The sequence below is a fragment of the Aphelocoma coerulescens genome, unplaced genomic scaffold (assembly GCF_041296385.1).
Source record: "Aphelocoma coerulescens isolate FSJ_1873_10779 unplaced genomic scaffold, UR_Acoe_1.0 HiC_scaffold_70, whole genome shotgun sequence".
In the NCBI taxonomy this organism is placed as follows: domain Eukaryota; kingdom Metazoa; phylum Chordata; class Aves; order Passeriformes; family Corvidae; genus Aphelocoma; species Aphelocoma coerulescens.
Genome location: NW_027184055.1, coordinates 1,875,701 through 1,944,613, shown reverse-complemented (window position 1 = coordinate 1,944,613; position 68,913 = coordinate 1,875,701). Strand labels below are relative to the sequence as shown.

General features: G+C 57.2%; 3 protein-coding genes and 1 pseudogene across 3 annotated transcripts; 2 read left to right on the top strand and 2 right to left on the bottom strand.

Moving 5' to 3' along the window:
• Nucleotides 1–1,556: 1,556 nt before the first annotated feature.
• LOC138102345 (zinc finger protein 551-like) lies at nt 1,557–2,448 on the top strand (annotated as a pseudogene).
• A 15,048-nt stretch (nt 2,449–17,496) lies between these two features.
• Nucleotides 17,497–26,854, bottom strand: LOC138102332 (zinc finger protein 418-like). Its single transcript, XM_069000022.1, is given in 5 exon segments — nt 17,497–17,704; nt 17,789–18,548; nt 18,734–18,791; nt 18,793–18,895; nt 26,574–26,854. Coding segments are annotated over 5 exon segments (1,281 nt in total). The 3' UTR covers nt 17,497–17,625.
• Nucleotides 26,855–38,805: 11,951 nt separating this feature from the next.
• LOC138102329 (maestro heat-like repeat-containing protein family member 7) lies at nt 38,806–45,105 on the bottom strand. Its single transcript, XM_069000019.1, has 16 exons — nt 44,994–45,105; nt 44,614–44,681; nt 44,317–44,499; nt 43,720–43,872; nt 43,388–43,536; nt 42,984–43,131; nt 42,588–42,775; nt 42,368–42,505; nt 41,980–42,094; nt 41,670–41,807; nt 41,253–41,429; nt 40,533–40,688; nt 40,272–40,373; nt 39,793–39,895; nt 39,463–39,519; nt 38,806–39,149 (listed from the first exon to the last, which is right to left on the bottom strand). Exons 1-16 carry the CDS (start codon nt 45,103–45,105, stop codon nt 39,028–39,030), a joined length of 2,109 nt encoding a protein of 702 aa, XP_068856120.1. The 3' UTR covers nt 38,806–39,027.
• Nucleotides 45,106–52,910: 7,805 nt separating this feature from the next.
• On the top strand, nt 52,911–55,233 carry LOC138102342 (serine/threonine-protein kinase pim-1-like). The gene is given in 6 exon segments (XM_069000032.1): nt 52,911–52,937; nt 52,940–53,107; nt 53,460–53,510; nt 53,714–54,080; nt 54,695–54,871; nt 55,127–55,233. Coding segments are annotated over 6 exon segments (897 nt in total).
• The last annotated feature ends 13,680 nt before the right edge of the window (nt 55,234–68,913 follow it).

Sequence of the window (68,913 nt, the reverse complement as noted above, 5' to 3'; positions counted from 1 at the left end):
CACCTGAGCCCTGGAGCGATTCCCTGGGGCTCTGGGGAAGGGAGGGATCCGCACTGGGGGGGTCCCCAACCCCCCTGTCCATCCCTGGGGCTGATCGGGGGCTCCCCCCACACAGCAGCCGGTGCTGCGGCAGCCATGGGACAGAGGGGGTGGGAAAGGGGGGTCAGAGTGGGAGTGGAGGAGGAGCGGGAGGAAGAGGAGGGAGAGAGGAGGAGGAGGAGCTGGAGAACCACGAGGTTCCACCGCCCGCCCACTGTGTCCGCAGCACCCCCAGCCCCGGTAGCATCTTCCCCCCATCCTGCAGGTGAGCGGGGAGGGGGAGCTCACCCCAAATCTATCGGGGGGTCAGCAGGAGGGGTTTTTTTGGAGGGGTGTTTGGAGCTTGCAGATTCTGGAATCGAGCCCTAGATGTCCTTGCATGTCCCTGGGAGGGATTTTTTGGGCCAGATGGGACATGTGGATCTTGCAGGACTCCAAAGCTGAGCCATAATTGCCCCTTGGGGGTCTTGGGAGGTCCATGTGAGGATCGCCCAGTACTGGCAGGGTGGGACACTGGGTTTGGGGATCCCCAGGAGAGCTGGGGGCTGGAACACGGGACGCCTGGAGTGGGGAGAGCAGAGAGGGACGATACCAGAGCTGGGGGACTCCCAAGAGCCTGGAGGGGTGGGGGGGCCTGGAGATGAGGTGGGGTTGGGATCTCTCAGCCCTAAAAGGGGCTGTGAGGAGAGGGGGGAGCCCCAAGTGCCTGGAGTGGAGGGAGGCTGAAGAGGGAGACCCTGGGACCTCTGGGAGCCAAAGCAGAATCAGGAAAAAAGGGACCTGTGGGACCCCCAAAACCCCCCAGCATCCCTAAGCAGGACCCCGGAGAGGGGGGATCCCCAGGACCCACGGGACCCCCAGCAGCCCTGACAAGGGGGACCCCCAGAACCCCAAAGTGAGGAGACTGGAAAGGGGGAGCTCCTGGAGCCGTTTTTAGGACTCACTGCCAATTTTTTGTTAGTTTTTGTGGACACCGGTGAGTTCCAGAGATGGACTTGGGCAGGAGGAAGCCCCAACCCAACACACTCATCTCTTGTTTCTCCCAGAATGAGGATTTCCCATTCCCAACCCTTGGCCAGGTGGAGGAGGAGGCTGTGAGGAAGAGGAAGATGCCTCGGGACCCCCAGGCAGGTGAGGAGGAAGTCAGTGCCCCTTTCCCCCTCTCTCCTGCTCCATCTCCCAGCCCAGCATCGCCCCCGGCTGCAGGACAACCCCGCTGCCGACGCCGTCCTGCCGGGGACGGACTGGGGGGATCTCCTTCCCCTTCCCTGTGGCACGGAGGCAAATCCCATCCTCTCCTTGTCCTTCCTCCCGCAGACAAGGAGCTGAGCACGGAGCCCAGGGAGGACAAATCCCCGCGGCAGAACCTGGTGGAAGAGGCCATTTTGAGCAGCTCCATGGCACAGGAATCCAACGGGGAGGAAAAGCCCTGGAGATCCCGCAGGAGGAGGGGCTTCAAACGCAGCCGAGGGTGCCCTGAGGAGGAAAGACCCACCCTGTGCTGGGAAGGCAGCCGGAGATCCAGCCAGAGGTCAGAGCTGGTGGTTCATGAGCAGCTTCACAATGGGGAGAAGCCCCACAAGTGTGGGGAATGTGGGAGGAGCTTCAGGTGGAGCTCCAACCTGATCAATCACCAGAGGATCCACACTGGGGAGAGGCCCTATGAGTGTGGGGAATGTGGGAAGAGCTTCAGGTGGAGCTCCAACCTTTTCAATCACCAGAGGATCCACACCGGGGAGAGGCCCTATGAGTGTGGGGCATGTGGGAAGAGCTTCAGGTGGAGCTCCCACCTGATCAACCACCAGAGGATCCACACCGGGGAGAGGCCCTATGAGTGTGGGGAATGTGGGAAGAGCTTCAGCCAGAGCTCCAGCCTGATCCGCCACCAGCGCATCCACACTGGGGAGAGGCCCTATGAGTGTCCTGAGTGTGAGAAGAGTTTTCAGACCAGCTCCAATCTCCTCCTGCACCAGCGGATTCACACGGATGAGAGGCCCTTCCGCTGCCCCGACTGCAGGAAGGGCTTCAAACAAAACTCCACCCTCATCACCCACCGGCGCATCCACACCAGGGAGAGGCCCTACGAGTGTCCCCAGTGTGGGAAGAGCTTCTCAAAGAGCTCCTCCTTCATCATCCACCAGTGCATCCACACTGGGGAGAGGCCCTATGAGTGTCCCGAGTGTGGGAAGAGGTTTCAGACCAGCTCCAGTCTCCTCCGGCACGAGCGGATTCACAGGGATGAGAGGCCCTTCCGCTGCCCCGACTGCAGGAAGGGATTCAAGCAAAACTCCACCCTCGTCACCCACTGGCGCATCCACACCGGGGAGAGGCCCTACGAGTGTCCCCAGTGTGGGAAGAGCTTCTCAGACAGCTCTATACTTGACCAGACACCAACGGAGGCACCGCTAAGGGAAGCCCTGCGAGTGCCCCGACTGTGGGAAGAGCTTTGTCCTCTGCTCCAGCTCCATCTCCCATCAGGGGAGCCACGTTTGGCAGAGCCCTGGTGACCCACATTCCCTGTGATCCAGGTTGGGAAGACCCCTGGCTGGTGCTCTCCACGTTCTCCTGGATCCCTGTAGGCACCTGGGTGAACGCAGGGGCATGAACATCCATCGGGACTCAGATCGTCATTGGAAATTCATTGTGAAGAGCTGATTTTTTAACTTTACACCCCAAAATTTTCATCTGCTCTGTCCAATTGTTTTTTCTGGTGGTATCAAGCAACCCTGGATGACCTTGGAGATCTTCTGCAGCCTAAGTAATTTCTGTGTTAATCCCACTGAAACAACCAAAATTGGGGTAGAAATAAAGAAATTAAACAAAGAGATCTAAAGCGGCACCATTTTACTGGAATTTGGGGTTGAATTTGGGGTTCAGGGGAATATTCGGGAGGATCTGAGTGTTGTGGGGCTGTGAAGCCAGGCAGACTGGGGCCACAATCTTGTGTTGTCAGAACGTGTCCACCTGAGCCCACCTATTCTACAGGAATTCTGGTTGTCTGTCCCAGTCCCTGCTCTGGGTCTCCCCCTTTGGGGTGTGACGTCCAAAGTGCCCAAATCGCTGCTGAAGTGCCTGAGCTGCTCAGGGCTGTGGATGTTCCTGTCCCCCAGCCTGTCCTGGTCGGTGCCATGGGGGCTGGGAGGGGGCCTGGGGGGCTCCTTAAGGGACTGGGAGGGGCTTTTGTGGCTCTTGAGGGCATTTGTGGTTCTTGGAGGGGCCTTTTAGGGTGGTCTCTGAGAGAGTTTTGGTGATCTTGGCTGGGCCGTGTGTCTTGGAGAGAATTTTGTGGTTCTTGGGGTCATTTATGATGCAGGGAGTGGTTGGGGGGTTCCTGGCCAGGAGCTGTGGGGTGGTTTGAGGGGTCTGGGAGTGGCTGTGGGGCTGGGAGGGGGTTTTAGGGCCTCTCCCCCAGACTCCAAAGCTGCCACCAGACCCCACCCCCAAGATGCTGCTGGGGATCGGGGATTCCATGTTGGGGTTCATCCTCCTGGCACTGCAGGAGAAGGTGAGGGGGGGTCCCCAGGGGCCGTGTGTGTCCCCCCAGAGCGTGTGTGACCCCCCCCATCCCGGTGTCACCCCCTTTTCCCTGCCCACAGGGCTCCTGAGCCAGCCCCTGCTGCCCCGGGAGGGAATTTGGGGAGGGGGCAGAGGGGGTGCGCAGCCCCCGCCGGGGGATGACCCCGGCCCAGCGCCCTTCGTTCAGCACCGAGCTGGGCTTGGGGCCGCAGGAGGAAGAGGCCGATGGGAAGCAGATCCTGCAGGGGGGACAGGGCTTGGGCTCAGGGCAAGGTCCTGCCCTGCACACCTGGCTCAGGTGGGAGCCTGCCCCGGGAAGGGAGCGGGACATTCCCATCCCCACGGATCAGGGCTGGCAGCAGCGCTGGGAGCACGGACATGGAAATCCTGGGAGCCACTGGGACCGCACTGGGGGGTGAATGATCCCCCCCAGCACCTTTCCAGGCCGCCCTGCGACCTGAGAAATGCTCGCTGGGCCTCGGCCTTGGCCAAGAGCCCCCGGGCTCAGCTGCTCTGAGCTCAGGCGCTGCCGGCTCCCGCAGCCCGCCCAGGGCCGCCCTGCCCGTGCCGGGGCTGTGCTGGAATTCTCTGCTGCTGCTGGGCCACTCGGGGGGTCTGGCCCCGCAGGAAAGGTGACCCTGAGCCAGGAGCTTTCCTTGGCCGCAGCAAAGCCTCGGCACGGAAAGACCTTCCCAGCGCTGTGCCCTGGGCCGGGAGGGATTGTGCCACCAGAGCTGTCCCTCCATTTCTTCTGCCAGGCAGCTTTAGCACAGGAAAAGTGGAGAAGCCAGAGCTGCCTCTCAGTTTTCCGCAGCCCTCCAGAGGAATCCTGTGTGGGAAGCAGCCTGGGAACAGGGTTTCTGTGCCAGGGCAGGGGAATTCAGAGCCCTTTCCTCCCCCGTGGGCCCAGGCTCTGGCCCTTGCCCTTTGCAATGGCCCTGCAGCTGCCAGAGGGGCCTTTTTGGCTCAGCTGAGAGCAGTCCTGCTGCAAGGCTGTCCTCGAGCTGCTTGGGCTGCACATGTGCCCAGGGAATGCTCATTGCTTGCAGTCTCAGGCGCTGTGGGTGTGCAGGTGTAACTACTGCAGGAGGGAACAGCTCTGCTGGGGGCAGTTCTCTTTTTCTTGGTGGTTTTTCTGTTGAATGAACGTTCCCTGCCAGCTCCGGGCAGAGCTCTGTAGCTGTATGTGGCACTTGTCTGTGGCACTGTGGCTCAGGAGGTGGCCAAGGGGAGCTTGGCCGAGGTGTGGGCAGAGGAATGGCCATCAGGCCGGGCTGGGGGGTCAGCGGCCGGTCAGTTGCGTTGCGTGGCCGCGGCTCTGGACGCTTGTGTGGGAGCGTGTGCAGGGCTGGAAGGCTGGGGCTGCCGCCGCTGTGTCGCAGAGCCGGGAAGGCCGGGGCTGGCCCGGCCCTGGCCCGGCCCCGCCAGCTCTGCCAGCTGCCGGCGGGGACACAAAGGGCAGCTCCGAGCTGCGGCCGCTGCGCTGCGGCCGCACAAACGCAGCGCCCGCAGAGCTCCAGGGCAAGGTGCTGGCCCTGGCTCGGGGCTGGGCCGGGGCCAGCGGCAGAAAATCAACTTGCAGCTCGGGCCCCGCAGCAGGGAGGAGCAGCAATTGCTGGGGGACAGAGACTCTTGCCAAGGGCCTGCGGGGCCGGGCCCCAGGGAACGGCTTCCCGCTGCCCGAGGGCAGGCTGAGATGGGATGTGGGGCAGCAATGGTTCCCTGGCAGGGCGCTCAGGGCCTGGCACAGGCTGGCCCCAGAAGCTGCGGCTGCCCCTGCATCCCTGCAAGTGTCCCAGGCCGGCTCGGCCATTGGGGCTTCCTGCCCAGGAGGGCTGGGCTGGGCTGGGGCTGCTGAGGGCGGGATGGGCTCTGGCTGAGCCAGCTGAAGGCTGCGCATGATGAGGCCGGGGGGACCCCGTTCCTCAGTGGGTTCTGGGGTATCCCCCATTCCTGAAGGGATTTCAGGGTATGTCCCGTTCCTGAGGCAGTTTTGGGGTCCCCCCAGTGCTTCGGAGGGGTTCTGAGAGGGGGGCTCTGGTACTTGGAAGGGGGACCTATTGTCAGGGATGTGGGGAGCCCATTTTGGGAAGGATGCTGCTGTTTCTGGCAATGTTGAGAGGTTCTGAATGGGCTGTGGGGCCCTGGCTCTCATTTTGGGACTTGAGGTGAGCCCATGGGCACAGCAAGGGCTGAGGAGAGGTTCCAAGCTCCCATTTGGGATGGAGGGATTGAGCGGGGGCCTCCAATAAACTCAATGCCAGCCCCAATGTGTCGATGGCAGCCCCAAATGGCTCGATCCGTCAGCCCCAAGGCCCGGCTGTGGGGAGTCAGGAGCCACAGAAGGGGAATTGGTGTCCAGGAGGGGTGGGATGGGATGGGATGGGATGGGATGGGATGGGATGGGATGGGATGGGATGGGATGGGATGGGATGGGATGGGATGAGGTGGGATGGGATGGGATGGGATGGGATGGGATGGGATGGGATGGGATGGGATGGGATGGGATGGGATGGGATGGGGATGGGATGCGGATGGGATGGGGATGGCATCGTTGGGGTGGGATGAAGTTTGGAAGGGATGGGGTGGTTTTGCCGCTTGGAGTGGGGCACTCCAGGGAGGAAAACCAGGAGCTGCTTTTGGGGAGGCTCCTGGTGCTTTTTGACAATTTTGGGGCCTCTAAGTGGCTTCTGGGAGGTTGCACTGAATTTGGGGCAGGTGCCATAAAACCTCTGCAATTTGTGGGACTGAGGCGAGGTCCCCACATTTTGAGAGGGTGAGAGGACCCCAACTGGGAGGGGATCCTGCTGCTTTGCACCCCTTCCATGGGGTGAGAAGTGGCTTTTTAGGGAAGGAAGGAATTCGGAAGGAAGGAAGGAATTCGGAAGGAAGGAATTCAGAAGGAAGGAAGGAATTCAGAAGGAAGGAAGGAATTCAGAAGGAAGGAAGGAAGGAAGGAAGGAAGGAAGGAAGGAAGGAAGGAAGGAAGGAAGGAAGGAAGGAAGGAAGGAATTCAGAAGGAAGGAAGGAAGGAAGGAAGGAAGGAAGGAAGGAAGGAAGGAAGGAAGGAAGGAGTGAAAACAATGTAAGTTCTGAATGAAACAAAAAAAATAACACAGTTGTAAATAACACAGTTGTCTTTTAAAAAATACCAATTCCCTCTGAATCCAAAGTTGCAGAAGACTTTTCACTCCACATTGGGGTTTTATCTCTCATACTTTTTCTGGTTCTTTTCTTTTTTCTCTTGTTTTTAATAGATAACACCTGCTAGGAAAGAAAGACTCCCAGGCAAAAGCCAAAGCCAAAGTCCTTTGAAAACCCTGCATTCCCTGGGAGCATTCAGGAGCCCCCCAGGGCCATTCCTGACCAAGGCTCCCCATGGGACTCCTTGCAGCAGATCCCTGAGGCCACTGGGATGTGGGGGGATGCTGAGGGCAGGACAAGGGGCTGACAGTGCCCAGCCTTGCTGGGGCTGTGCCAGGAGGCCCCAGGGCCTCAGGACAAGGTGTCTCCTCCCAGCCCTTGGTGGCACAGACGCTGCTGTGCCCCAGGGCACCAAGACTTGGCTTCTCCTGGGCACTGCCAGCCCTGCCAGGGCCCTTGGCCATGTCCAGCACAGCTTGTCCTGCGCTGTCCCACCGCTGCTGCTGTGTCCCTGCAGGCTGCACACTCCCATCTCGCTGCCCCGCCAGCTCTGCCCTGCCACTGCCAGCCCTGGCCTGAGCTGTGCCCAGCCTCACCCTCTGTGCCTTGGGCACACACACATGCCCTGAGCTCCTCCTCCCTCTGGGTGCTTCTCCTGCCCCAGCGCTGCCCTGGGAGGGACATTTCCTCCTCCTCATGCCCAGTGTCCCCCTGCCCAGCTGCTCTGTGGGGCAGTGCGTGTCTCTCCTGCTGTTCCCTCCCTCCCTCCCAGGAAAGCTGCACCATGTGGGGCACGGCCCTTCCAGCAGCCTCCCAGCCCCTCAGCCTTGTTGGGCCCTTTCCCCTGAGCAGACAGCAGCAGCATCTCCGTGCTCTGCCCAGCATGCTCCTTTCGTCACCAAACTGCAGGAAAATAGAAACTGTCCAACACCATCTCTGAAGTGTCAGAGACTCAGGCCCTGTGGAACTAAGGAGCTCTTGGGACACAGGAGGATCTCGTGTAACCCAGGGTCAGTTCTGCCACTGCAGATCCAAAGAGATCCTTGTGACACTCTGGGGCCTTGTGGAACCCTTCTGCCCTGGTCTCTGCACCAAGGAGACCCTTGTGCCACTCCGGGACCTTGTGCAGCCAAGGAGAGCATTGTGAGAGTGCGGGGCCATGGAACCAAGGGACCATTGTGACCTTGTGGGGCCTCATGGACTCAAGGGACCATTGCCACACTGTGGGGCCTCATGGAATGAAGGGTCCATTGTGACACTGCAGAACCAAGGACACCATGGTTACACTGCGGGGCCCATGGAACCAAGGCACCATTGGGACACCCCGTGGCCTCATCCTCTTGAATTTCAACAGATCTGAGGGATGGCAGCACCTGCAGGCAGCACTGAAGGATTCTGGGGAGAGCCTTTGATCCCTGGTCCAAAGGAAATCAGAGAAAGACCCCTGCTCAGATAAAGGCACCTTTTCCTTTTCCTTTTCCTTTTCCTTTTCCTTTTCCTTTTCCTTTTCCTTTTCCTTTTCCTTTTCCTTTTCCTTTTCCTCTTCCTCTTCCTCTTCCTCTTCCTCTTCCTCTTCCTCTTCCTCTTCCTCTTCCTTTCCCCTTTCCCTTTCCCTTTCCCTTTCCCTTTTCCTTTTCCTTTCCCTTTCCCTTTCCTGGTGTAAACTGTTGACCTGCCTGTAAGGTGCAGCAAAAGCTTTGCAGGGTTTGGTTCAAGGTACCCAAGGTTGGAACAGGGAAGTGTTCGAGTCCCTTCTAAGAGAAGGGTTGCAGTCTTTGTGCCATGACTGCCTGGGATCCATGGAACAAGTGTGTTCTGGCAGACTCTGGGACCTCCACAGCAATCCCATGCAGGAGCCAGCACTGGACCTGCACCCTGGTGGGAGCAGCGTGGTACGGATGGGAAACGGGCAGCTGGGTGTGCAGTGGCAACCTCGACCCAGGTCATAGAAGCCCAGGCTTTAGCTTTGAACACAGCAGCACAAAAAGCAGAATGAATGACCTTTCCTAGAAATCACTGAAGGACAAAGGGTGAACATATGGACTGATTGAACTCTGGGTTTGGAATAATGCACGCCCAGGGAGCCACGTGGAAGGAAAGGGCACAGAGGTCTCCAGTGAGTACAACAAGAAATCAGTCACCTACTGCAGAGTGTGCCAAAGCCAAAAGAAGTGGCCCTGATGCCCTTGTAAAGCCCACGGGTTTGGAGACTCCCCAGTTAATCCAGGGAATCCATTGGCTGACCAAACAGCTCAAGAGGGTGCTGAAAAAGCTCTCCTTGCACTAATACCTGGCAAAAACTGGAATCTTCTGCAACAAAAACCAGATTCCAGTGATCAGGACAGGCAGTCAGCCCCAGCAGCAGCAGCTGCGGAAAATCCCAGCAGGTGATTGGTAACCCCGTGTGGGCAGGTAATTGTAGCTCCACAATTAATGTATAATGGAACTGAAACATCAGGAAACACATGAGGAAATGGAGAATATGATGGCCAGTTTACAAAGGCATCTAGTAAGCACAAAAATGGCAAAAAATAATAGATCAGTTGTTGAGAAAGATGTGATTGGTTTTGAAGGAAGAAGGCTGCCTCCAGGGCTCGTTACATGGGAATCACCAGGTGATTTTGGCCAACTGATTTTGCAGAACTGCCCCGGCAGAAGGGGGACTGGCACATTTTGGCATTGGTGGATCCTTTTTCTGGATGGCCAGAAGCTTTCCCATGTGGCACCAACAAGACAAGGGAAGGCTCAGAAGTTTTGCTGAAATGAATATTTAATAGCACTGGGACTAACTCTTGTAAGCCTTAAAAGGTGCATGGTTCTCAACAGATCATTGGGGCTGGACTCGCCTGTACATCCTTTCCAACCAGGAGATGCGGTGTGCATCAGAACCTGGAATTTTGGAACAATCCAGCCAAAGTGGAAGGGACCATCTCAAGTCCTCCTGGTAACCTACCCTGCACTCAAGGTAGAAGGAATCAAACTCGGGGTTCATCACATGCGGGTAAAACCAGCGAGCACACATTAAACACAGCAGAAACAAGACTGACTGACACCGTGGAGTTTGGGGTTTTACATCAATCCTATTGTTTTAGGTATTGAATAGGATTTTCTAAGGGGATACTATTTATTGGATCTGGATGAAGGTGATCAATAATTGTGTATTTATAATAATAATAGAAACAATGTTCCTGACTTCTGGGAAGGGAAATGCGGTTTTCAAAGTCAGTGCAAGGTGTTGGCAGATGACAGAATGTAACCCCTGTAACAGCTTGTTTGCCAACACCAACCTCTGCAGAAAATCCAGTTCCGTGGGGAGCTTCAGTCAGCAATTTGACAAAAATCTGGGAACGTGTGTGGGAAGGAAATAGCACCCAGGGCACCTGGACAGGGATGGAAGGAGAATATTCCTTACCATGGACACATCAGAACAATCCTGCTGAGAATTGTAACATTTCCAAAGCAGATCTGGAAATTACCTCAGGAAATATTGATCAGCTGACAGATTGCACTGATACCCCCTGGAGCTGTCAAATTCCAGAAGTATGGAATCACCCTCAGACAGGACAATGGGAATGTTTCGAGCCAGTTCAGAGAGGGTTAGACAGTAACTGGTTGGATAAAATTAAAGGATTTGGATTTTCCCTGACTGATGGTTGGCCTGACTTTTGCAAAGTCTAACTGGGATCCCAGCAATACTTGTGCTTCTGACACTTGCTTTGAGCTGTGTAAAGAACATGGTTGTGAAAGCAGCTGAGGAACTCGTGGGATGTGAGTAAAGGAGCAGAGTGAGGCTTATGAAGGCTTGAAGGGAAGAGAAGCTTCCCAACCCTCCAAGGGGGGGAAATTTGCCAGATGAAAAACCGTTTGCACCTGGTGGGTTCATACAATGCTTCTTCTCCAAAAGCCACTGGCCATGGAACCGCACAAGGCTGATTCTGTGGGCAGCAACCAGCCCAGGTGTGCCAACTTTCACCAGTTCACCGGGCAGTCAGGGCTGGCTTTGGGGTCACTGACCACCAGGGACCCCCAAAGAGACCCCAGGGCAGAAGAAAGGATGTGTAAAGGGGTGGGGGAAATATGCAATGATTTTGGGGCAATGATTCTCGTGTGTGTGTTTCTTGTGGGACAATCTGGGAATGAGTCTGTGAAACCCAGTCTGCAAACAGGAACATTCCTGAACTCGGCACACACGACTTTGGGAGGGGCTCTCCCCTCGTGCATCCGGCCCAATAAAGAATGCTGCTGCTTCGTGCTGCGCTGGTGCTGAGGAGGTTTTGTTTCACTGAAGTTTTGGTAACACCTCTGTGCCTGTGTCCCAGACCCACAGAGCAGCTGTGATGTCAGAAAGGGGCTGTGTGACATCACAGAGCGGGCTGTGACATCACAGAGTATTGGTGTGACATCACAGAGAGGGCTGTGACATCCCAGAACAGGCTGTGACATCACAGAGTGGGCTGTGACATCACAGGGTGGCTGTATGACATCATAGAGTCAGCTGTGACATTATGGAGCAGTTCTGTGACATCAGAGAGTGGTGCTGTGACATCACAGCTTTGGCTCTGACCTTACAGGGCAGAGGTCAGACATTATCCAGCAGACTATGACATCACAGAGCAATGGTGACATCACAGAGCAGGCTGTGACATCACAGGGTGCTGGTGTGACATCACAGTGCAGAGTTGGAACATCACAGACAGAGCTGTGAAATCACAGGGCACTTGTGTGACATCACAGAGTGGTCGAGTGATATCCCAGAACAGGCTGTGACATCACAGAGTGGGTTGTGACACCACAGGGTGGCTGTGTGACATCATAGAGTCAGCTGTGACGTCACAGAGCAGCTGTGTGATATCACAGAGATGACTGTGACATCACAGGTGGTGTGACATCACAGAGTGTCTATGACATCACAGGGTAGCTATGTGACATCTCAGAGTGAGCTGTGACATCACAGATATGGTTTTGATACCACAGGACAGAGGTCTGACATCCTATAGCAGACTATGACATCACTGAGTGGCTGTGACATCCCAGGGTGGCTGTGTGACATCCCAGGGTGGCTGTGTGACATCCCAGGGGTTGGATGCCATGGCAACCCTCATCAGTTCCAGTTCCCTTGGAAACCCCCCCAGGAGCCATTGCTGCACTCAGGGTCCGTGGCCACTTGCCCGCAGACCTGTGGCTGCCCTCGGCTGCCATGGCAGCCCTCAGGACAGAGCGGTGCCGGGGCTGGTGCCAGCTACAATTGCACTGACACTCGCTGATGCCCTCAGGTGCCACGGCAGCGGCCACAGGGACCCGTTCCTCACTTTGGTGCCACGGACACCAACGCTCGGCCCCGCTGCCATGGGGACTGGCACGCTCACCTGCACTCAGGGCCCGTGGCCGGCCACTGCTGCCATGGACACGGGCACGGAGCCCTGGGCCACAGTCGGCTGCCGTGGCCACCAGCCCAAGGTCCCGTGGCCAGGGCCAGGGCCATGGAAAGGAACCCGTGGAGCCGTGGTGATGGTGGGTGGCCATGGGGTGCTGCTGTGGGCTGGGGCAGAGGGAATTTCCTTGCCAGGCCTTTCTCTGGGGCTGTGTTTGGCTCTGTGCTGAGCACAGCGTTGCTCACACGGAGATGGTTTTGTTCTTGCTGAGCTTGCACAGAGCCACCCATCAGCTGGGGGAAGCTGTCCCAGCCAAGGACTGCAGAGCCACTCCCGGACACTGGGAATTCCTGCAGCTGCCTCCAGCCACAGCTGAGGCTCCAACCCCGCTGCGAGAGGGCCCAGCTTTGACAGTGCTGGAGAAACAAACTGACAGCACTTCCAGTGCGGGAACAGCTGCTTTCATCCTGCTCTTGGCTTCCTCCTAAGCCTGGCCAGGGCTCAAGGAGGAGCCAAGGGAGCTGACTTTGACCATACAGCCCCAAACAAGGCCAGATGTTGGATTTCATGGCCTTGTCCCAGCCGCCCGCAGTTCCCAGGCCGTGCTGGCCGTGCTCAGAGCTGGGCCCAAAGCTGCCCAGCACTGCTGCCTTTGGGAGCAGAGCAGGAGGGCAGGACATGTGCCCAGCCTGCAGCCAGCCATGGCACAGCCACCTCCTCAGCAGCTGCCCAGAGCCCAAAAGCAGCTTGGCAGCCACTGAAGAATTCCCTGCAGCCGCCCCAGCAAAGGGGGAACCTTTGGTGCCCGGCCAGGCCGTGCCATGCCCAGCTCTGGCAGCATCCCCCTGGCTCTGGACTCACCTGCACACTGGCCGTGGAGCGTGTCTTTGGAGAAGGTGCCAGAATCAAAGGCCATCATCTTCAGCTGCCGCTGGCCAGCTCCAGGAAGAGGTTGTCGGCCTTGAGCTCGTCCTTGGTGGCTCCAGCAGCAGCAGCCCCACCTGCTACAGCTTCTCCAGGGGCTCCTTCTCCTTCCCTGGGGCCACACCAGGTTCTCAGGGTTCTGCCCAGGGCCCAGCCATCAGTGAACCAGACAAGCAAAACCAGGGGGGATGGTGGCCACCAGTGCTTGCCAGAGCAGGCCTCCAGCTCAGCTGCAGCCCAAGAGCTGCGTGTTCCCTTCTGATGCTCCCTGCCCAGGGCTACAGGCAGGACAAAATCGTCTGCTTTGCTTTGCCACTGATTGCCAAGAGATGTGTGGGGCTGTTACCTGCCAGGCCCCTGGATCACACTGTGCCCGTGGCTCTCTGCCATCCTCTAGGGCACATGAACACCCTGCAGCCAAGGGGCACTGAAGAGCTCTTCCAAGGACGGCCTGTCCAAGGGCTGCATGGACAAGCACCTCTTAAGAACATCCTGGCACTCTGGGCACAGAAAGCAGAAACCACCAGTCAGCTGCAGAAGGATCCCGCCCGCTTTGCCCCCCGTTCCCGTGCCCAGGCCATGCTGGCTGTGCCCAGAGCTGGGCCTAAACTTGCCCATGCATTCTGTGCTTTGGAGGGCAGCAGGAGAGCAGGACATGTGCCACCTGCTCAGAGCTGCCAGAGCGGGATGCTCCTGAGCCCGCTGCTGGCTCCCAGCACTGCTATTCCCCCCGTGCCACAGAGATGAGGGATCCACACAAAAGGAACCAGACCAGGAGCCCACACTTTCAGTGCCTGCCAGAAATGGGTCTCATTTTGCTCTGCATTCCTTTCCTAGGAGAGGTTATCTATTAAAAACAAGAGAAAAAAGAAAAGAACCAGAAAAGTATGAGAGATAAAAACAAACCCCAAATGTGGAGTGAAAAGTCTTCTGCAACTTTGGATTCAGAGGGAATTGATATTTTTTAAAAGACAACTCAGTTATTTACCTTTTTTTTTGTTTCATTCAGTACTCACATTGTTTTCCTTCCTTCCTTCCTTCCTTCCTTCCTTCCTTCCTTCCTTCCTTCCTTCCTTCCTTCCTTCCTTCCTTCCTTCCTTCCTTCCTTCCTTCCTTCCTTCCTTCCTTCCTTCCTTCCTTCCTTCCTTCCTTCCTTCCTTCCCTCACAAGGCACTTCTCACCCCATTGAAGGGGTGCAAAGCAGCAGGATCCCCTCCCAATTGGGGTCCCCTCACCCTCCCAAAATGTGGGGACTTCGCCTCAGTCCCACAAATTGCGGGGGGTTTACGGCACCTTCCCCAAATTCACTGCAACCTCCCAGAAGCCACTTAGAGGCCCCAAATATGTCAAAAAACAGAAGGATCCTCCCCAGAAGCAGATCCTGGTTTTCTTCCCTGGAGTGCCCCACTCCAAGTGCCCAAACCACCCCATCCCATCCCATCCCATCCCATCCCATCCCATCCCATCCCATCCCATCCCATCCCATCCCATCCCACCCCACCCCATCCCATCCCATCCCATCCCATCCCACCCCACCCCATCCCATCCCACCCCACCCCTCCTGGACACCAATTCCCCTTCTGTGGCTCCTGACTCCCCACAGCCGGGCCTTGGGGCTGACGGATCGAGCCATTTGGGGCTGCCATCGACACATTGGGGCTGGCATTGAGTTTATTGGAGGCACCCGCTCAATCCCTCCATCCCAAATGGGAGCTTGGAACCTCTCCTCAGCCCTTGCTGTGCCCATGGGCTCACCTCAAGTCCCAAAATGACAGCCAGGGCCCCACAGCCCATTCAGAACCTCTCAACATTGCCAGAAACAGCAGCATCCTTCCCAAAATGGGCTCCCCGCATCCCTGACAATAGGTCCCCCTTCCAAGTACCAGAGCCCCCCTCTCAGAACCCCTCTGAAGCATTGGGGGGACCCCAAAACTGCCTCAGGAATGGGACATACCCTGAAATCCCTTCAGGAATGTGGGATACCCCAGAACCCACTGAGGAACGGGGTCCCCCCGGCCTCATCATGCGCAGCCTTCAGCTGGCTCAGCCAGAGCCCATCCCGCCCTCAGCAGCCCCAGCCCAGCCCAGCCCTCCTGGGCAGGAAGCCCCAATGGCCGAGCCGGCCTGGGACACTTGCAGGGATGCGGGGGCAGCCGCAGCTTCTGGGGCCAGCCTGTGCCAGGCCCTGAGCGCCCTGCCAGGGAACCATTGCTGCCCCACATCCCATCTCAGCCTGCCCTCGGGCAGCGGGAAGCCGTTCCCTGGGGCCCGGCCCCGCAGGCCCTTGGCAAGAGTCTCTGTCCCCCAGCAATTGCTGCTCCTCCCTGCTGCGGGGCCCGAGCTGCAAGTTGATTTTCTGCCGCTGGCCCCGGCCCAGCCCCGAGCCAGGGCCAGCACCTTGCAAGAACTGCCCCCAGCAGAGCTGTTCCCTCCTGCAGTAGTTACACCTGCACACCCACAGCGCCTGAGACTGCAAGCAATGAGCATTCCCTGGGCACATGTGCAGCCCAAGCAGCTCGAGGACAGCCTTGCAGCAGGACTGCTCTCAGCTGAGCCAAAAAGGCCCCTCTGGCAGCTGCAGGGCCATTGCAAAGGGCAAGGGCCAGAGCCTGGGCCCACGGGGGAGGAAAGGGCTCTGAATTCCCCTGCCCTGGCACCTCAACCCTGTTCCCAGGCTGCTTCCCACACAGGATTCCTCTGCAGGACTGCGGAAAGCTGAGAGGCAGCTCTGGCTTCTCCACTTTTCCTGTGCTAAAGCTGCCTGGCAGAAGAAATGGAGGGACAGCTCTGGTGGCACAATCCCTCCCGGCCCAGGGCACAGCGCTGGGAAGGTCTTTCCGTGCCGAGGCTTTGCTGCGGCCAAGGAAAGCTCCTGGCTCAGGGTCACCTTTCCTGCAGGGCCAGACCCCCCGAGTGGCCCAGCAGCAGCAGAGAATTCCAGCACAGCCCCGGCACGGGCAGGGCGGCCCTGGGCGGGCTGCGGGAGCCGGCAGCGCCTGAGCTCAGAGCAGCTGAGCCCGGGGGCTCTTGGCCAAGGCCGAGGCCCAGCGAGCATTTCTCAGGTCGCAGGGCGGCCTGGAAAGGTGCTGGGGGGGATCATTCACCCCCCAGTGCGGTCCCAGTGGCTCCCAGGATTTCCATGTCCGTGCTCCCAGCGCTGCTGCCAGCCCTGATCCGTGGGGATGGGAATGTCCCGCTCCCTTCCCGGGGCAGGCTCACACCTGAGCCAGGTGTGCAGGGCAGGACCTTGCCCTGAGCCCAAGCCCTGTCCCCCCTGCAGGATCTGCTTCCCATCGGCCTCTTCCTCCTGCGGCCCCAAGCCCAGCTCGGTGCTGAACGAAGGGCGCTGGGCCGGGGTCATCCCCCGGCGGGGGCTGCGCACCCCCTCTGCCCCCTCCCCAAATTCCCTCCCGGGGCAGCAGGGGCTGGCTCAGGAGCCCTGTGGGCAGGGAAAAGGGGGTGACACTGGGATGGGGGGGTCACACACGCTCTGGGGGGACACACACGGCCCCTGGGGACCCCCCTCACCTTCTCCTGCAGTGCCAGGAGGATGAACCCCAACATGGAATCCCCGACCCCCAGCAGCATCTTGGGGGTGGGGTCTGGTGGCAGTTTTGGAGTCTGGGGGAGAGGCCCTAAAACCCCCTCCCAGCCCTACAGCCACTCCCAGACCCCTCAAACCACCCCACAGCTCCTGGCCAGGACTCCCCCAACCACTCCCTGCATCATAAATGACCCCAAGAACCACAAAATTCTCTCCAAGACACACTGCCCAGCCAAGATCACCAAAACTCTCTCAGAGACCACCCTAAAAGGCCCCTCCAAGAACCACAAATGCCCTCAAGAGCCACAAAAGCCCCTCCCAGTCCCCCAAGGAGCCCCCCAGACCCCCTCCCAGCCCCCATGGCATCGACCAGGACAGGCTGGGGGACAGGAGCATCCACAGCCCAGAGCAGCTCAGGCACTTCAGCAGCGATTTGGGCACTTTGGACGTCACACTCCAAAGGGAGAGACCCAGAGCAGGGACTGGGACAGACAACCAGAATTCCTGTAGAATAGGTGGGCTCAGGTGGACACGTTCTGACAACACAAGTACAAGATTGTGGCCCCAGTCTGCCTGGCTTCACATCCCCACAACACTCAGATCCTCCCGAATATTCCTCTGAACCCCAAATTCAACCCCAAATTCCGGTAAAATGGTGCCGCTTTAGATCTCTTTGTTTAATTTCTTTATTTCTACCCCAATTTTGGTTGTTTCAGTGGGATTAACACAGAAATTACTTAGGCTGCAGAAGATCTCCAAGGTCATCCAGGGTTGCTTGATACCACCAGAAAAAACAATTGGACAGAGCAGATGAAAATTTTAGAGTGTAAAGGTAAAAAATCAGCTCTTCCCAATGAATTTCCAGTGTTGATCTGAGTCCCGATGGATGTTCCTGCCCCTGTGTTCACCCAGGTGCCACCAGGGATCCAGGAGAACGTGGAGAGCACCAGCCAGGGGTCTTCCCAAACTGGATCACAGGGAATGTGGGTCACCAGGGCTCTGCCAAACGTGGCTCCTCTGTTGGGAGATGGAGTTGGAGCAGAGGACAAAGCTCTTCCTGCAGTCGGGGCACTCGCAGGGCTTCCCTTAGCGGTGCCTCCGTTGGTGTCTGGTCAAGTGAGAGCTCCTGGAGAAGCTCTTCCCACACTGGGGACACTCGTAGGGCCTCTCCCCGGTGTGGATGCGCCGGTGGACGATCAAGGAGGACCTCTCTGAGAAGCTCTTCCCACACTGGGGACACTCATAGGGCCTCTCCCCAGTGTGGATGCGCCGATGGATGATGAGGGTGGAGTTTTGCTTGAAGCCCTTCCTGCATTCGGGGCAGCGGAAGGGCCTCTCATCCGTGTGAATCCGCTCGTGCAGGAGGAGAGTGGAGCTGGTGTGAAACCTCTTCCCACACTGGGGACACTCGTAGGGCCTCTCCCCGGTGTGGATGCACTGGTGGCGGATCAGGCTGGAGCTCTGGCTGAAGCTCTTCCCACATTCCCCACACTCGTAGGGCCTCTCCCCAGTGTGGATCATCTGGTGGCAGATCAGGTGGGAGCTCCGTCTGAAGCTCTTCCCACATTCCCCACACTCGTAGGGCCTCTCCCCGGTGTGGATCCTCTCGTGGTCGATCAGGTTGGAGCTCTGTCTGAAGCTCTTCCCACATTCCCCACACTCATAGGGCCTCTCCCCAGTGTGGATCCTCTGGTGGTTGATCAGGTGGGAGCTCCGCCTGAAGCTCTTCCCACATTCCCCACATGTGTGGGGCTTCTCCCCATCGTGAAGCTGCTCATGAACCACCAGCTCTGGCCTCTGGCTGCATCTCCGGCCTCCTTCCAGGCACAGGGTGGGTCTTTCCTCCTCAGAGCACCCTGGGCTGCGTTTGCAGCCCCTCCTCCTGCGGGATCTCCAGGGCTTTTCCTCCCTGTTGGATTCCTGCGCCATGGAGCCGCTCAAAACGGCCTCTTCCACCAGGTTCTGCCCTGGGGATTTGTCCTCCCTGGGCTCCGTCCTCAGCTCCTTGTCTGGGGAGGAAGGACAAGGAGAGGATGGGATTTGCCTCCGTGCCACAGGGAAGGGGAAGGAGATCCCCCCAGTCCGTCCCCGGCAGGACGGCGTCGGCAGCGGGGTTGTCCTGCAGCCGGGGGCAATGCTGGGCTGGGAGATGGAGCAGGAGAGAGGGGGAAAGGGGCACTGACTTCCTCCTCACCTGCCTGGGGCTCCCAGGGCATCTTCCTCTTCCTCACAGCCTCCTCCTCCATCTGGCCAAGGGTTGGGAATGGGAAATCCTGGTTTATGGAGAAACAAGGGATGAGTGTGTTGGGTTGGGGGTTCCTCCTGCCCAAGTCCACCTCTAGAAGTCACCGGGTACCTGGTGTCCATAAAATCAACAAAAAACCAAGAGTGACTCCAAAAAAAGCCTCCAGGAGTTCCCCCTTTCCAGTCTCCTCACTTTGGGGTTCTGGGGGTCCCCCTTGTCAGGGCTGCTGGGGGTCCCGTGCGTCCTGGGGATCCCCCTCTCTGGGGTCCTGCTTAGGGATGCTGGGGGGGTTTGGGGGTCTCATAGGTCCTTTTTTTCCTGATTTTGCTTTGGCTCCCAGAGGTCCCAGGGTCCCCTCTTCAGCCTCCCTCCACTCCAGGCACTTGGGGCTCCCCCTTCTCCTCACCGCCCCTTTTAGGGCTGAGGGGTCCCAGCCCCACCTCATCTCCAGGCCCCCCCACCCCTCCAGGCTCTTGGGGGTCCCCCAGCTCTGGTATCGTCCCTCTCTGCTCTCCCCACTCCAGGGGTCCTGTGTTCCAGCCCCCAGCTCTCCTGGGGATCCCCAAACCCAGTGTCCCACCCTGCCAGTACTGGGCGATCCTCACATGGACCTCCCAAGACCCCCAAGGGGCAATTATGGCTCAGCTTTGGAGTCCTGCAAGATCCACATATCCCCTCTGGCCCAAAAAATCCCTCCCAGGGACATGCAAGGACATCTAGGGCTCGATTCCAGAATCTGCAAGCTCCAAACACCCCTCCAAAAAAACCCCTTCTGGTGACCCCCCCGACAGATTTGGGGTGAGCTCCCCCTCCCCGCTCACCTGCAGGATGGGGGGGAAGATGCTACCGGGGCTGGGGGTGCTGCGGACACAGTGGGCGGGCGGTGGAACCTCGTGGTTCTCCAGCTCCTCCTCCTCCTCTCTCCCTCCTCTTCCTCCCACTCCTCCTCCACTCCCACCCTGACCCCCCTTTCCCACCCCCTCTGCCCCACGGCTGCCGCAGCACCGGCTGCTGTGTGGGGGGAGCCCCCGATCAGCCCCAGGGATGGACAGGGGGGTTGGGGACCCCCCCAGTGCGGATCCCTCCCTTCCCCAGAGCCCCAGGGAATCGCTCCAGGGCTCAGGTGCTGGGGGACAGGGCTGCACCCCCATGGAACCGCTCGTCTTCTGTCCCAACCCCACCTTTCCCTCCCCTCTCCTCCCCTTTCTCAGCGTTCCCCCAATCCACAGCCCCATTCCAGCTCAATTTGGGTGTCCCATCCCCATCCCGCTTTCTTTGGGGGTCCCAGCCCCCTCTTCCCCTCCTCCTTCTGCACCTTCCCCATCCCCAATCCCCACCTCCCCTCCCCCGGCCTTGGTTTTGGGGGTTCCAGGCCCCTCCTGCTCCCTTTGGGGGTTCCATTCCCCATTTCGCTCCATTTGGGGTCCCAGACCCGCCCCCCTTCTCACCGCTCACCCCGCGCCCGGGGGGGCTCCCAGCACCACCAGTGCCACCAGTGCGGCCCCAGCTGCCCCCACACGCCCCATGCCCAGCGCCGGGCGCTGCCGACAGCCCCAAAGCAGCCGCGCTGTGCCCTGGGGGGTCCCCAGAGCGGCCCCGCCCCGCACGGCACTGGGAGCACCAGTCCGGACCAGTGCGGAGCGCGGGCGGGCGGCATCAGCCGTGCCCGGGCAGGGCCGGGCCCCGCGGGGCTCCCGCCCGCACTCGGCCCCCGCCGGGACAGCGCGGGGGGGCCCGGCCTGCCCGCCCCCACCTCCCCCTCCCCAAATTCCGCTCCGGGGGGCGCTGGGGGCGGGGGGGGCTCAGCTGGGGCCAGAGGTGCCGGAGCCACGTGTCCCCCGCTGCCAGCACCGCCCCCTCAGGATTAGGGGTGCCCCAAAACTCCCTCGGAGCTGGCGGATACCCCGCAGGCCCCTGAGGACTGGGGTCCCCCCGGCCTCATCATCCCCAACCTTCGCCTGCCTCATCCCAGGCCCCATCCCGCCCATCCCCCTCCGCCACACTTCATCCCACACCCCAATCCACATCCCACCCTTCCCGGGCCCCATCCCGCCCCATCCCATTTCTCCCGGCAGCCGCCACCGGGACCCCCAAAACCCCGCGTGCCGGGGGCTCCCCAATATCCCCCAAGGGGCATTTGCGACTCACATTCGGAGCCCTGCAAGATCCAAACATCCGCCTCCCCTCCCCCGCCCCACCAAACCCCCCTTCCCCAGGAACCAACAAAGATATTTGGGGCTCGGTGCTGGAGTCCTCCAAGCTCCAAAAATCCCCTCTCCCGAAACAACCCCCGGCACCGCCCAAGATATTTGGGGCGAGCTGCCCCTCCCCGGTCACCTGCGGGATGGGGGGAGCGGTGTTCCCGAGGCCGAGAGCTGCGGACACAGAGAGCGATGGATGCACATGGAGGCTCCTCTTCCTGCCCCCTCTGGCCCGCCTCTTCCTCCCGCCCCTCCCCCTTTATCCCTCCTCTTCCTCCTGCTCCTGCTCCTCCAGCCGTCCTCCGTCCAGCAGCTGCGCTGCCGCCCCCAAACCTCGGGCTGGAGCGGGGGGTCTGGGACACAGCCCCGTGCTGGGGGGCAGAGCCGCTGCTGGGGCCATCGCTGTGTCCAGGGCATCCTTTGTGGCCCTCGTGCAGCTCCAGGCTCCCGAGGGCTCCCCGAGGCTTTCTGTGGCTGTCCCTGCTCCCCAAATCTGTCGCGTTTAATGCCCGAGCGCGGCAGCCCCGTGCCCTGGGGCAGCAGCCGGTGCCGGGACACAGCCCCGGGAGCTGCGCTAATGCCCGGCCGTGCCAGGAGGGACTGAGGGGAGGGGACTTCATAAGGATCCCCCCTCTGCGCCCCTGGCTGCGCACGGAAAGGTTCTTTAGTGCATGGCAGCGATTTTTCGGGTTTCTGGGTGCCACGGGCCGGCGGAGACGCCCCTCGGTGCGGCTCTTTGATCGGATTTTCTTCTTTTCTCGCGGTTTTCTCTCGTTCCCAGCTCGCCCGTCCCGCCGAGCGGCTCCTTCAGGGGCCCGGGGCGGCACCGAGCCCTCGGGGCGGCTCCAAAGGGCCCCGCCCGCCGCCGCTGCCCGAGGCCTCCCCGCTGCTGCCGGGGATCGGACACCGCAGGCGGCCCCGGCCCCTTCCTCTTCTTCCTCTTCTTCCTCTTCTTCCTCTTCTTCCTATTCTTCCTCTTCTTCCTCTTCTTCCTCTTCTTCATCCTCGCTGCTGCCAGGGTTCAGCCCCCGCCGCCGCCCGGCTCCTTCTGTCCATTATGACAATGTGGATCAAAGGAGACCATGGTGACACTGCGGAACCGCATGGAACCAAGGAGCCATTGTGACACAGTGGGGCCTCATGGAATCAAGGAGACCATTGTGACCCAGGTGTTGCATGTGAAGGCAAGGAGCCATTGTGCCACTTTGGGCTTCTTCCCTTGAGCTCTGCAGCTGGCTGTCCCAGCCCAGCGCACCATGTGCCACCTGCTCTCCTCAGGGCTCTGCCTGCACACAGGCCCAGGAGAAGTTTTCCTGTTTGCAAGGAAAGAATGGAAAAGCCTGAGCAGGTTTCCTAAACAACAAAGCCCGCTCAGGAGCCACATGCTCAGTACAGGCTGCCTGGAACGATGGCCCCTTTCTACAAGGGTCAGTGTGAGCAGGAATGATCTCTGGGAGCAGAATTCTCGGAGTCTTTCCACTGAATTCTCTGTGCCTGTGTCTTGGGGTGACTTTAGGATGTGTATCCCCTATGGCTGCTCTATGCCCAGAAGTTAACTTTGTGCATTTCTGTGCCTTTCAACTGAGCCTGAGGGGGGGGAGAGGAAAAAAAAACCGGACAAACTTCTCAGAGCGTTTGTTCAAGGACACACATACACACTCCTCTGCATCCTGCTTGCAGCAAGGGCGGAGGAAGCAACCTTCTTGCTTTTGAGCCAGTTTTCAGCTCCTTTTCTCTGCAGGGAGATGGAGAGTTGAACTTTGTTCTCCTGGGACTTTGGGGGTTTTTTTCCCTTCTTCTCTTCTTGACTGTTTCAACATCAGACCACATTGGGAGAATTTTCTACCGAGGTGGGGGCCCTGAATGTGGGCCCATGAGCCAGCTCCAAGGAGGAGGAGGGAGACTACACCTCCAGAAGTGTTGGGGTTCCTCCCCCCTGCCATGAGGTCATGGGAGAGGGGACCCTGGGGTAGAGGCATGGCCTGAGCACGGGGGTCTCCCTGCTCCCTGCTCACATGTGCCCTAATCCTGTTCAGCACTGGTTATTTTGTGTTGCCCTGTGCCAGGAGGGCCCTGCTTGTGCCGTGATTGCTCAGTTCTTTGGCAGTGCCCCGCCCATGTGGCTGGAGAAGAAAGAGCTCTGAAACTTCTCTCAAGAATCGCTCCCTATTTCTTTCCATGGGCCTCGCTGTCTAGGGATGTTTCAGGAGACCCCACTGAAACACGGAAGGACTCTCCAAGTATCCCAGGTTTCGCTCCACAGCGAGAGGTTTTACTATTTAGCATTGTTATCCTTTTCCTGTGTGTTTGTTAAATAAACAGTTTCTATCTCTTTCACTTTCTTCCCAGGAAAATTCTTTTTTCCCGAACCTGGTGGGGGAGGGCTGGGTGTAACCTGCCTTCTACCAGAGGATATTTTCCTCCACATTTGTCCAGACCAGCACAGCCTGTCCTTTCCCTGGGTGTCTGTTTCAGATGGAAGCTGCTGGTGCCATTCTCAGCTTGAAGCCCTCTTTTGATGCAAGCAGATGTTGCCAGCTGTGTTCAGCAGCTGTGGCTCAATGTTTTTGCAAAGCTTTTGTGTTCCTCATGGAACCAAGGAGCCTTTGTGACACTGCAGGGGCTGATGGCATCAAGGAGACAATTGTGACAGTACAGAACCTCCTAGAAACAAGGCTCCATTGTGACACCGTGGGGAATCATGGAATCAAGGAGCCCATGGTGACACGGCCAGGCCGCATGGAACCAATGGTCCATTGTTACACTGCGGATTCAAGAAGACCATGGTGACACCACGGAGCATCATGGAACCATACGTCCATTGTGACACAGCGGGGCCTCATGGAAACAAGGGGACCATTGTGGCAAAGCAGGGCCTAATGCAAGCATGGAGAGCATTGGGACATTGTGGGGAATCATGGAAGCATGGAGAGCATTGTGACACTAAGGAAACTCCGGGAACCAAGATGACCACTGGCACATCATGGAACCTCATGGAAGCAAGCCTCCATGATGACTTTGGAGGGCCTCATGGAGCACAGGATCCATTGTGACACAGCAGGACCTGGTGGAACCAAGGAGCCTTTGTGATACTCCAGATGCGCATGGAAGCCAGGGTGCACTGAGACACAGCGGGGCCTTGTTGGAACCAAAGACACCTCTGCAAAAAGCAGGCTAGCTCGTTGTCTTGGTTTTGAAGGACAGGTGCCTGCTAAGGAAGGCAGAAGCCTCCCTTGAAGTGGCAGATATAACCCCTTCCCCTCTGAGTTATTATAATTTTGAAATCAAGGGCCTTTAGGCAAAGATGTGGGAAATAGGAATAACAGCTCTTTACTATTATATATATAACCAGTCAAACAAACAACAACAACTCTGGCAGTAACAGCAAACACAAACCCAGTCCCAGCCTTCTCGGCTGTCGGGCCCTTTCCCCTTGGGTGCAGTTCCGCTCGCAGCCGGCAGGGGCGCTGGCGGCTCCCGGTGAGCAGGGCAGGTGCGATGGTTCCCCCGCGGCTGCAGGGGGCGCTCCGGAGCGAGCTCGGGCAGCACGCGGCACCGGTGCCCTGGGATCTGGGAAGGGATGGAACAAAGGCTTCACAAACCCCTGGGCAGCCGATCCCGGTGTCCGGCCGGACCCTCGGGAACAGCAGGCTGGAACGGCAGGGATGAGCACAAATCCTGGGGGGCAGATGCGATGTATCCAAGCGGGGAACCCCCCCGGAGGTCCAGGCAGGCAGGGCGGGCACGGCTACAACGAAGCGAAGGCTCGAAGCAGCAGCGGGGCAGGGCAGCCACAGCCTGGCCTCCAGTGGGATAGAGAAGGTGGGCCGGGGGTCCTGGGATCTTTGTCCGCGGAAAGAAAAAACGGCCGAAAAGAACCAGCAGCTTCTCCCTCCGAGAACGCCGAGAGCAACTGACCCCACAGCCACGTCCATGTCCGTGCTCCCAGCGCTGCTCCCAGCCCTGATCCGTGGGGATGGGAATGTCCCGCTCCCTTCCCGGGGCAGGCTCACACCTGAGCCAGGTGTGCAGGGCAGGACCTTGCCCTGAGCCCAAGCCCTGTCCCCCCTGCAGGATCTGCTTCCCATCGGCCTCTTCCTCCTGCGGCCCCAAGCCCAGCTCGGTGCTGAACGAAGGGCGCTGGGCCGGGGTCATCCCCCCGCGGGGGCTGCGCATCCCCTCTGCCCCCTCCCCAAATTCCCTCCCGGGGCAGCAGGGGCTGGCTCAGGAGCCCTGTGGGCAGGGAAAAGGGGGTGACACTGGGATGGGGGGGGTCACACACGCTCTGGGGGGACACACACGGCCCCTCGGGACCCCCCTCACCTTCTCCCACAGTGCCAGGAGGATGAACCCCAACATGGAGCCCCTGACCCCCGGCAGCATCTTGGGGGATGGGGTCTGGTGGCAGCTTTGGGGGTCTTGGGGGAGGTCACACCTGCCCTAAAACCCCCACCCAGCCCCAGAGCCAATCTTGGACCTCTCAAAGCCCCCCAAATCTCCTTGCCAGGACTCCCCCAACCACACCCTGCATCATAAATGATCCCAAAAACCACCAAAACCCCTTCCCATCTCCCCCAACACCCTCCCAAATTCTCTCCAAGACACACAGCCCTGCCAGCACCCCAAAACTCCCTTGAAGACTGCACAAAAAGCCCCCCAAACCCCCTCCCAGCACCTCAAATGGCCCCAAGAGGCTCAAAAGCCCAGCCCAGTCCCCTCAGACCCCCTCCCAGCCCCCATGGCACTGACCAGGACAGGTTGGTGGACAGGAACATCCACAACCCAGAGCAGCTCAGGCACTTCAGCAGCGATTTGGGCACTTTGGGGGGGACACCCTGGATGGGCAGACCCAGGGAAGGGACTGGGACACACAACTGGAATTCCTGGAGAACAGACGGGCTCAGGTGCACACGTTCTGCCCCCACAACTGTGAGATTGTGGCCCCAATCTGCCTGGCTTCACAGCCCCACAACACTCAGATCCTCCCAAATATTCCCCTGAACCCCAAATTCACCCCCAAATTGCGGGAAAATGGTGCAGCTTTAGATGTCTTTAAATTTTTATTTTTACCCCAATTTTTGCTGTTTCAATGGGATTAACATAGAAATTACTTAGGCTGCAAAAGACCTCCAAGATCATCCAGGGTGGCTTGATACCACCAGAAGAAACAATTGGACAGAGTAGATGAAAATTTTTAGGGCATAAAGTTAAAAAATCAGCTCTTCCCAATGAATTTCCAATGTTGATCTGAGTCCTGATGGATGTTCCTGCCCCTGCGTTCACCCAGGTGCCTACGGGGATCCAGGAGAACGTGGAGAGCACCAGCCAGGGGTCTTCCCAACCTGGATCACAGGGAATGTGGGCCACCAGGGCTCTGCCAAACGTGGCTCCTCTGATGGGAGATGGATTTGGAGCAGAGGACAAAGCTCTTCCCGCAGTCGGGGCACTCGCAGGGCTTCCCTTAGTGGTGCCTCCATTGGTGTTGGGTCAAGTGAGAGCTCCTGGAGAAGCTCTTCCCACACTGGGGACACTCGTAGGGCCTCTCCCCGGTGTGGATGCGCCGGTGGGTGATGAGGGTGGAGTTTTGCTTGAATCCCTTCCTGCAGTCGGGGCAGCGGAAGGGCCTCTCATCCGTGTGAATCCGCTCGTGCAGGAGGAGATTGGAGCTGCTCTGAAACCTCTTCCCACACTCAGGACACTCGTAGGGCCTCTCCCCAGTGTGGATGCGCCGGTGGCGGATCAGGTTGGAGGTCCAGCTGAAGCTCTTCCCACATTCCCCACATTCATAGGGCTTCTCCCCAGTGTGGATCCTCTGGTGGTCGATCAGGTAGGAGCTCCACCTGAAGCTCTTCCCACATTCCCCACACATGTGGGGCTTCTCCCCATTGTGAAGCTGCTCATGAACCACCAGCTCTGGCCTCTGGCTGGATCTCTGGCTGCCTTCCTGGCACAGGGTGGGTCTTTCCTCCTCAGAGCACCCTGGGCTGCGTTTGCAGCCCCTCATCCTAAGGGATCTCCGGGGCTTTTCCTCCCCGTTGGATTCCTGAGCTGTGGAGCCGGTCAAAACGGCCTCTTCCACCAGGTTCTGCCCTGGGGATTTGTCCTCCCTGGGCTCCGTCCTCAGCTCCTTGTCTGGGGAGGAAGGACAAGGAGAGGATGGGATTTGCCTCCGTGCCACAGGGAAGGGGAAGGAGATCCCCCCAGTCCGTCCCCGGCAGGACGGCGTCGGCAGCGGGGTTGTCCTGCAGCCGGGGGCGATGCTGGGCTGGGAGATGGAGCAGGAGAGAGGGGAAAGGGGCACTGACTTCCTCCTCACCTGCCTGGGGCTCCCGGGGCATCTTCCTCTTCCTCACAGCCTCCTCCTCCATCTGGCCAAGGGTTGGGAATGGGAAATCCTGATTTGGGGTGAAACAAGGGTGTTGAGTGTAAGATCCCTCTGCCCAAGTCCATCTCTAGAAGTCACTGGGCACTGTGTCCATAAAAATCTGCTCTGAAAAAGCCTCTCAGGAGTTCCCTGTCTCTGGTCTCTCCCCTTTGGTGTTTGGGGGTTCCCCCCTGTCCCAGCTGCTGGGGGTCCCTCTTTTATTGGGGTCCCCCTCTCTACTTGGTCTCCAACCTCCCCAGACTGCTGAGAGTCCAGGAATCCAAAAGCTCCCTGCTTTGGTCTCCCCACTTAGGGATGCTGGGGGTTATGGGGTCCCCAGGTCCCTTCTCCCCTTATTCTCTGCTTCGGGGTGCAGGGGGTCCAAGGAGTCCCCCCTCCCCTTCTCCCGGCTGTTGAGGGTCCCGCAAATAGTGGTGCTCCCCCCTTTTGGGGCTCCCCACTTTGGGGCCCTGGGGCTCACAGGGGGTCGCTCCTCCAGACTGCTGGGGCTCCCCTGGTCCCGGTACTGCCCCTCTCTGCTCGTCCCACTCTGGGGGTCCCGAGGTTCCCCCTCCTGGCTCCGGGCTGGAGGTGGCCGTGCCTGACTCGGGCAGACCCAGCTCCCACCACGGGCCGTACCCCACGTCCCCCTGCCCGCTGCCAGGGCTCTGCTGGCACCGCCACCGGGACCCCCAGAAACACCTCCTGGGGACCCCCAATGTCCTCACAAGGGGCATTTTCTGCTCAGCTTTGGAGTTCTTCATTCTCCAAACATCCCCCCCAAAAAAACACAACCCAGGGAACCCCCCCGGGATATCTGGGCCAAGCTCCCCCTCCCCGGGCACCTGCGGAATGGGGGGCGATGATCCCACGGGTGGGGGGAGGGAGCGCTCAACCTCATGTGGGGAGTGACTGGGTCTGAACTGGGGGCAACTGGGTTCAACTGGAACCACACTGGGAGATAATGGGAGCAGCTGTGCCCATGCTGGGGTCATACTGGGATCCTAATGGAACTGACTGGGATGATACTGGGAGTGTCTGAGGATGACTGCGACCATACTGGAATCAGACTGGGAGGGACTGGAAAGGTGCTGGACATGACTGGAACCATACTGGAGGTGACTGGGAGCAACAGAGACCGTGCTGAGAGCAAATGGGTTTGTATTTGGAGTAACTGGGAGTGACTGGATTCATACTGGGAGCAACTGGGCCCACACTGGGAGTGACAGGGAGTCACTCTGGGCATGACTGGAATAATACTGGGAGTATCTGGGAGTGACTGGGGTCATACTGGGAGTGACTGTAACCATGCTGGGGGTGACTGGGATCATACTGGCATTGAGAGGGAGCAGTTGGGATCACATTTGGGGACACTGGGACCATACTGGAAGTGACTGGACCATACTGGAAGTAACTACGGGTCCTACTGGGGCCATACTGGGAGGCACTGGAATTACAGCAGGTGTGAATGGAACCATGCTGGGGGTTGCTGGGAGCTGCTGGGCCCATGTTGGGAGGAAAATGTGGACACATTGGGAGCAACTGGGATCAACTGGAAGGTACTGGAACCATGCTGAGGGCACTGAGACCACAACTGAGGCCACAACTGGGGCCACAGCTGGGATCATACTGGGAGCAACTGGGACCATACTTTGGGAAACTGACAGAAACTGGGATCATGCTAGAGGACCCTGGAAGTAACTGGGAAAGACTGGGATCATTCTGCGGTAACTGGAACCTTACTGGGGCAACTGGGAGTGCCTGGCAATGACTACAAACATGCTGAGGGCAACTGGGATATACTGGGAGTGTCTGTAACCATACTGGGGGTGACTGGAATCACACTGGGAACAGCTGGGATCATGCTGGGGGGAAATGAGACCATGCTGGGGGCACCTGGGAGCAACTGGATCTATGCTGGGGGAAACTGGGCATGACTGGGACTATTCTAGGGGCAACTGGGATCATACTGGGAGGAACTGGGAACAACTGGAACTATGCTGGGGGCAACTGGGATCATACTGGAATCACAGTGGGTCCATGCTGGGGGAGACGGGGATCATACTGAGGGTGACTGGAATCATACTGGGATTGACTGGGAGTGGCTGTGAGCAACTGGAATTGTGCTGAATGCAGCTGGGAAGAAATGGGAGTGACTGGGAGCATGCTGGGGGTGACTGGGATATACTGGGAGAGACAGGGAGTCATGGGGATCATACTGGAGGCTACTGGGCTCATGCTGGCATTGACAGGGAGCAACTGGGAACACCCTGGGGGCCACTGGCATCATACTGGGAGTGACGGGGGCCTTGCTGGGATTATAGCGGGTGTCAATGGGGGTTACTGGGAGCTACCAGGCCCATGCTGAGAGCCTACTGGGGATGCACTGGGAGGAACTGGGAATGATAGGATGCATGCTGGTGACAACTGGGATGTACTGGCAGGGGCTGGGATAAATCTGGGGGCAACTGATCCCTGCTGAGGTAACTGGGAGTGCCTGGGAATGACCACGAGAATGGTCAGGGCAACTGGGATATACTGGGAGTGTCTGAGACCATGTGGGTGCTGACTGGGACCACACTGGGTGTGACTGGGAATGTGCTGGGGGCAACTGGGAGCAATTGTGAGTGACTGGGGCCCTGCTGGGAGAGTCTGGCATCATACTGGGAGTGACTGGGACTATGCTGGGGCAACTGGGAGAACTGGGAACACACTGGACAAAAGTGGGAGGAACTGGGAGCAACTGAGACTGTGCTGGGGGCAAATTGCATCATAATGGGCGGTGACTGGGAGTGACTGGGTTCATACTGGGAGCAACAGGGAGTGAGGGGAAGTGACCAGGATCATACTGGGATCATACTGGGCTCATACTGGGACTGATGAGGAAACTGGAACCACTCGGGGAGGGAACTGGGCTCATACTGGGAGCAGCCCTTCCCGACCCCGGGACCCCCGAGCCCCTTTCCCAGCCCCGGGACCCCCGAGCCCCTTTCCCGGCCCCGGGACCCCCGAGCCCACTTCCCGGCCGTGCCGCCCCTGCAGCCCCCAGACCCCCCCGCCGCGGTCCCGCCAATCCCAGGGGTCCCCCCTCTCGGGGTCCCCGCTTTGGGCTTCTGGGGCTCTCCTCTCTCCTCTTCCGCTTAGGGAAGCCGCGGCTCTCCCGGGGGTCCCCAAAACCGGTGTCCCCCCGCCCCCCCCGGCCCCGCGCCGTCCCCACGGGGCCCCGGCAGAGCTCGGAGGGCCCGGCCCGGGAAGCCCAACCCCCACCGCGGGGGGACCCGCATCCCCCCGCCCCCGCCGGGGCTCTGCCGCCACCGCCACCGGGACCCCCAAAAACACCGCCCGGGACCCCCCGATATCCGCCCGAGGGGCATCTGCGGCTCGCCTTTGGAGTGCCGCAAGCTCCAAACATCGCGCCGCCCGCCCCGACAGAGAGGATGAAACAGCGAGCCCCAAATAGATTTCCTGCGAGCTCCAAATATCCCTCCCCCCTCCAAAAGCACCGCCCGGGATGTTTGGGCCGAGCTCCCCCTCCCCGGGCACCTGCGGGATGCGGGGCGGGCGATGCTCCCGGCCCGAGCGGCTGCGGATGCAGAGAGCGCTGCCCGCACGTGGAGCCTCCTCCGCCTGCTCCGCCTCCTCCTTCTTCCCCCCGGCCCTCCTCTTCCTCCTCCTCTGTCCCGCCTCCTCCTCCTCCTGCCCTTCCTCCGTCGCTGCGGCCGCGGCCCGGGAGCTCTCGGGGCAGCGGGGCCGGGCCGGGCCACGATGGGAAAGGGCTGGGTCAGCCCAGGGCGAGCTGGGGCAGCGGAGGTTTGGGGCAACAATGGGAAAGGGGTGGGAGAGGGGGGATCCGGGGAGGTGGGACAGCGGGAAAGGGGTTCCACTGGGGTCCCCCAGTTAACCCCAGCACCCCCAAACCCCGTCCCAGCCCTCCCCGTTCCTTCGCCACCCCCGGCTGAGTGGGGGGCTCAGCCCAGGACCCGTCGCCGTTCGGGGCTCCCCCGAGTGCAGCAAACGGGAGAGGCCCCCCGGGTGAAATTTTGGGGTTCGCTCTGCCATCGGCGCTTTAAGATGCCCCGGGAAAGTCGGTGCCCACTATAACTCCCGTTAAAAGGGCAACACCATTCCCGTTGATTCCGGCAGCGGAGCCCCGGGTCGGGGTTTGGGGGTCCCGGGAGGGTTTGGGGGTCCCAGCGAGGTTTGGGGGTACCGGCAGGGTTTGGGGGTACCTGGGTGGTGCCGATGATGGCGATGGGGACCCCATGCTGGGGCTGAACATTCGCGAGGGGCTCCTGGGGGGTTTTGTGGGTCCCGGTGGTTTTGTGGGTTCCCGAGGGGGGTTTTCAGGAGTCCCAAAGTGGGGGTTTGGGTGATCCCGGTGGGAATATTTGTGTGTCCCAAGGCTGTTTTGGAGTCCCTGCCGGTGATGGAGATGGGGACCCTGTGCCAGTTATAAACCTTCTCAAGGGGGTCCGGGGGGTGTTGGGAGGTCCCGTGGGAATTTTGGTGTCCTGAGAGGGTTTTGGGGGGTCTGTATGGGGCTTTGCATCCTGGGGAGTTTTTGGAGGGTCCCGGGGATATTTTTGGGGTCCCAGGAAAGGTTGGGGTTCCCCGGGGGGGTGTTGGGGATTCCCGGGAGGTTTTGGGGTACCTGGGCGATGCCGGTGACAGAGCTGGGGACCCCGTGCCGGGTATGAACCTTCTCGCTGTGCACGGGCAGCGTCAGCGTGTTCAGGGAGATCCTGGGGGGCCCGGGGGTTCACCCCAAATCCCGGGGGAGCCCAAATGCTGAGGGACCCCCGAACTCCCCTCACCGCTGGATCTGCTGCAGGCAGGGGGGCACCAGCACTCGGCCCCCACCCCCCACTCTCACGGGGGGGCTGCAGAAGAAATCTGGGGGGCACAGACGGGTGAATGGGAGCTGGGGGTCCAGGCTTGGGAGCTGAGGGCTGGTGGTTCCAGAGCTGGGTGAGGGGGCTGGGCAGGTCCAGGGCTGGATGCTGAGAGCTGGGGGGATCCAGGGCTGGATGATGGGAACTGGGGGGATCCAGGGCTGGGTGATGGGAGCTGGGGGGATCCAGGGCTGGGTGATGGGAGCTGGGGGGATCCAGGGCTGGATGATGGGAGCTGGGGGGATCCAGGACTGGATGATGGGAGCTGGGGGGATCCAGGGCTGGGTGCTGGGAGCTGGGGGGATCCAGGTCTGATGCTGGTTCCGAGGTGCTCAATGGATGCTGATTCTGGTTTCAGGTTCTACTTCACTCTGCATCAGGAAGACTCTCGAGCTGATAGTTTCTTCTGTCACTTCCCTACCTACAAGTCCCTGGCCCCGCCTACCAGCAGATTCACAGGGTCTGTTTGCAGAGACACATTCATCACATTCCTTTCAATGTTTCCCTGAAATCGCTGTATTGTTACACTGAATCCAACAAATCTTTGCTTTTGGTGGATGCCTTTTTCTTGGAATGGACAAGAGACCTTCATGTGTGCAAGCCGTGTGCCTTCCTGCTTGCTCTACTCTGAGGGCAAAAGTCGCTTTCTCTGTTCAGCTGTGCTGCTCCTTTCCACTGTGCTGGCTCCAACAATGAACACTGGCACTTCAAACCAGTGGGAGGAGTTGGAAAATTGGAGTGAAAATAGATTATCCAGAACCACCCTTGATCTGTCCTCGCTCACTCACTGGGCTTGAGGAGATCCTTGGTAAGTGATGCCCGGGAAGCCTGTGAAAACAGGAGTCAATCTGATTTTACCACCCGTGTGCTGTAATGCAGCCTCCAAAAGGAGCGATGCTTTTCTGCACCTGTGCACACACGTGTCTAAAGCACGGGAATCCTCCATTAGCTCCACATTCATTCTGAGGCTTTGCACCCAGCTGTTGATTTGGTCCTGATGTTGCTCATTTTAGCTTCAATGGTTGCAAAACAAAGCAGATCAGTGGAAATGAGAAATACAAAATTTTTTAAAAAACTAAGAACACCCACTGACAACATTGCAGATTATTTTTTTACAGTATACTTTTTATTAAATCCTCTGTCAGTAGATATGTTCCTCCTAATTCCTTTATGCCTTTTGAACCACAGCTATTTATCGTTATTCCTTTTTAGTATTTGTTATGCTTTTTAAACCCCATGTATAACAGGCTGATGCAATCAGAAGTAGTTTTCTATCCCAAACAGACTGAAAAACTCACTTCTTCATCCCAAAGAGACTAAAGCCGGTGTGTTTGGCGTCCCATCTCCCACAGTCGGTCCCGGTATCTCCACAGGGGATTTCTGCCCTGGGGCAGCCCCGTGGCCATGGTGACACCCTGAAACATAGATTTAAAAGAAACAGAAAGATTTTAGTTATAGGCTAGCTGGGTTGAAATGAGTTAGAATAAGAAAGAATTTGAGCTGGACTAGAGTTAATTAAAATAGTTAGGAGAGCTAGATTTGAAATGCTTTTTAAGATGTCAGTAATTGATTACGGAATAATTGATGCTCTGTCATTTCTGTGTTTGTTTAGCTGTGCTTAGAACGAGGAACAGAAATATTGATCAGTTGGTGTAGGGAACAAGGACAATTCCCAATTTCCTCCCTCTGTGGGAACCTATTCAAAAGTCAGGCAAGAGGAAATTGGGAGGTCACTAACGTAATTAAGATTGTTAAAGTTCAGAAAGGCAAAAAAGGTCCAAGTGAGGGAGATGAGCTTACTTCATCTGTCTGGGACCACCGACCCAATTCGAGAGCAGCGACTCAATTCAGAGCACGCACTGCGCATGCTTAATGCCATTAAAGCTCATTTCCATACGAAGCGGAGAATGGGAGGGGTCACTGTTAGAAATATGTATTTGTAGTTTGGATATTCATCACTTTTGTGGCTAAATGAACTCTGTAACCGTTCATACCTGGGCACTGCGCATTAGGAAGCTGTTCCACGCCGCTGTCCGGCGCCAATCAAACATTCACTTTCTAACTCTAAACTGTTAGAGAGCTTTTGTCTGTCTCAGCTGGATATCGATATGAGATCGATATTCACATCTTGGTAAATCAAGCCCCGAGCACGGACACTGGGGCCGGTGTGCGAAGGCGTTTGGGGCTGCACGGACGTTCCTTAGCAGCAATGTTTGTCTTTATTCTCTCTATCTTTACTCTCACTCTATTCTCTTTCTTCTTATTGTCTCTCTCATTTCCCCTCTCTCTCTTTCTCTCTTTATTCTCTCTCAGAAGAAAATGACTACAAAAGCTGAATTTTTTAGCAATCTAATATTGAACATTTATTAGTCGAACAAAGGCAAATCACAGCGCTGGGGCGCTTGGCAATATTGCCAGAGGCGCCCTCCATTCATTTTCCTGTGGACTTAAGGACTCTCTTAAACTGTTCCATATTCATTAAGCCCAGTTCCTGGGAGTGAAGTGGCAAGATGGACGGCGTCAGATTCCCACTGAGGTTGTCAATAAGATCAAAGCAATGTCTCCACTGACCAACAAGAAGGAAACACAAGCTTTCCTAGGTGCCATAGGCTTTTGGAGGATGCATATTCCTCAGTACAGCCAGATTGTGAGTCCTCTTTACCTGGTTACCTGCAAGAAGAACAATTTCCACTGGGGCCCCGAACAGCAACAAGCTTTTGCCCAAATCAAGCAGGAAATCGCTCATGCCATAGCCCTTGGCCCAGTCAGGACAGGACCCAAAGTGAAGAACGTGCTCTACTCTGCAGCTGGGAGCCATGGTCTGTCCTGGAGCCTTTGGCAGAAGGTGTCTGGTGAGACTCGAGGTCGACCACTGGGATTTTGGAGCCGAAGCTACAGAGGGTCTGAAGCCAACTACACTCCCACAGAGAAGGAAATCTTGGCAGCCTATGAAGGAGTCCAAGCCGCCTCAGAGGTAATCGGCACAGAGGCACAACTCCTCCTGGCACCCCGACTACCGGTGCTGGGGTGGATGTTCAAAGCAGAGGTTCCCTCTACCCACCACGCCACCAATGCCACATGGAGCAAATGGATTGCTCTCATCACACAGCGCGCGCCTGTATCGGAAAACTGAATCGCCCTGGAATTTTGGAAATAATCACAAACTGGCCAGAAGGTGAAAACTTTGGTCTCGCTGATGAACAAGAACAAGTGACACGTGCTGAAGAAGCTCCACCGTACAACCAACTGCCATCAGAAGACACACGCTACGCTCTCTTCACCGACGGTTCTTGTCGCATCGTAGGGATGAAACGAAAGTGAAAAGCAGCCGTATGGAGTCCCACACGACGGGTTGCAGAAGCTACTGAAGGAGAAGGTGGATCAAGCCAATTCGCTGAACTCAAAGCTGTTCAACTAGCCCTGGACATTGCTGAAAGAGAGAAGTGGCCAAAGCTCTACCTCTACACTGATTCATGGATGGTAGCCAATGTTCTGTGGGGATGGTTAGAAAAGTGGGAAAAAGCTAATTGGCTGCGTAGGGGAAAACCAATCTGGGCTGCTGAAGAGTGGAAAGACATCGCTGCCCGAGTAAGAAAGCTGGTTGTGAAAGTCCGCCATGTAGATGCCCATGTCCCCAAGAGTAGGGCTAATGAGGAACACCAAAACAACAGGCAGGTAGATCAGGCTGCAAAGATAGAAGTGTCACAGATAGATTCAGATTGGAAACGTAAAGGAGAGTTGTTCCTAGCTCAATGGGCCCATGATGCCTCAGGCCATCAGGGCAGAGATGCCACCTATAAGTGGGCACGAGACCGAGGGGTGGATCTAACCATGGACAGTATCTCCCAGGTGATCCATGACTGTGAGACATGCGCTGCGATCAAGCAGGCCAAGCGGGTGAAGCCCCTGTGGTACGGTGGGCGATGGTCCAAATACAAGTATGGGGAGGCCTGGCAGATTGATTACATCACACTGCCTCAAACCCGCCAAGGCAAGCGCCATGTGCTCACAATGGTAGAAGCCACCACAGGATGGCTGGAGACCTACCCTGTGCCTCACGCTACAGCCCGGAACACCATCCTGGGCCTGGAAAAGCAAGTCCTTTGGAGGCATGGCACCCCTGAGAGAATTGAATCTGACAATGGGACTCATTTTAAACACAGCCTTATTAACACCTGGGCTAGAGAACATGGCATTGAGTGGGTGTACCACATCCCTTACCATGCACCAGCTGCAGGCAAAGTGGAACAGTGCCATGGATTGTTGAAAACCACCTTGAAGGCACTGAGTGGGGGAACTTTCAAAAATTTGGAGCAGCATCTGGCAAAGGCCACCTGGTTAGTTAACACCCCAGGTTCCACCAAGAGAGCTGGTCCAGCCCAATCTGAATCCCTGCATACAACAGATGGAGATAAGGTCCCAGTAGTGCATGTCAGAGGTCTGTTAGGAAAGACTGTGTGGATAAATTCTGCCTCGAGTACAGACAAACCCACCCGTGGGGTTGTCTTTGCTCAGGGACCTGGTTGCACGTGGTGGGTAATGCAGAAAGATGGAACACCACATTGTGTACCACAGGGAGATCTGATTGTCGTGTGAAAACCATCTGTAATGTGGAATGCCTGGGTACCACTGCTTGCTGATTGTCACTGTCACTGTTCGTACATAGCTGTGTATATGTATATGTATATGTATATGTATATGTATATGTATATGTATATGTATATGTATATGTATTGATGTGTGTGTGTAGAGTTAGAATATCTTAGTTTGGGCATTGAGCCAGTGATATGGGATAAGGGGTGGAATGTCTTGGGGTGACTTTGTGATGTGTATCCCATATCACTGCCCTATGCCCAGAAATTAACTTTGTGCCTTTCTGTGCCTCTAAACTGAGCCTGAGAGGGGGAAGGAAAAACTGAGCAAAACTTTTTCAAAGCAGTTTGCAGCTTGTTCAAGGTCACACAGAGATAGGGACTTTCTTTTTCCCAGCTGCAGCAGGGGAGGGAGGAGGCACCCAGCTTGCTGCTTCCCTGGTCAGCTTTTGGCCAGTTCTTCAGCTTCTTTTTCTCCAAAGGGAGACTGAGAGCTGATTTTTTTTTCATTCCCTGGAATTTTGGATTTTCTCCCTTTTCTGATGGACTGCTTCAATATCAGAGCACATTGGGAGGACTTGCCACCGAGCACAGAGGGCCTGGCCCTGGCCCAAGCCCCAGCTCCGAGGAGACCAAAGGAAGGACTCTAACATTTTCTCAGGTTTTTCCTCCACACTGAAAGATTGTATTATTTAGCATTATTTTCCTTTTCCCGTGTGTTCGTTAAAGAAATAGTTTTTATCTCCTTCACTTTCCTTTGAGGAAAACTTATTTTTTCCTGAACCAGGTTCAGGGGAGGGGTGGTTGTGCCTTCTCTCAGAGGATATATTTCTAAATTTGGCCAAACTGGCACATATGCAAATGAACCAAACTTACAAAACTGTGAAGAACTCGTGACCTGTTGTCCATCTTGGGGTCCCTCTTGGCAGTAGCCTCTGGCTACCCTGGATGTACCTTTGAAGGCCTTTCAAATAAATACCTACCTTTATTCCCTTATTCTGGTCTAGCCTCTGTTTTTAGGTGGCCTCTCAAGGCATCAGCAGGGGCTGCAATTCCACACTTGTGGAGACCAGAACCGCCCCCAGGATCCCAACACTGCCTGACAGCGCTCCGGACACCGGGATGGTCGCGCGTCCGAGTCTCGGCCACTGTGCTGCTGCTTCGTTTGCTCGTAGGCACACCCAGAGGCCACTGTTAAGCCCGGATGGTCTCTGGTTCTGCCCTCTCCCTGATCCCGTGCAGGGATGGAGCACTGCTGTGCTTTCAGGAAGCTGCTCTTGAAAGCTTCCAGCATTCCAAGCTCCTTTGCCCTCTGTGGAGGCTTGCCACGGAATCCCTCACAGCTGCCTCCGGAGCATACTCCTGTTGGCTGTTCTAAAATCCAGGGCCTTTGGGGTGCTCAGCAAGACCTCTGACTCCACAGTGTTGTGGAACTGGACCTTCAGGACAGGGACCTTTCCAGCCTGAGCTGCCCTCGTTCCTCTGTGTCTCTGCATAAAATATGGCATGGTGTGGATACAAAAATGCTGCTAGCAAGGATTTTCTTGCTATTTTCTAAGCCCGTGAGAGACTTTTCTCTCTCACAGAAGAGGCAGCAGAGTTATGTAAACAACCAAACACCTGCAGCCTTGAAAAGTCTTGTTTATAGTACAGTAGAAAAATATTTTGACAATGGATGCTTTAGGATTTTAGCCAATCACCCCAAGGGGTGGCTGATCCTTTGTCCAATTAGACTATGAAGAAAAAAGTTTATGAAAGAGTTTGTAAAATAATTAAATAAATCAATCTTGCTGCACAATTCCTGCCTGCTGGATCTTCTCTCCTCCTCCCTACGGCTGAGGGACATTGTGATATACCCTAGGGTTGCAGTAATAGCACGGAAGAGAGCGGCAGGAGAGGCCTGTGTGTCCCAGGGCTCAGGTTTTGCGCCGCTTCAGCACCACAGAGATGCAGATCAAGTGAAGAAGCCAAACTGTTTATTAATAGGAGGCGAAGCGAAGGGGATGAGCTGGGAGGAAAAAAGGGGATGGGCAGGGTCTGAGGGCTGGAGGGATGGAGCTGTCAAAAGGGAGGGAGGGCAGGAGCTATGGGAGCTTTCCACAGGCTCAGCTGTGACCAGCATCAGCTGTGCCTGGAGGTCCAGCTGCTCTACTCTGTCTCCAGATGGTCTCATCTTGCAGGATATCTGGAGGTCTTAAAGGGACTCTGGTTCTGAGCCAGCAGATGAACGTAGTTCTGCAGCTCTTTTGTTGAATATTTCCTGAACTACGATGTTTGTCTGGGAAGGGCTGTCATCTCTCCTCAGGGCTTGAAGGGCTGGAAGAGACAGGAACAGAGCCACGGTCAGAGCCTGGATCTGCGGGAATCCAAGCAGACCTTCCTGCCAGGGCCATCTCACCCAGCTCCTGCCATGGCCAGAAGACAGCAGGGGCCAAGGAGATCAGCCAGAAGGTGCTGGCCATGGAGCTCCCCACCGTGTCCCTGAAATCTCTCTGTGCTCTGCCCACGTCACCCCGAGTCCACACATGGAGCAAAGCCCCCACAGCCAGGGCAGGGATTGCAGCTCCCGAGCCAGGCATTGCAGCTCGCCCCCGCCAGCCCCTGCTGACAGCCCGCTGCCCTCACTCACCCTCACTGAGGACCTGGAGCTCTTCCTTCTGCCCCCTCAAGAGCACCCTGGCAGTCGCTGGGAGCACAGAGGCGGTCACGGCCCCGCGGCACAGCTCCCTCGCAGCGGCGCTGCCAGCCCCGTGGCCACTCGCTCTCCTGCCCCGGCAGGGCTCAGCCCGGGCCCGTGCCGCATCCTGACGCCCGAGGGCACGGCTGCGAGAGGGCGGCAGCGGCCCCGAGGGCAGGCGGGGCTGCACGGCCCCGGGCCCGGATGCCGCTGCCGGGGCAGCAGCCGGGGCTGGGGCCGAGCTGCGGCGGGGCGGGGAGGGGCCCCGGGCTCGTGGCTCACCCATGAACCTGGCGGCCGCCTCCCGCAGGGACTCCTGTGGGCTGCCCACGAACGGCAGGGCCTGGTGCAGGCGCTCGGCCGCTCGGCTCCTGTCCGCTGCCAGCTGCAGAGAGCGCCAGGAGGGAAGGGTTGGCGCGGGCTCAGCCCTTGGCCGGGCTCTCTGCGCCCAGCCCTGGCCTCCCCTGCCCGCACGGCCCCGAGGCCCGGCCAGCAGCCGCTGGCGCCGGGCTCTGGAGGGGGCCGAGGGCCGGCTGCTGCCCGGGGAGCCGCGGTGCCGCCCCGCGCCACAGCCCAGCGGGGCCGGGGCTCCATCGGCAGCCGGCTCGGGGCCACAGGAGCCTGGAGAAGAGCCCAGGCAAGGGAGCGGCGTGTGGGGCGCAGGCTGGCGCTCCTGGTGCAGCACCGCAGCCAACCCCACACTGGGCACCAGGGGCAGGGGGCTTCTCCAGGCTCAGCTTGGGCTTCCAGGCAGTCCTTACCAGGCACTCGGCAAACTTCAACCTCTGGTCCTTCTTCAGCAGCTGCTCGAGATCTGTCCTCTTCAGGAACTTGGCTGCACAAATCAGTGTTTCGCGAGAAGCCTGGAGAGCAGCAGAGACCCAGAGATGGCACCACGGCCCAGGGCACAGGACTCGTGTCCCTGTGCCAAGGCTGGGAGGAGGCTGCAGCCCGGGAGGCGCCAGGGCTGGAGGCAGCCGAGCCCCCTCGCAGGGATGCAGCAGCATCCCACAAAACCTTACCTTTGCCACACGCCAGTTCTCATCATCCCCATAGATTAAAAGTGGGTAAAGGCTCTGGTTCACAATCGTCTTCAGGGGCTTTTTTCCCTCCTCCACTACCAACTCCATCACCTTGGAGAAGAGGTGAATGGAGAGCAGCTGCACATGGCTGTTGTCCTGGAGGAAAGGAAACCAACTTGATGCCATGATGAGTTTTTTGCCTTTTCTTTCATACCCTGTTTATATACCTTTTTATAGCTTTTTGTATTCTTAGTGTTTTTTAGCCTACATTCTTAGACTTATTTTGTTAAGCTAGGAGACTAAACATCTTAGAAACGCCAGACACCAAGGTCCTCTCCAGAACACATTTTGTCAACTAAGATAGGACCATCGAGGGGGAAGGTTCCTTGGGGAGGGGGCTCACTTGAGGCTCTCATTGGGGAATCTTTGATAGATCTGCTAATTAGTAAGATCTATAATGTTATACCCAATCTATCGTGTGTGTGCATTGCGGGGCGCATTTCGGCCCATTCCACGTGGGCGTGGTGCACCTAAGGATCCTTATAATAAATACAGAGGTAAAAGCCCTTTCTCCCTTCTAAGCGTGTTTGACTCTTGATTTTAAGACCAGGAAAAGGCATCAAACTACTCCAGGCCCACCTAGGCAAAAGCCTGAAAATGCAAAAGGCACAGCATTTCTGGGCAGCACCCAGTGCCTATGGCTGGGGCACAGAGCCTTACATTTGCAAAGAGTGGCAGGAGCGCCTCAGCCAGTTTCGGGGCGGTGGTGCTGGATACCAGGATGTCTTTGTTCTCCAGCACATTCATGAACACAGAGAGGGACATCCTGACCACCTCTCCGTCTGCATCATCCAGCAGCTCCACCAGCCGTTGGGACAGGCTGCCCATCCTTCTGGCCTGTGTGGAACACAAGGCTGTGCTGTGAAGCCATGAACGGCTGCACTGCCTACACCACCCTGGCCCTGCAAGCCCACCCTGCTGCCGCAGGGCCCGGAGGCCAAAGGCCTGTCCCGAAGCACTGGGGCAGCTGAGCCGGGAGGCAGGAGAGCTGGGAGCAGCTGCCTCAGCTCCTGAAGCCCAGCCAAGCCCATGTGACTGCTTTCCCCAGCGCAGCTTCAGCCGCTGCCGCCTTCTCACCATCGCAGGATCCTTGCTGAGCACCACGAGGCCTCTGAGTGCCAGGCGACATCTCTGCCTGCACTCGCTCAGCAGGTACCTGGACATCATCTCCAGGACACTGTCACCGCATTCCCTCAAGTCCAGGCACTCGAGGACCTGAAAGGCACAGGGCAGTGACAGGGGAGCCGGCCGGCAGGAGCCCGGAACCGCCCAGGGCTGGGCCCAGGCAGCAGCGCAGGGCGTGGGCACCGTCCCAGGCAGCTGCAGCTACGAGAGGGCAGAGAGGCGGGAGGCAGCTCAGCGAGGCAGCGCTGGCCGTCAGGCTCACCTCCACAAGGAATGCCAGGAAGGGCAGATCCCAGCGTGGCTCCTCCCTGCTGAGCAGCCTGAGCAGGTGGAGTGTGATGCGGGAACACAAAGGCATCAAGATCTGGCGCATCTCTCTGGCAGAGGAAAAAACGCACCAAGACCCTGATGTGAGGGGCAAACATCTCCCAGGACTGACTCACAGAGGTCTGGTCTTTCCCCAGCATCCCTGCAGGGGATGTGGGTGCTCTGGGAGGTGGCTGCTCCTGAGCACCCTTCTCCAGCCTTTTCCAGTGCCCTTGGCCATCCCTCATTGACCAGGCCCTCTGGCCCATGGCCACAAGGACGATGTGGGGCACCTCGGGCACAGGGCACAAGTGCCGGGGGCAGTGGGGAGAAGGGGGTCTCACCTGGCCAGCAGACCCACTGCATAGTGCTGGGTGTCAGCACACAGCAGCGTGTCCCAGCCACGCTTGCGCTCCACAGCCACCACCTCATTGTCACAGCGCAGTTGACAGAGCAGAGCCTTCATGGCCTGCACTGCAAACCTGTGTGCAGAGCAAAGCCCAGGTCACACTGGGAGCACTGGTGCTGGCCACAAGGGCATGGGAAGGACAGGAGGACTGGGACCTGTTGGGGTTGGTGGGAAGGCCGTGTTCCTCCCGGCACGCTCTCCAGAAGTGATCAACTTCCTCTGGCGTCTGCTGTGTGGTGATGACAACATGGGAGAGCAGAGCCACAAAGATGCGGGAGGAGTAAAGGTTCATTGCCTCGTGGCACCGAGGCACCTGGACAATCACCCACAGCGCCAGAGTTGCCTGCAAAAGAAGCAGCCCGAGACAGCGCTCAGTGCCGAGCTGTCCATGTGGCAGGGCCCGAGGGGAGACGCAGGGGGAGCACCAGGACTGATGCCCCCCTGAGCCTGCCCCTAGCCCAGGTTTCACCCAGCGCCTGAGGCAGGGAGAGGATGGAGAGCTGCTGGAGCGGCAGCTTGGGGGTGAACAAAGGCCAGTTCCAGAAACTCACAGCCAGGGCAAGGACAGGTGTGTCGTCCCCATCAGAGGTGGACATGCTGTGCAGAGGCCAGTCCTCCATCACACAGAGCAGTGTTGGCAGCACCTTCTCCAGTGTGCTGGCTGACAAGCCTATGAGTCTCCACATCATTGTGGCAGCTCTGTGGGATCAGAGCTCTGAGTCAGGGGCGTCTCAGTCACAGTACCATGCCCTGTGCAGCTGTGGGGGCCCAGGTGACAGAGCCCCGGTGCCCTGAGGGGCAGGGAGGGAGCATGGCAGCAGGCTCAGGAAACAGAGGGGCCCGAGGGTCCTGGAGCTCTCCGCCTGTCTGGCAGACCCCATAGGACAGGCGGCACAGGGCAATGGGCCCTAAGGGCTGGTGAGCCCTGAGCTCTCAAGGCAGCTGGGCCCCGTACCTGTCGCACGATGGGGCACAGCGCAGGAGGGTCAGCACCACATCAGCGGGGTGCTCTTCAGCCAGCCTCAGAAGGTTAATGGGCAGCCTGGCATCCACAGTGACATGGAACCCGAGTCTCTGGTGAATGTTCCTCACCATGGCTGGCACCTGGAGGAGGCATGGGGAAGACTCGGAGCACTGTCCAAGGGAGCAACTTCCCCAGCCGCCCCCAAGAAATGCTTCCCTTCTCAACTCACTGCTCTGGTCTCAAAAGCTGAGGGGGCCCAGAAGCCGTGGCTTGAGGGGGCACACGATCCTTGGAGTGTCCAGCCCTGGCCCCAGGCTGCTTACCTGCTGCTGAGGAGAAACAGCACTCTCTTCAAAAAAATCCAGTTCGGGAGCATGAATCCCAGTGGGAGTGGGCGTGGTGTCAGGATTTGCGATGCCCTGAGTCTCTCTGGTGTCGGTGTTTGTGATGGCCATGTCCTCAGTCCCTGCCACGTCCTCAGTCCCTGCCATGTCCTTTGTCACTGCCATATCCTCAGTCCCTCCCATGTCCTCAGTCCCTGCCATGTCCTTTGTCACTGCCATATCCTCAGTCCCTCCCATGTCCTCAGTCCCTGCCATGTCCTTTGTCACTGCCATATCCTCAGTCCCTGCCATATCCTCAGTCACTGCCATGTCCTCAGTCACTGCCATATCCTCAGTCCCTCCCATGTCCTCAGTCCCTGCCATGTCCTTTGTCACTGCCATATCCTCAGTCCCTCCCATGTCCGCAGTCCCTGCCATGTCCTTTGTCACTGCCATATCCTCAGTCCCTCCCATATCCTCAGTCACTGCCATGTCCTCAGTCACTGCCATATCCTCAGTCCCTCCCATGTCCTCAGTCCCTGCCATGTCCTTTGTCACTGCCATATCCTCAGTCCCTCCCATGTCCTCAGTCCCTGCCATGAGAGTCTTCGCCGTGTGATCATTCATGGGACTGTCAGAGTCTTCTGAGCACTCAGGTGAATCTGTGCTGACACCAGGCTCTGCCTGGAGCTCGGTCAGCCCAGAGTCAGGCTCAGCTGTGCCCTCAGTTGCTGTGGTGCTGGTCTTTCCACGCCGAATGCGGATGAACTTCCGGAACATCTGCAGGAGAACAGAGGACAGGGAAGAGAGGGATGTTCCAAGGGGTGCTCCAGGCGCGGTGCTCGGCTGAGCAGCGACAGCAGGCCCAGCCCAGGTGGGGATGGCTGCAGGTACCTGCGCTGTTCTTCTCCGGAAGTGGCCGTGGGCACGGTCCTGCTCTTGTGTCCGGTCCAGGGCTGCATCTGGCAAAGAGGGAGCGCAGCCAGAGCTGAGGGGCTGCGGGAGAGGCCGGAGAACGCAGCCCAGCCCTGCGCTCCCCAGGCAGGGACAGCCCCGGGATGCCCAGGGGATGGAGCACGGCTGCTGCGGGGGGTCTGGCCTGGCCCGTCTTCCGTCCTATCCATGGGCCTGTTCTCCAGGGATGGGATGGGATGGGATGGGATGGGATGGGATGGGATGGGATGGGATGGGATGGGATGGGATGGGATGGGATGGGATGGGAGGCACCAAGCTGGCTGCTGCCATCAGCCCTGTGGCCCAGCTCTGTCACTCACCATCCTGCTGTGGCTGGAACTGCTCCAGCTCTTCGGGCTGTTGTGCTGGGGCAGCTGCAGGGCCTTTTTTCCCCCTGAACACTTTGAACAGGCCACGGAATCTGCCCGCCATGCCACAGTCTGGCCTCGAGGGCACCTTCAAGAGAGATGCCTGGGGAAAGCTCTGAGTGAACAAGTCCTGCACTTGTGCCTTGAAGGCACCAGCAGCAGAGAAGCCTCAGGAAGGCTACAGGACAGCAAGTCCTGCACTCTGGTCTCAGAGGGCTCTTGCCACAAGGACAGGAGACTCCTCGTCAAGGATTGTGGTCAGCAAAGCCAACGGTCTGGCCTTGAGGGCACCGGCCACAGGGATGGGAGATGCCTCGGAAAAGCTCCGGGGCACCAAGTCCCACGGTCTGCCCTCGAGGTCACCTGCAAAAGAGAAGCCTCGAGAAGGCCACAGGTCACCAAGTCCTGTGGTCTGGCCTCGAGGTCACCTGCAGGAATAACGCCTCGGAAAAGCTCCGGGTCAGCGAGGAACGAGTGCGCTGTGCAGGGGCTCCTCACGGCACCGCTCTGTCCCGTCCTGTCCCGTCGCGTGCTCCGAGCACTGTGGCGTGGCCGCTTCGCTGCCAGCCCCAATGTCAGCACGTGTCACAAAGGGCCCTGGGACACCCTGTCCCGTTCCATCCCACGGTGACCGTGCTGCGCCGCGTCACAAAGGGCCCTTGCACACACCCCACCTGCCCTGGGGCCGCCCCCAGCCCACCCCAAGTGGCCCAGGTTGGAAGGAATGCCTTGCCCCAAGTGTCTAAGGCAGCCCAACAGGAACTTTAGCATCGGCTCCAGCCATAAGCAAACGCTCCCCTGCTCTGCGGGCTCAGGGCAGCACCAGGAGCCCCCACGGCTGCCGCCGCAGCCGCCGCGGGAAGGGCTCGGGGTCTTCCACAGAAGCTGGCACGGCCTCCTTGGGACACGTCCCGGCCGGTGGCCATCCTAAAGCCGGGGCTGTGACACAGACAAGGAACGTGTGGGCCAGGGCGCGAATGCTGCTCTGACCCCTGGGGCCCGGGGAGCGCTGAAATCAGCAGGGGTGGCAGAGTCCCCTCCGAAGCAGACCTGCCGCCCCCGAGCCCTGGCAGCGCTGGTGCCCATCTCCTGCCCCAGAGACCTGTGCCCCCGGGGGCTTCTCTGCCAGAGGGCAGCCAAAGCCAAGGTGCATTGGGGTCTGTGCTCCTTCCTACAGGGGGCTGTTGGCAGGAGCACCTGGAGTGACTGGGGGCAGCACTTGGTATCCGACAGGAGATGTTGCTCCTTCCTGGAGTGAATTTTTTCATGGAAGGGATTAGCAGTAGCACCAGAACAGCATCAGGTGCTGAGTTTCACAGGGCAAAGAGATTCTACAGAGACACTGTGACATTTCCTTGTGCTTTTCTGTCTTTCTTGCGTTCTGGAAATGAAAGAATTGTCCCAGCCTCTGATATTCAACATTCCTGTTGCTGTGTGTCTGGCTGTGGCAGCTCACGTCCAAACACAACTGCGTCCCTGCTGAGCAGGGCAATGGACGGCCACAAACAGGGAGGTTCCCCAGGGAACATCAAGGGAGACACCTGGGGAAGTGCAGAGGATAGGGATAGCTGTGGGAGGAGAAGCTGTTCTGTGTCTCTGATGATGGTGCCAGCACCCTGAAGGAGCAGCCAAGACAGGCGCTGGAAGCACACAGGTCCCACCCTTTTCTGCTGTCACATGGACTCGGGACACACAGGTCCAGCAGTCGTGATGCAGGAACAATGGAGGGCCATGCACTGGTAGGGAATGGCCTCCAGCAAGAGCAAAGCAGGATCCTCTGGCAGCAAAGCCTGAGCTTGTGAACCGGGCCATCTCCTCTGCACACAGCAAAGTGCTTCCCTCCGCCCCCGAACGTCTGCCAGCACTCCCTGCTTTTCTTTAGTGCCAGCTGCATCTTCCTTTGTTCCAAACAAGTCCAGGATTTCATTTGGAAGCTCATGTACGTGTCTTTAAGGGGCCTGCATGCAGGAGAGGGATGGCACCTGCAGTGCAGGGCTTGTGTCCCATCAGAGTCTCTCTCTCACGATGGCACCAATGCCGCTGCCTTGGGACGCCTGACTGTGGAAGGCGAGTCTGCCCTCAAGCACGGCCACTGAAGTCAGTCAGGGGCACAGGCTGCAGCTGAAGCTGCCAAGCGTCGCTGTGAGGCCGGCAAGGCAAGAGGAAGCCATTGTGGCCAATTCTGCTGGAGCCTTTTGCCAAGCCACGTGCAGCTGTGCCCACAGTATGGCCCCGTTTGGCGTCCCGGCTGGTGCGGATGCCTTGTTGAGCTGGTGCCGGCACTGGGGCTCCTGCTGTTCCTGTGCACGCTCTGGTGCTGTTTCTGTGGCGTCCAGAGCTGTTTCGGCAGCAGCGACTCGGCAGCCCTGCTCGAGGAGACATCGCCGCCCTCCCCATGGTGGCAGCAGCTGTGCGGGCCCAGAGCTCTGTGCCAGGGGGGCCTCGGTCACAGCCCCGTGGCCTGGGCAGCCGCGGGGGCCCGGGCTGGCCGCCAGCCCTGCCTCTGCCCACCGCCCCTTCTTGGCAGCAGCCAGGGGCCGTGCCCCAGCAGGGCCCCCCCGCCCTCCTTGTCCCCAGCCAGCCCAGCCTCGGCACCTCGGGGTGCTCCCCACCCTCCTGCTGAGGCCCGGCCTTGAGGGCTTCTGCCGCAGGCCTGGGAGATGCTTCGGGGAAGCGCCAGAGCAGCCGGGCGGCAGGAACGAGGCGGCTGCCTGGAGGCTGCTTATGGCCTCTGACAGCCACTTCCTCGGGCCTTCCCACCACCCCAGCCCCTCAGGGGCCTCCTGTTGTTCTGCCAAGGGGCAGAGGCGATTTAAAGGACACAGACAGCACTGGAAAGAATGCTCTTATTTTACTGTGAAATTAAGGAACCTCAAATGTAAAACGATACATTCAGTAAAACTAGGGGCTTGGATTTAGCAACAAGCAAAAATAAGCAAGGTAATGCACCTAATTATTACTATCCAAGAGAAAGGAGAGTGATTTAGAAAGATGCATCACCAACTGCCTAAATACCTTACCATCATCCAGATCTGCAGTCGTTGGGGAGCCCCGTTTCGCAGCAAGGATCTGGAGAACCCTTCCCGTCAATTGGGAGAATCCTATGGGTGCATCTACCCGTATGTGAGGCCTCCAAATTTGCCCCTAACATGGCTCCAGCTTTTATAGGCCCAAATCAGGAAGTCCAAGTGACTTGATTGTGTTTTTAGTCCGGAAACACCTGGGTCTGATGGCACACTTTGCAACCAGCAGGGGCCACAGCTTGGCCAGTGCCCAGGCCTTGCCTGGGAGGGTTTCCCCTCAAACACCCTGCAAACAAACCTTTATTCATGTCAGCTGGGGAAAGTTTCTTAAATTATCCATTTCTTGCAGATAACTGTACACGGTTATGGGAAAGTTTCTAAAGCAGCCCATTTGGCGTTAAATGGCTAGCATAAGCATCTTTGTCATCTGTTTTTAGCTAAATAATACTGAGGGTGTTAGTCACAGATTGGCCAGGGTTCATCTTGTAGGTCAGCTCCGGCTGAGGCCTGCTGCTCAGGCCTCAGCACATCAGTCGCTCCTCTGACTTACAGGATGAATCACGGCTGTCAGACGGCCTCTGCAGTTGTTGCACATAGGGTTGGTTGATCTTGAGGTGTAGCTGCGAGCTGCCTTCCCTGTACTCTGTGCTGGATGAGTGGTACAATACAAGGAATGAAACAAGGAATAAAGAAGAAGGTAGCAGCTGCACAAAGGGAAAGGAGAAAGGGCCCCTTTGAGCCACAGACTCCCTGGCAGCCACAAGAATATATCTGGTTCCCAACATTCCCATGTCTGGGTTGGTACATGGGCTAATTTTCTCATCTCCCGAGTTGTCTGTTTTCCTACTTTTCCATTGTCATCAATTTGTAAGCGACAGTTGGATTCATTTTCTTTCCTGCAAACTCCTCCTTCTTCTGCCGGTAGTCTAAAACCCCGCGATGCTGGAAAATCGCATTCCGCGTTTGCGTGGATTGGTCGGCCATAAGGTCAGGGGCGGCAGATCTCTGGTTAGTTATTATCTCTGAGACAGCTTGCAGTCTTCTTATCCAATTCAGATGATAGGCAGGTTCTCTGGCCCCTGGCACCAATTGGCGAGGGCTCCATGGAGCCGGTCCATAATGTTGTAGAACTCTCTCAGGTGGCCGTTCATCATGTCCCCATCTTTGGGAGCTTCCCTTACTTAGGGAGGTGTCAAGAGACCATGTTTCTCTGACCAAATCATGATATACTTTGACTCTGAGCGCCGTCCCCTGACTTTGTGTCCATGTCCCTGATGGGCCTATTGTTAAGGATGTGCAGTGCATCAGTGAGATGGGTTCTCCACCAGGACAGGTGTCCATCTCCCAGGTTTCTCCACTGCTCTTTCAATAGCCCATTCATTTGCTCAGATAATCCCACAGCTTGGGGATAATATGGTGTGTGAAAACCCCACTGAATGTTTTTCTGCTCAGCGTACTGCTGAATGAATTTGTTCTGGAAATGAGACCCATTATCTGTTTGACTCGGTAATGGCATTCCGTAATACAGAATTACTGTGTCTATAGTACAGATGGTGCTATGCTGAGTGGCCTTCTCACAAGGATGGGCAACCAAATACCCAGGATATGTGTCTATGGCAGATATATTTACACCCTCGGTCCTGGGGTAAAGGTCCAATGTAATCCATTTGCCAAGTTGGTCCGGGCAATTTTCCTCTCCCCAGCTGTCCTTTTACAATGTTTGGCACCGGGCATTTGTACATATGTTGGCACACGGGGCAGTGAGCAATTCTAGTTCTACTCATATCGAGTGACATGGCAATGCCACGCTCTTGAGCCCACCTGTAAGGGGCTTTTTGTCCAAGGTGCACACATTTTTGGTGTGCACATTTTGCCAGGCCTTCGTGATCCGCCTTTGGAGGGAACTCTGGTCTTGCTTGGAAATCTTTGCCCGGTTGCCTGCAACAGAGTTATAAAGTAGCTCTAAAGTGTCTGTGTCACTATGGGCATCAACATGAATCACAGTCACATCAGTTCTTTGTACCATTTCCCAAAGGTCACTCCACAGTTCCTTTCCCCAGACCTCTTTGGAGTAGATTTTCCAGGCTCTGCCTACCCATGTCGGTAGCCACGGAGCGAACCCATTTAGCTACCGACCAAGAAGCAGTATAGGAAAGGCATTCTCCTAGATCTTCTTGTTTTAAAGCCATATCAATTGCATAGAATTCAGCATATTGACTGCTTTTCCCTTCTCCGGTCATTTCTAAAAACTTTTCTGAATGAGGATGGTCAGCTACTGCTTTCCAAAACCTTTTCCCTCCTATATATTCAGCTGACCCATCCGTAAACCAAGCATGTTCTTTTTCCTGTGGCGTTAGTTGATCTGAAGGCTTTTCCCACTTCCCTGGAGATTCCCTCTCAGCTGTGAAGTTGGCACTCACCTCTTGGTCCCTCCCGGGGGCAGCTGCTACTGGCTCATGAAGAGTGGCTATCCGCCCCATTCCCACCTTGGCCCTATCCCGAATATACCACTTCCACTTTACAGTACCACACTCCGGAGCGTGCCCAATCCAATGGGCTTTTGGGGACCTTCTGACCCACTGCACAATAGGAATTTCCGGATGAAGAGCCACTTCATACCCTATGGTAAGTTGTTCTGTTTCCATCAGTGCCCAATAACATGCCAATAACTGTTTCTCAAAAGGTGTGTAGTTGTTTCCTGCTTCTGGCAACTTCCTCCCCCAAAACCCCGGGGGAACCTTTTTCTTTCCCTGTTTCTGCCAGAGGCTCCCATCAGCATGTGACCCATTTACAGGTACATTTAACTCAACTTCTCCCTTTTGCATAGGCCATAGATCTAAAGGCCTTTTTGGCTAATAGCCTCTTTGGCTAATTCAAAGGCAGCCTGCTGCTCACTCCCCCATTCCAATTCCCTATTTCCCCTGGTTACTTTATGCAGAGGGGTTGAGATTTGTCTCAGATGCAGAATATGTTGTCTCCAAAAGACGAATAATCCAATAAATCTTGGTGCCTCCTTTTTATTTTGTGGCACGGCAAACTCTAACATTTTCTGCTGGGCTTTGGGGAAGATTTCCTGATGCTCACATTGCCACTGAATTCCCAAAAATTTCACTTGAATTTTGGTAGGGTTAATTTCCCAGTCTTTCTGTTTCCTATGATCCACAACTAATTCAAGGACTTGTTGCACTTCCTCCTCATTGCTGCCCTGGCCCAAGATGTCATCTCTATAATGAATGAGTTGCGTATGAGGAGTCAGTTTGATTTCATCCAAGTGCTCACCGCTGTTCGATGACAAATTGTTGGGCCGTGCACACATGCCTGGGGCAATGTGCTGAGTGCGTAGTGTCGTCCCTGCCACGTAAAGGCAAAGTGACGCCCCTGGCTTGCAGTCCCTAACAATTCCTGGTTCCACCTCCTGGTTTCTTAGGTTACAACAGCCACAATGAAAACCTCACCGATGGCACAAGTGCCCAGCCCACAGGGAAAAGAAAGGACAACTTGTAAAGTTCTCCCAGCATTTGTCCTGCTTTGCTGCAGCAGTCGTGCTGCACTCACAGTGTGGGAAGCCAAGAGAAGCTGCAGTTGGGGGCACATCTTGTGACAGGAGCTGCACCTCGTTCCCCAGGAAAGGTTCTTGAAAAGAGCAGACAGGACTGTGGAGAAGATTCCCAGAAAACTGAAACAGCTTTCCAGAAGTGAAATGAAAATGGAAAGAAACAATCCAAGGTGTTTCCCTCTCTATTTCTGTGCTCCCCTTTTCCATGTTGCACTGCTTCTCCATGCCATGAATTCCAAATGGATCTCACCTCTAAGATCTGTGCCTTAGCGAGTTTTAGACACTCTGAAATACCGTGAGCTGCACACAGTTTGCCTTCCCCTGTTTTTATTGGAAAGCAATGCTGGAGACAAAAGTGCAGAGCTTGGGTGGGGCACGAATTCTACAGGCAGGGAATGTGGCCCGGCAGTGTCTGACCCTCAGCAGGGCCAAGGCACAGCAGCAGCCGAGGGGATTCCTCTGCCACCGTGCAGGAGCCAGGACTCTGGATCCGGGCTGGACACGGCAAAGTTGCCGTGTTTGCACAGACTCAGGGGCTGCCCCCGGGGCGAGCGGGGCTCGGCCGTGGGGAGCGTGGGGCGAGCGGGGAACGGACACGCGGACACTCGGACACGCGGACACTCGGACACGCGGACACGCGGACATTTGGACACGCGGACAAACGGCCCCGGCGCTTCAGTTGCAGCGGCAGCAGCGGCAGCAGCGGCAGCAGCGGCAGCAGCGGCAGCAGCGGCAGCAGCGATCACAAGCGACTCTACAGACTCTCTCCTCTTCGTGCTCTTGCTCCTCCTCTCCCTCTCCCTGTGTTCCGCACCTTCCCCCCGCCTCCCCTTCCCGGTCTCCCCCTCGTCTCTCGGTGTCCCTTTCCCGGTGTCCCCCTCCTCTCCCGGTCTCTCCCCCTCCCCCTGCCGGGCCGGGCCATGCCCCAGGCCCGCCCCCGGCCCCGGGCGGGGCCGCCCCCTCCCCGGCCCCGGGCGTCCCGCCGCGGTCTCGCCTCCGCCCGGCTCTCGCCGTCCTGGCTGTGGCGCTGCCGGGCGGGCATCGGTGCCCGGGGCTGGGGCGGCATCGCCACCCTTTGGCTCCGCCTGTGCCGAGCCCGGCCCCGGCCCCGACGCGGGCTCCGGCTCCGGCCCCGGCTCCGGCCTCGGCTCCGGGCCCGGCTCCTCCCGGGGCCCGCGGAGGACACCCGGGGCGCGGCCGCTCCCGCCGCCTCCGCTGCGGCTTCCCCGGCCCGAGCTCCGCCGCTCGGCAGCGCGGCCGCCGGCCCCGAGCCGCCGGTGTCCCGTTCGGATGGGGATGCCCGGGCCGGGGCGGTCGGGGGGCGGTCGGGGGCCGTGTCTGGCCCCGGGCCGAGCGCTGACGGCCGCGTGTCGCCCGCAGGGAAGGCGCAGGAGGCCCTGCAGGAGCGGTACCGGCTGGGTTCGCTGCTGGGCAGCGGCGGCTTCGGCAGCGTCTTCTCGGGCACGCGGCTCGCGGACGGCGCCCCGGTGAGTGGCGGGGCCGGCGGGGAGGAGGAGGAGGAGGAGGAGGAGGAGGAGGAGGAGGAGGAGGAGGAGGAGGAGAAGGAGAAGGAGAAGGAGAAGGAGAAGGAGAAGGAGAAGGAGAAGGAGAAGGAGAAGGAGAAGGAGAAGGAGAAGGAGAAGGAGGATGCAGGAGGAGGGTGCAGGAGGAGGAGGAGGAGGAGGAGGAGGGTGCAGGAGGAGGGCGGAGGAGGAGGACGAGGAGGAGGAGGAGGGTGCAGGAGGAGGGCGGAGGGCGGAGGAGGAGGAGGAGGGGGAGGAGGCCGGGGCGCGGCGGGGCGGGCGGCGAGCTCAGCCCGCTGCTGCCCCTTGCTCGCAGGTGGCCATCAAATGCGTGCCGCGGGACCGCGTCCGGCACTGGGGCGAGCTGGTGAGTGAGCGGGGCCAGCGGCAGAGGCGGGGCGTGCCAGGCGGCGAGGAGCCGGGGCCCGGCGGGGTGGGAGCCGCCGGGAGCCCCGGAGGGAGAGCGGGCGGGGGGTGAGCGGGGGGCGCAGAGCGTCCCGGGCTGGGTGAGGGGTCCCAGAGCCCTGGCACGGCCTCAGCCCCACCGACGGCACCGTGCTCCTCCCGCAGCCCGACGGCGCCCGTGCGCCCCTGGAGATCGTGCTGCTGCACAAGGTGTCCACTGGGTTCCGTGGTGTCATCCAGCTCCTGGAGTGGGTTGAGCTGCCCAGCAGCTTCTTGCTGGTGCTGGAGCGTCCGGAGCGGTGCCAGGACCTGTCGGGTTTGCTGGCGCAGCGGAGGTTCCTGCCCGAGGAGGAGGCGCGGGGGCTGTTCGGCCAGGTGCTGGAGGCCGTGCGGCACTGCACCAGCTGCGGGGTCCTGCACCGTGACATCAAGCCCGAGAACATCCTGCTCGACCTGGCCACCGGGCAGCTGAAACTGATCGACTTTGGCTGCGGCGCCTTCCTCCAGGACACAGCCTACACTCAGTTTGCAGGTGAGCCCTCCCAGGGGATGCTCCTGGGCATCTCATGGCCCAGCCTGGGTGTGGCACCGGGGCTTCCCCTCATTGCTGCCAGGATGGGATTAATTCTTGAGCCAAGTTGCTTTTGGGTGGGGCTGGGAGGGGGCAGTTCCCGGCGCTGCCAGCAGCCTTCAGCACCCACTCTGCCCTGGGCTGGGGCTGGAGCGGGGGCAGCCAGCCCAACAAAATCCCCTGTGGGGGTAGCAGAGAGGGGGGTCAGACCCCGTGCACCGGCCGGTTTGGTGTGCAGGCGAGGAAGGGCCTGTACTGCTCCGCTGCCCTGGTTTGCCTTGGCTTATTGATGTATTTTGGGGCACTGCAGGCAGGGAGGAGAGTGGGTTTTCCCCACCACTGGGTGGGTTTTTCATTTGCATGTCATGGTTGGGCCTCCCCAGGGCTTCCGCTGCCCTTTGCCAACACCAGTGGCCTCTTTTCCAACACCAGTTTGTACACAAGTCACAGGTGCAGGCGAGAGGGCAGCAGGTCACCCCGTGTGCCACTGGTGCAGCCCCTGCGTGCCCAGGGATGCTGGGGCGAGGCTCTGGGAGCAGCAGCATCCCCTGATGGACTCGGTCTGTGTTCCACAGGAACCCTGTTGTACAGCCCACCCGAGTGGATCCACCACCAACGCTACCACGGCGAGGCAGCGACGATCTGGTCCCTGGGCATCCTGCTGTACCAGCTGGTGGTGGGGAAGCACCCGTTCAAGAGGGGCCAGGAGATCATCTGGGGGCGGATCCTGTTCCCACGACGGCTCTCTCCAGGTGGATCCTCATCTCTGCGGCACGGGGGGAATAGCAGTGCTGGGAGCCAGCAGCGGGCTCAGGAGCATCCCGCTCTGGCAGCTCTGAGGAGGTGGCACATGTCCTGCTGTCCTGCTGCCCTCAAAAGCACAGAATGCATGGGCAAGTTTAGGCCCAGCTCTGGGCACAGCCAGCATGGCCTGGGCACAGGAACGGGGGGCAAAGCGGGTGGGATCCTTCTACAGCTGACTGGTGGTTTCTGGTTTCTGTGCCCAGAGTGCCAGGATATTCTAAAGAGGTGCTTGTCCATGCAGCCCTTGGACAGGCCATCCTTGGAAGAGCTCTTCAGTGCCCCTTGGCTGCAGGGTGTTCATGTGCCCTAGAGGATGGCAGAGAGCCACGGGCACAGTGTGATCCAGGGGCCTGGCAGGTAACAGCCCCACACATCTCTTGGCAATCAGTGGCAAAGCAAAGCAGACGATTTTGTCCTGCCTGTAGCCCTGGGCAGGGAGCATCAGAAGGGAACATGCAGCTCTTGGGCTGCAGCTGAGCTGGAGGCCTGCTCTGGCAAGCACTGGTGGCCACCATCCCCCCTGGTTTTGCTTGCCTGGTTCACTGATGGCTGGGGCCCTGGGCAGAACCCTGAGAGCCTGGTGTGGCCCCAGGGAAGGAGAAGGAGCCCCTGGAGAAGCTGTAGCAGGTGGGGCTGCTGCTGCTGGAGCCACCAAGGATGAGCTCAAGGCCGACAACCTCTTCCTGGAGCTGGCCAGCGGCAGCTGAAGATGATGGCCTTTGATTCTGGCACCTTCTCCAAAGACACGCTCCACGGCCAGTGTGCAGGTGAGTCCAGAGCCAGGGGGATGCTGCCAGAGCTGGGCATGGCACGGCCTGGCCGGGCACCAAAGGTTCCCCCTTTGCTGGGGCGGCTGCAGGGAATTCTTCAGTGGCTGCCAAGCTGCTTTTGGGCTCTGGGCAGCTGCTGAGGAGGTGGCTGTGCCATGGCTGGCTGCAGGCTGGGCACATGTCCTGCCCTCCTGCTCTGCTCCCAAAGGCAGCAATGCTGGGCAGCTTTGGGCCCAGCTCTGAGCACGGCCAGCACGGCCTGGGCACTGCGGGCGGCTGGGACAAGGGGACAGGAGGCTTCAGCTGACGGGCGGGTTCTGCTTTCTCTCCTTGCAGCCGGGCTCTGCCGATGCTGAGGCTGCTCCCGGCTCTGCCAGGGCTCTGCTGGGGCTCAGCCCCGGGCACGGCTGGGCCCGCTCTCCCCTCACAGGGCTCTGACAGCTTTGCATCAGACGAGCCCCTTGCGAGCACAGCGACGGAGCTTTCTGCTTTTGCAGGTGAGTGAGGCTCTGGTGCAGGCCAAGAGATTGCAGTCAGGGACACACATCCCACTGGCAAGAACCCAAACTCCACAGTCCCAGCTGAACGCCTGGATCTGCACAGGGTGTTCTGTCTGTCCCACTCTTCCTTCCTTTTGGGCTGGAATTGTGCCATTGCACTTTCTTCCTCCTCTGGAAGTGCCACGAGTGGGCCCAACCTGGCGAGTGGGCCGTGTTCCTGAGGCAGTGCAGCCTGGAGCTGATGGACGAAGAATTGCCCTTCTCCAGTGCCAAACCAGAGCAAAAAGCCCTAAGTGGGACTTGGTGTCTTTTAGAACCCCTGACAATTTCCAAGGGAATGTGCAGCTCATTGGCAGGGTGAGAAGGAAGGGCATCTTGTCAGTGAGTTGGGGTGGGACAGAGTTTAGATTGCCAGTCCTGCTCGGAGCTGGCAGGGCACAATCAATTTCCTATTGCTTCAACCACAATTTAAAATAACAATGTTGGAAACAAAGCCCAAAATCTTGAAAAAAGGGCTGCTGAGGTCAGTAAGATGGATCAATGCCATCAGCATATTTACAAATACCTGAGTTGTCTTTTGAAAAGATCAGTTACCTCTTAATCCAGAGTTACAAAAGACTTTTCACTCCACATTTGGGTTTTAGTTTTATGTTTCATAATATTTTCTGGTCTTTTTCTTTTGTTTTTTTCTATTAATTAAACCAAAAACGTCCTAAATTATGGAGCAGCACTGCTGATCACGGGGACACGCAGAGGGACCAGAAGCAGCTGCCTTTGTCCCCCTGCAGCTCCAAGGCCCATCTCAGAGCAGACAGGGCTGGCAGAGACTGGCAGGCTCCCTGTTTGCTGTGCTGCCCCACTTGTGAGCGGCCCAGCTTTGCGTGAGGCACAGGGAGAACAAGGGGCAGCTCCCTGCCAGCCCCGCAGCCCAGGCACCCCTCGGGCCCCGGGGCTTGGGGCACTGTCAGCACCCGCTGCTCCAGCGCCCGCTCCTGCTGGCACTGACAGCAACACCCAAACTGTGGCTGATCCCGAGGGAGCAGCAGCAGGGCCTGGATCTGATCCCTGACTCTGGGGCAGGGCTGGACAAACGACCCCCACAGCAGCAGCAGCAGCAGCAGCAGCAAATGGAGCTGACTTTCAGCACAGCCCCTGCCGCTGTTCCCTCCCGTTGGCAGCGGTGCCACAGCAGCCTGGGGCACCTGGGAGCCCTCAGTTCCAGCAGGGACTGGAGATGGCAGCCCTGGGCTCCTGCAGGGTGTGCAAGGAGCAGAGGTGGGCACTCCCTGTCCATGTGGAGCTTGCAGGTGGCAAAGGCTGCTGTGAGCAGGCAGCTCCAAGGGCAGGGAAAGGAGGGTCTCGAGCACTGGATCTGTGCCAGTGCCACAGCCCTGGGCAGCAGCCACCGAGCCCCGGGGCCACAGAGGGCACAGCAAGAGGGACAAAAGCAGTCAAGGGCAGAGACTGGGCAGGGCGAGAGCTGGGAGCAGGAACAGCTGCTTCATTGCACTCTTGGAGAAAGCTCTTGGCTGTTTCAAAGCGCTGAAAGGCGTCAAGGGCACAGAGGAGGCCACAGCAAACAATGCTCCTGTTTTCACAGCCTCCCCTCTCCGTGTGCCAGAAGGAATGGGATGAACTGTATTCTTCTCTCCGAGGCGTCTCGTTCAGCATGAGCAGCTCAGCACCAGGAGCTGAAGGAGCTGAAGCCTTAGGCCACAAGAGCTGAGCAAGAGGAGACTTTTGGGCAAAGTAATGCAGGTGCCATGGACCTGGCTGAATGCAGCAGACAGAATCCTGGAATTACAGACTCCTTTCTGTTAGAAAAGACCTCTGAGCTCATCGAGTCCAGCCATTAACCCAGCACAGTCAAGCCCAGCACTAAACCACGTCCCTGAAGTGCCAAGGCCTGGACAAGAGGCCTGACTGAGGCCTGAACAACAGGCCCTGAGCCAAAGGGGACCTCTGGATGAACCTTCCAACCAAAGGTTATCTTTGTATCTGCTCATTACCGAAATTTGCATGATCATTAGCACTGTGATTGATGTATCGCCTCATTAGTGAAACACGTATTGACCTTTCTGTGTTTAGGCGCCAGACAAGGCCATGAAATCCAACATCTGGCCTTGTTTGGGGCTGTATGGTCAAAGTCAGCTCCCTTGGCTCCTCCTTGAGCCCTGGCCAGGCTTAGGAGGAAGCCAAGAGGAGGATGAAAGCAGATGTTCCCGCACTGGAAGTGCTGTCAGTTTGTTTCTCCAGCACTGTCAAAGCTGGGCCCTCTCGCAGCGGGGTTGGAGCCTCAGCTGTGGCTGGAGGCAGCTGCAGGAATTCCCAGTGTCCGGGAGTGGCTCTGCAGTCCTTGGCTGGGACAGCTTCCCGCAGCTGATGGGTGGCTCTGGGTGATGGTAAAGTCTGAGGGTCCCTGGGGCTGGATCTTGGTTAATCACTGCAGGCAATCTTTGGCACTGATGATTGGGGGCATTGCTGAGCTGCTCCTGCTGTGATTCTTTGCTGCTTTGAGCTGTAGCAAATGACACAGTTCCTTCAGTTGGTGTCTGTGTCTTTGGTGCTGGCCCTGCCCACCGGTACAACAAAATTGGTGTAGTCTGGCCAGATCACAGCAAAATGTCACTTTTTAAATGTAAATGTAAGGAATCAGTCCTGTCTGAAATCCTGGATGGGAAGAGCTTCCCTGGAGTTCCCTGGCTCTGGAGTGGGCTGAGGTCGAAGCACCGTGCGAGCAATGGGGCAGTTGGTTAAAAGGAGCTGAAGCGCTGGATGTCTTAAAATGCATCCCAAAATTGGATATGGAAAAAGGAAAAGAGCTTGTGGGTTTGGGAAGAGGAGGATGGATTTTGTTAACAGCGTATTGGAAACAGCACCAACAGAAGGAACAACTGTTGTTGGAACGCTCCCACGTGGAGCAATAGAAGAAGTTTTTAATCTTGAGCTTGAATTTCTTGTGCAAGTGAACTAGTAATAATATCCTAGTTTATATATCTATAAAATGATATTTATATTGTATAGATAATAAATAATAATGTGAAATAGTGCTGACAATACGAATTCTTTAGCCATGGCTGCTCAGGGATGTAACACTAAATACCCTCCAGAAAAGGATTGGCCAGGACCCAAAGGTCACTGGTAAACTTTGTGAGATTGCACACAATGAATAAAGGAGGGAAGGATGGAATTGGCTGTTTTTATAGGGTTTGCTGATACTGTGATCTGGAATGCTTTGTCTGTTCCTGTGAAAAAGACAGTGATGAAGACTGCTGGGTTTTTCATATCCCAGCCTATCCACAAGCTGCAGGAATTGGTTGAGCAGATGAAGGGGTTGTTAAAAGAGCAGCTGAAGAAAGGAGATAGGAACCCGTCCCGATGGAGAACCCATCTCCCAGATGTGCTCCATACCCTTAACAATGGCCCCGCTGGGGAAATGGAAACCCCTGGGTGTGCCCGGCTGCACCCAGTCTGCAAATCCACCCATGGACAGGGAGACTTGGACTTCCTGGGAAATCCTTCTGGGTGCGATGGGCCCTGACAGGGCCACCCCAGAGGCTGCAGGGCTGGGCCTTCCTGCATCAGGATTAATTGGGATAAATCAGAAGCAAGTGAGAGTTATCAATGCAGGAATAGGAATTCAGATTCCTCCGGGACACTTTGGTTTGATAACTGCTTGCTGGAGCTTGGCCCTGCAAAGTGTTCATGTCCTGGGAGGAGGAATTGATGCAGATTATCAAGGAGAGATCAAAGTAATTCTGTTAAATGATAATGAACAAGATTGGATTATTTAACTCCATGACAGGCCAGCACAATTATTGATATTGCAGTTTTATAAACAATTGTGAAAAAAGGAGATCCACCTCAAATGACCACTGTTGGTGGAGATAAAGGGGTTGGATCCAGCAGTCCTTTTCCTAATAAGAAAAAGAGTGATGCCTCCCTTTAGGGTGCTTCAGCAACAACTGCAAGGAAGAGCTTCATGTTAAGAGAACATTTTCCACCCAAAGAGTGCCTTGGATTTCAGAAAGCCAAAGATTCTGGTTCACCCTGTGCCCCACATGCGCTGCCTCGTCCTGTGGAGTTCACATTAATGAGCTGAATCGATTATTAGAAGAAGCAGCAAATGATACTGTTAAAATATCCAACAGCACATCCTGTGAGCTCCAACAAACACGAACGGGGGCTCTGCAGACCCGCATGGCCTTGGATTATCTGCCTGCTGGCCAAGGAGGAGCCTGGGCTATTCTAGGACAGGAATGCTGCACTGTTATCAGTGATGGGTTAGAAGTCCAACAGTCAGGAATCACCTCGATGGAAAGAGCAGTGGAAGAGTGGCAGAAAGAAGAAAATTCTCCTTGCTGGGATTGGCTTTGGGGCTGCCAAACTGGAGGCTGCTGCCAAATGCATTTGTGGCAGTCACTGTCATCACTGCAGTGTGAGCACTTGGTGTGTTATGATTCCATGTCAGAGCTGTTGTGACACTTTGTGCTGGGAAATGGAGCACTGAGACTTGTCTAAAAAGAGACACAGTCTCTAGAAAAAGGGGGATTTGATAAATAACAGAGAATAGCAACTAATGAGGCTTGTTTGAAAAGGAATGTGAATTATAGCTGTGAGTGATGACCTTGAGCAGCACTTAAAGACATCACCTCTTGTTCTCCAATTTTGCCTAATACCTAAATCTAAGACTCTGTTATTGAAAGAATTGTTATGAAGGTTGTAGTTCATCTCTAGGTCAAAGGAGCAATTGAAGTTCCAAGGCCTGAACACCAGGCCCTGAGTAAGGCCTGAACAAGAGGCCCTGGGCCAAAGCTGACCTCCTGATGAACCTTCCAACCAAATGTTATCTTTGTATCCCACTCATTAACTCATTAACAAAGTACTATTAACAATATGTTCTATGTACCTGTGCATTGGTGAAACACAGATTTACCTTTCTGTATTTAGAAACCGGACAAGGCCACATCTGGCCTTGTTTGGGGCTGTATGGTCAAAGTCAGCTCCCTTGGCTCCTCCTTGAGCCCTGGCCAGGCTTAGGAGGAAGCCAAGAGGAGGATGAAAGCAGATGTTCCCGCACTGGAAGTGCTGTCAGTTTGTTTCTCCAGCACTGTCAAAGCTGGGCCCTCTCGCAGCGGGGTTGGAGCCTCAGCTGTGGCTGGAGGCAGCTGCAGGAATTCCCAGTGTCCGGGAGTGGCTCTGCAGTCCTTGGCTGGGACAGCTTCCCCCAGCTGATGGGTGGCTCTGTGCAAGCTCAGCAAGAACAAAACCATCTCTGTGTGAGCAACGCTGTGCTCAGCACAGAGCCAAACACAGCCCCAGAGAAAGGCCTGGCAAGGAAATTCCCTCTGCCCCAGCCCACAGCAGCACCCCATGGCCACCCACCATCACCACGGCTCCACGGGTTCCTTTCCATGGCCCCGGCCCTGGCCACGGGACCTTGGGCTGGTGGCCACGGCAGCCGACTGTGGCCCAGGGCTCCGTGCCCGTGTCCATGGCAGCAGTGGCCGGCCACGGGCCCTGAGTGCAGGTGAGCGTGCCAATCCCCATGGCAGCGGGGCCAAGCGTTGGTGTCCGTGGCACCAAAGTGAGGAACGGGTCCCTGTGGCCGCTGCCGTGGCACCTGAGGGCATCAGCGAGTGTCAGTGCAATTGTAGCTGGCACCAGCCCCGGCACCGCTCTGTCCTGAGGGCTGCCATGGCAGCCGAGGGCAGCCACAGGTCTGCGGGCAAGTGGCCACGGACCCTGAGTGCAGCAATGGCTCCTGGGGGGGTTTCCAAGGGAACTGGAACTGATGAGGGTTGCCATGGCATCCAACCCCTGGGATGTCACACAGCCACCCTGGGATGTCACACAGCCACCCTGGGATGTCACAACCACTCAGTGATGTCATAGTCTGCTATAGGATGTCAGACCTCTGTCCTGTGATATCATAGCCATATCTGTGATGTCACAGCTCACTCTGAGATGTCACATAGCAACCCTGTGATGTCATAGCCACTCTGTGATGTCACACCACCTGTGATGTCACAGTCATCTCTGTGATATCACACAGCTGCTTTGTGATGTCACAGCTGACTCTATGATGTCACACAGCCACCCTGTGGTGTCACAACCCACTCTGTGATGTCACAGTCTGTTCTGGGATGTCACTCGACCACTCTGTGATGTCACAGCTCTGTCTGTGATGTTCCAACTCTGCACTGTGATGTCACACCAGCACCCTGTGATGTCACCATTGCTCTGTGATGTCATAGTCTGCACGATGATGTCTGACCTCTGCCCTGTGATGTCATAGCCCAAGCTGTGATGTCACAGCCCTACTCTATGATGTCACAGCACCACTCTGTGAGGTCACAGAGCTCTGTGATGTCACAGTAGACTCTATGATGTCATACAGCCACCTTGTGATGTCACAACCCACTCTGTGATGTCACAGCCTCTTCTGGGATGGCCCAGGCCTCTCTGTGATGTCACACCCATACCCTGTGATGTCACAGCCCGCTCTGTGATGTCACACAGCCACCCTGTGATGTCACAACCCACTCTGGGATGTCACCGCCTGTTCTGGGATGGCCCAGCCCTCTCTGTGATGTCACACCAATACCCTGTGATCTCACAGCCCACTCTGTGATGTCACACGGCCCCTTTCTGACATCACAGCTGCTCTGTGGCTCTGTGGCACAGGCACAGAGGTGGTACCAAAACTTCAGTGAAACAAAACCTCCTCAGCACCAGCGCAGCACGAAGCAGCAGCATTCTTTATTGGGCCGGATGCACGAGGGGAGAGCCCCTCCCAAAGTCGTGTGTGCCAAGTTCAGGAATGTTCCTGTTTGCAGACTGGGTTTCACAGACTCATTCCCAGATTGTCCCACAAGAAACACACACACGAGAATCATTGCCCCAAAATCATTGCATATTTCCCCCACCCCTTTGCACATCCCTTCTTCTGCCCTGGGGGTCTCTTTGGGGGTCCCTGGTGGTCAGTGACCCCAAAGCCAGCCCTGACTGCCTGGTGAACTGGTGAAAGTTGGCACACCTGGGCTGGTTGCTGCCCACAGAATCAGCCTTGTGCGGTTCCATGGCCAGTGGCTTTTGGAGAAGAAGCATTGTATGAACCCACCAGGTGCAAACGGTTTTTCATCTGGCAAATTTCCCCCTCTTGGAGGGTTGTGAAGCTTCTCTTCCCTTCAAGCCTTCGTAAGCCTCACTCTGCTCCTTTACTCACATCCCACGAGTTCCTCAGCTGCTTTCACAACCATGTTCTTTACACAGCTCAAAGCAAGTGTCAGAAGCACAAGTATTGCTGGGATCCCAGTTAGACTTTGCAAAAGTGAGGCCAACCATCAGTCAGGGGAAATCTATGTCCTTTAAATATTTTATCCAACCAGTTACTGTCTAACCCTCCCCTTAATTCCCTGCTGGATGCAGCAACCGATTTTATCCTCTCTACCCGATCATCCAATCCAGCATCACATTTGGAATGTGCACACAACAAGTGTTGCTGTTCCAGTTCAAGAATCCACACACTCCTTGTCCATGTAACAGCAATAGGGCTAAAGCCAATCTGCTCTGTAAGGTCATTTTAGCTGTGGCTGGCAATTGTTCCTTTGTTTCAGCAAACCCCAAAGGAGCTGCATTCCCTAAAGTTTCCATCTGCAGAGCCCAATGGTGTGTGGCTGGTCTGTTCCTAAAGGCAGATCTGTGCGGAGCAGGGATGGATTCTAAAATCCATCCCGCTGTAGTTCCCGCACTGGGATGTTTCCAAGTTCCATCCCCTTTAACCTTTCCCCACAGTCGGGTTCCCGGTGGTGACTCCTTGCACGAGGGACGGAACGTTAATACCCCCAGTGTCCACGGTGCTCCTGATTCTCCCAGGGCCAAATGTGTGCTCCAAATTCCATCACTTCCCACCCATCCTGGGGCTCCTAAGGATCTGACCGTGTCCTGCTGACACTCTGTGCCTCTCCAAGGCTCGTTGTTTGTTGGCTGAGCCCCGGTGCCACTGAGAAAGGCAGAATCATTTCTACAAGCACAGCCCAGCCTCAGAGCCTGGGCCACAGCCAGGAGCCGCTGGACCTCAGCATTCCAAACAGCTCAAGTGTCTGTCCCAGGGCAATCCCACTTTTCCTTTGTCCTGGGATCCTTTGGCCTTGACCTTGTTCAATCAGGATATTTTATACCCACCTGTCCACCTGTAAGGGGTCCTGTGGGAGGCCTGGGCTCCCTTCCCAGCCCAAACACCCCTGAACTGGCTGGAAACATTCCCATTGTCCTGTCTGAGGGTGATTCCATAGTGCTGGAATTTGACAGCTCCAGGGGGTATCAGTGCAATCTGTCAGCTGATCAATATTTCCTGAGGTAATTTCCTGACCCGGTTTGGAAATGTTACAATTCTCAGCAGGATTGTTCTGATGTGCCCATGGTAAGGAATATTCTCCTTCCATCCCTGTCCAGGTGCCCTGGGTGCTATTTCCTTCCCACACGTGTTCCCAGATTTTTGTCAAATTGCTGACTGAAGCTCCCCACAGAACTGGATTTTCTGCAGAGGTTGGTGTTGGCAAACAAGCTGTTACAGGGGTTACATTCTGTCATCTGCCAACATCTTGCACTGACTTTGAAAACCGCATTTCCCTTCCCAGAAGTCAGGAACATCGTTTCTATTATTATTATAAATACACAATTATTGATCATCTTCATCCAGATCCAATAAATAGTATCCCCTTAGAAAATCCTATTCAATACCTAAAACAATAGGATTGATGTAAAACCCCAAACTCCACGGTGTCAGTCTTGTTTCTGCTGTGTTTAATGTGTGCTCACTGGTTTTACCCACATGTGATGAACCCCGAGTTTGATTCCTTCTACCTCGAGTGCAGGGTAGGTTACCAGGAGGACTTGAGATGGTCCCTTCCACTGCGGCTGGATTGTTCCAAAATTCCAGGTTCTGATGTACACCGCATCTCCTGGTTGGAAAGGATGTACAGGCGAGTCCAGCCCCAATGATCTGTTGAGAACCATGCACCTTTTAAGGCTTACAAGAGTTAGTCCCAGTGCTATTAAATATTCATTTCAGCAAAACTTCTGAGCCTTCCCTTGTCTTGTTGGTGCCACATGGGAAAGCTTCTGGCCATCCAGAAAAAGGATCCACCAATGCCAAAATGTGCCAGTCCCCCTTCTGCCTGGGCAGTTCTGCAAAATCAGTTGGCCAAAATCACCTGGTGATTCCCATTTAACCAGCCCTGGAGGCAGCCTTCTTCCTTCAAAACCAATCCCAACTTTCTCAACAACTGATCTATTGTTTTTTGCCATTTTTGTGCTTACTGGATGCCTTTGTAAACTGGCCACCATATTCTCCATTTCCTCATGTGTTTCCTGATGTTTGAGTTCCGTTCTACATTAATTGTGGAGCTACAATTACCTGCCCACACGGGGTTACCAATCACCTGCTGGGATTTTCCGTAGCTGCTGCTGCTGGGGCTGACTGCCTGTCCTGATCACTGGAATCTGGTTTTTGTTGCAGAACATTCCAGTTTTTGCCAGGTATTAGTGCAAGGAGAGCTTTTTCAGCACCCTCTTGAGCTGTTTGGTCAGCCAATGGATTCCCTGGATTAACTGGGGAGTCTCCAAACCCATGGGCTTTACAAGGGCATCAGGGCCACTTCTTTTGGCTTTGGCACACTCTGCAGTAGGTGACTGATTTCTTTTTGTACTCACTGGAGACCTCTGTGCCCTTTCCTTCCATGTGGCTCCCTGGGCGTGTATTATTCCAAACCCATAGTTCAAATCAGTCCATATGTTCACCCTTTGTCCTTCAGTGATTTCTAGGAAAGGTCATTCATTCTGCTTTTTGTGCTGCTGTGTTCAAAGCTAAAGCCTGGGCTTCTATGACCTGGGTCGAGGTTGCCACTGCACACCCAGCTGCCCGTTTCCCATCCGTACCACGCTGCTCCCACCAGGGTGCAGGTCCAGTGCTGGCTCCTGCATGGGATTGCTGTGGAGGTCCCAGAGTCTGCCAGAACACACTTGTTCCATGGATCCCAGGCAGTCACGGCACAAAGACTGCAACCCTTCTCTTAGAAGGGACTCGAACACTTCCCTTTTCCAACCTTGGGTACCTTGATCCAAACCCTGCAAAGCTTTTGCTGCACCTTACAGGCAGGTCAACAGTTTACACCAGGAAAGGGAAAGAGGAAAGGTAAAGGGAAAGGGAAAGGGAAAAGGAAAGGGAAAGGGAAAGGGAAAGGAAAAAGGGAAATGGAAAGGGAAAGGGAAAGGAAAAAGGAGAAGGCGAAGGCGAAGGAGAAGGAGAAGGAGAAGGAGAAGGAGAAGGAGAAGGGAAAAGGGAAAAGGGAAAAGGGAAAAGGGAAAAGGAAAAGGAAAAGGAAAAGGAAAAGGAAAAGGTGCCTTTATCTTACCAGGGATCTTTCTCTGATTTCCTTTGGAGCAGGGATCAAAGGCTCTCCCCAGAACCCTTCAGTGCTGCCTGCAGGTGCTGCCATCCCTCAGATCTGTTGAAATTCAAGAGGATGAGGCCACGGGGTGTCCCAATGGTGCCTTGGTTCCATGGGCCCCGCAGTGTAACCATGGTGTCCTTGGTTCTGCAGTGTCACAATGGACCCTTCATTCCATGAGGCCCCACAGTGTGGCAATGGTCCCTTGAGTCCATGAGGCCCCACAAGGTCACAATGGTCCCTTGGTTCCATGGCCCCGCACTCTCACAATGCTCTCCTTGGCTGCACAAGGTCCCGGAGTGGCACAAGGGTCTCCTTGGTGCAGAGACCAGGGCAGAAGGGTTCCACAAGGCCCCAGAGTGTCACAAGGATCTCTTTGGATCTGTAGTGGCAGAACTGACCCTGGGTTACACGAGATCCTCCTGTGTCCCAAGGGCTCCTTGGTTCCACAGGGCCTGATTCTCTGACACTTCAGAGATGGTGTTGGACAGTTTCTATTTTCCTGCAGTTTGGTGATGAAAGGAGCATGCTGGGCAGAGCACGGAGATGCTGCTGCTGTCTGCTCAGGGGAAAGGGCCCAACAAGGCTGAGGGGCTGGGAGGCTGCTGGAAGGGCTGTGCCCCACATGGTGCAGCTTTCCTGGGAGGGAGGGAGGGAACAGCAGGAGAGACACGCACTGCCCCACAGAGCAGCTGGGCAGGGGGACACTGGGCATGAGGAGGAGGAAATGTCCCTCCCAGGGCAGCGCTGGGGCAGGAGAAGCACCCAGAGGGAGGAGGAGCTCAGGGCATGTGTGTGTGCCCAAGGCACAGAGGGTGAGGCTGGGCACAGCTCAGGCCAGGGCTGGAGGTGGCAGGGCAGAGCTGGCGGGGCAGCGAGATGGGAGTGTGCAGCCTGCAGGGACACAGCAGCAGCGGTGGGACAGCGCAGGACAAGCTGTGCTGGACATGGCCAAGGGCCCTGGCAGGGCTGGCAGTGCCCAGGAGAAGCCAAGTCTTGGTGCCCTGGGGCACAGCAGCGTCTGTGCCACCAAGGGCTGGGAGGAGACACCTTGTCCTGAGGCCCTGGGGCCTCCTGGCACAGCCCCAGCAAGGCTGGGCACTGTCAGCCCCTTGTCCTGCCCTCAGCATCCCCCCACATCCCAGTGGCCTCAGGGATCTGCTGCAAGGAGTCCCTGGGGAGCCTTGGTCAGGAATGGCCCTGGGGGCTCCTGAATGCTCCCAGGGACTGCAGGGTTTTCAAAAGACTTTGGCTTTGGCTTTTACCTGGGAGTCTCCGAGAGCTTTGTGCAATCCTGGCCCCCAATTCTCTGCTCTAATGAGTCCCTGGAGATTCTTTGTCAGTAAGAACACTCAGTGGGGCTCATTAATGCTTTGAGATACTCAAGGGTAATTAAAGTACCTCTTTTTCACACTGACTCTCTGAGAGGTTTGTGCAGTCATGGTCCCCAATTATCTGCTTTAATCAGTCCCTTGAGAGCCTTGGTCATTAACAACAGTTCATTAATGCTTCAAGGTACTTCTGGTTTTTCTAAGGTACTTTCCTTTTTCCACACTTGAGTCTCTGAGAGCTTTGTGCAGCCATGGTCTCCAATCCTCTGCTTTAATCAGTCCCTTGAGAGCTTTGCACTGACACACATGTATTGGCAGCCACTGAAGAATTGGCTGCAGCCGCCCCAGCAAAGGGGGAACCTTTGGTGCCCGGCCAGGCCGTGCCATGCCCAGCTCTGGCAGCATCCCCCTGGCTCTGGACTCACCTGCACACTGGCCGTGGAGCGTGTCTTTGGAGAAGGTGCCAGAATCAAAGGCCATCATCTTCAGCTGCCGCTGGCCAGCTCCAGGAAGAGGTTGTCGGCCTTGAGCTCGTCCTTGGTGTCTCCAGCAGCAGCAGCAGCCCCACCTGCTACAGCTTCTCCAGGGGCTCCTTCTCCTTCCCTGCGGCCACACCAGGCTCTCAGGGTTCTGCCCAGGGCCCCAGCCATCAGTGAACCAGACCAGCAAAACCAGGGTGGATGGTGGCCACCAGTGCTTGCCAGAGCAGGCCTCCAGCTCAGCTGCAGCCCAAGAGCTGCGTGTTCCCTTCTGATGCTCCCTGCCCAGGGCTACAGGCAGGACAAAATCGTCTGCTTTGCTTTGCCACTGATTGCCAAGAGATGTGTGGGGCTGTTACCTGCCAGGCCCCTGGATCACACTGTGCCCGTGGGTCCCTGCCATCCTCTAGGGCACATGAACACCCTGCAGCCAAGGGGCACTGAAGAGCTCTTCCA

Coding starts and splice junctions, on each gene's coding strand:
- LOC138102329 (XM_069000019.1), bottom strand. CDS start 45,105: ATGGCGGGCAGATTCCGTGGCCTGTTCAAAGTGTTCAGGGGGAAAAAA. Junction 43,873..44,316: donor ACACGGCGAAGACTCTCATG/GCAGGGACTGAG, acceptor GCAGGGACTGAG/GACGTGGCAGGGACTGAGGA. Junction 41,430..41,669: donor TCAGCAAGGATCCTGCGATG/GTGAGAAGGCGG, acceptor TGTTCCACACAG/GCCAGAAGGATGGGCAGCCT.